The sequence below is a fragment of the Cupressus sempervirens genome, chromosome 10 (genome assembly GCF_028749045.1).
Source record: "Cupressus sempervirens isolate cs-2001-9-10 chromosome 10, ASM2874904v1, whole genome shotgun sequence".
Lineage (NCBI taxonomy): Eukaryota > Viridiplantae > Streptophyta > Pinopsida > Cupressales > Cupressaceae > Cupressus > Cupressus sempervirens.
In genome coordinates, this window is record NC_143127.1 from 734,454,872 (window position 1) to 734,526,960 (window position 72,089).

Here is a 72,089-nt window from a genome sequence, read left to right on the forward strand (position 1 = left end):
CAAGAGTGATCTCTGGATTTTTTAGGTCAATGGGTCCCACCATTTCATTCAAGTATCCTTCGAGTAGCTCATTTTTCTTTTGCAACATTGTCAATTTAGACTTATCATGTTTCATATATTAGAAATTTTCATTTAGGCATGTAGTGATTATTACTTTATTTGTGTCCACTATGGGCTTTCCCACTATGATCTCCTTCATTTGCTAATCCTTAGGAGTCAGTTCTTTGGTGTTAGCATAAGGAGGCAAAATGACGATATGAGTGAGAAGGTCTTGATCTTGATAATTCATAATAAAGGAAATTATTCTAGCACCACCCTTAGGTGGCTTAAGCTTCTTTATCACTTTAATAAATTCCTTCATTCCTTTCTCTTTGATTAGCTTTTTTTGTTTCTTCTATCAAAACATAGCTTCCTTCTTCAACCATAATGTTGTGGTGCCCATTGGTGAGATATACTTGGTTAAAGAAGGTGGTTCTAAAGTAGGATCCTTTCCCTTATTACTTCTCTCTAAAATCTTGTCATGTTGAAAAAGGTCTTTAGAAAGATTTTATGTGCTTTGTTGAGCTAAGGATCTAGCCTCTCTATCTTGATGAGTTTGTTGAGTTTCTTCTATTTTCCCCTCTTTTGATACTTCATCAGCATGAATTTTTTGGTAGTCTCCCTCCTCAATGCTCTAACTCTTTGGTTCTACTTTTACTATTGGAGGAGGTGGAGCTACTAACCATTTGTCCAATATGGTGGTCATATCTTGTGGTGGTGATGATGGGATGCCAATGGGTTCTTGAGGTGGGGGAGGCAATTTATTCCAATCCTCTCCTAAGTATCATTGGTAGGAGTATCTCTTATCTTCACACCCACCATCTTAGTGCTTACTAGCATAAAATCAAATTTTGAGAGGTCAAAAACATCTATCCCCTCATGCTCCATCTCGGTTATCCACTTATGTTGTTCATCTTCTGAAGTTCCTACCTGGATAGGCTCCCTTGAAGTAGATGGAGGTGTTTGAGTATATATTCTCCTTCTCTCTTCCTCTACTACCTTGTTTGAGAAGGTTTTATGGTTTAAGGGGATAAACTATGTTTTTTTCCCTTCTTTCTCATCCTCTACTTTAGGGATGGTCTCTAAAACCTATGGGGAGGGAGTACTTTTCTTCTTCAATTTCTTCCTTTTCACATTGACCACAATTGTTTCCATTATTTCTCTCTTTTTCATTGAAGGCGAGGCTTCTTCCTCTGAGGTTCTTGGTGGTGGTACCCCCTATTCCTCTTAATCTTCCTCCTCTTTTTTCTCTGGTTGATCTTGCTTTGGTTGAGGATGATCGAATAGCTCTAGTTTAGCTTTCCCTTGCTCATGTTTTGTCTTAGCTTATTGGGATTGTAATGTTGGTTTCCTCACCCCAAGGATTTCCCTTTTCCTCTTTCCTTTTCCCTTTTTTTCCTCAAAATACTCAACCTCCCACTCATTTTGATGCACCATTTCTAGCTTCATTAGTGATTGATCACCACAGGTTGGTATGGTGACCTTAGCAGCTTTACCTTTCTAAGGTTTTTCCTTAGCCTATAGATGCATGGCTTAGGGAACTAGATCCATCTAAAATGGCTTCTAGATCTATTCCCTTATCAATTCTACTATATTTTTGGCCGAATGATCTATATCATCATTTTCCTCATGCCCTATTTATGTGTTCATAATTGGTCTATGATAGATTTTGTCCCTATTATACAAAGGATCCATTACCTCTGGGACATCCTTCTCTACAACCTTTAGGGGAATCATCATTTTAAGTGCATTTTCTACTAGATGTAGACTCATCCTAAAATAGTCCCTAATACAAACATTATAGTCATTTAATGTATTCATCTAATGGTCTTCTAGGGCTTCTTCATCCACAAACTTCTTTCCTACTAGATGTTAAACTATCCCAATATTGTCAAAATATTAGCAAGGTGTTTGATAGTCCTCTAAGGGATATTGATCCCATTCTAAAATAAAACTAGTAATATCCTATTTTTACTTCATCTTGGATGCCCAATTGGTGATTTTCCAAACCCAAGTCTTCTTGTGTTGTTTCCTCACTCTATTATATGTAGAATTCAGTTGCTTGGTGTGCTAGTGCAACAAAGTGGCTCTTGGGGGATAATTTTTTTTTCTAGTTTTTGCTAGTTTGGCTTAGTCTTGGCACAAATTTTCATTAGCTTTGGTCTTGATTAAGTCCTACTTTTTTCTTCAAATAAAATGATGACTAATGTTTTCTTCTAGTGTGCAGATATAATGGCATCATCATCAACTTCCATGGCTAAGAAAATGGTAACCAAACCCATTACTCTCAAATACTAGGGAGCACCCAAGAAATCTAGATTCTAAGATAGAATATTTTTGGAGGATGGGTGAAGTGCATTTGTGCACACTTGGTGCACATGCACATGTGTGCAAGTGCACACTTGGTGCACATGCACATGTGTGCAAGTGCACAAGTGCACAATTTTAGATTTCTCATATACACACTTTGAGCATAATAAAGTTCTGCATCTTGATTTTTCCCATCTCAACTTCCTAGTTAGAGATCAGGGTTTGACCTAGACTCAGGGGAGGTTCCAAAATGACTGAGGCTTTAGACTAGATGCCTCATAGGGAATTTTGAAATGGGGGGGGGGGGGGCAAGTCTATATTTTGTGACTCAAAATGGGGTGCATTGTGAGAGTACAAAAAATAGCCCCAACAAAAGGCAATAAGTGCTAAATGCATTTCTTCATTAGCAAGCATTATTCTAACACCTGTCAAGAGACAACTAGATTTTAAATATTTCAAGTAGCTTTCAAGTCCTTTGGAAGTCAAAACTTAAAAATCTCAAATCTTTAGGCTTATTATGTCTTTATTATACCAATTTCCTTTGATGTCTCAAGGTGTAGTCTATCATGAGTATCTAGCAACTTGGAGAAAATCTGTGGCACCACTAGTTCATTCATTGGGAGTCCTCGTAAAACTTATTTGTCAATCATTATCTATCCAGATGAGAGAATCCCTTCTAAGGGCTCTTAGAAAGTTATCAATTCTCTCTTTTTTGATTCTTTGGTAATCCTTGTTAACTTAGTTCATGGAGCTTGTGTATTTCCACTTGATTCTTCCTTGTAGCCTTTTTGCTGATTATATAGAATAGGATAGCCATTTTGGAGTGCATATACCTCTATCTAATTACCTTTTGCAATCATTTGAGATCTTTTTGATGTAACACCTTTTGTGATTGTTTTTCTTTCTTTTCTACCTTGACCATGCTTAGACTATGTGGCCAAGGCATTGGTGTTGTTTTCCATATGTGTACTTAAGTTGATAACTCTTGCATTCCTCTTTTTATCAACTTTTAAGAGACTATCACACCAAATAGTCATCTTAGAAATTCCTTGAAGAGACCCTTTTTTTCTTAATTGAAAAGTTATGAATTATCCCTTTCTATTTTCAACCTAGATTCAAAAATCACCTAGATAGTTAATTCTTATACTTGTAATGTGTTGAGAGCCATCAATCTATGACTCTAATTTTAAAACTAGAAGTGCTCTACAACTATAAGCAACACCTATTTTTTAGTTGATACAAGAAACAAAATCATTTGAATGCTTTGACAAAGAAATACCTCTTCCCTAAAGTCAAAATTAAATGGGATGATCTATTGTATGCATAAAGAAGGAATCATGTTTGCACATAACCCCTAGACTGACAAGAAGTGATAGACACAACTTTGAAAGAAAACACATAGATAAAAATAAACACACTTGTAGAAAATAAAAACATAGTTTTCATAAAGTAAACACACTTACGAATGTTTTTTTTTAAATTGTTCCTTTTTTCAAATCCATTTTCAGGCTTCAAAATAATTTTTTGAAAATTGAATATTGACTAGCAATTGAACCAATTCCCCTTGTAAATAACTTAGCCTAAAAGTATTCTCATAAAATCTCTACAATCTAATACAGACCAATCCACAAGCATTGAAACTTCATTTGATTGCTTAGTTTTTCTTTTTCCTTCTCTCACAGAAGAACAAGGTATGAGATTCTAAAAGATTTGATCATGGCTCGCTTGTCAAACCAACATTTTATGACAACCTGATGTTTTGACATGTTCTCTAAAGTTGTTGTCCTTTTCTCTTCCAATTCCAAGAGATTCATCAATTTGATCTAGACTCTATCATCATCCTCAACATACCCTCTCATAAATTTCAACACTAAAATCTTAAGATTGAGTGGAAATATTGGTTTAGTTCATGTTTTTAGACAAGTAGATATGGGGATGTTTCTAAAGTGTTCTTATTCTTGAATCTGTCTATCCATAATGTGTACTTCAATTGAGCATGATAATCTTTTGGATTCTTTGTGAGCAAGTGTTTTATCACTATGATCAATTTCTTATTGGTGGACTCTGCCACACCATTCCTTTAGGGATAGTAATTAGATGAAAACTTGATTATAACTTGGTTGTCTAATGCCCATTGATTAAGGAAAATTGACACAAAAGATGACTTGTGATTGCACACCAGGAAGAATGACATTTTGAACCTCATCACAATATGTTCTTCCAAGAAATGAGTAATAATTTTTGTTATATAGTTTCAAAAAGTTTCAACTTTAGTCCAATATGTGCAATAATCTATAGCTATGAGGATGAACATATTTCCTATTGATGGTGGTGGATTTATTGGTCCAATAAATTCTAGCCCTCACTTGGCAAAAGGGTGCACCTCAAATACTAGTTGTAGTTGCATAGTTGGGTGTCTTCCCTATTAGCACTTGTTTGCAAAGTATGACAAGAGCATACATGTTCAAATGTATCCTTGAAAATTGTAGGCCAAAATTAACATGATCTAAAAATAATATGGGTCATAGCTTCTATTGATCCATGTCCAATGTTGTACTTATCATGATATTATTCCAATACCTCTCTCACTTCATGTCCCAAACATTTTAAATAAATTAGCCTAATAGTTCCCTTTATATAGTTGCCTATCTTGAAGCATGTAGGATTCATAGTTCATCTTGAGTCCTTTGCATTGAAAACTATTCATCTAGTGAGGGTATTGATTATGCAAGAAGTAGTATACAATATCTTGATACCCAAAATTTGTGATTATTCCTTCATCAATGTCCACTTGAGATAGTATGATATATTCTTCATTGTCAATCCTAATCTCATTTTCTTCTCTAATCTCATTGTCAGCTATTAGCTTGGTCAACCCTTGTCCTCTCACTAGCTACATTGGTTAAATTTCCAAATCAAACTCTTGTAGCATAGCCATCCATTTTTCTCTCCTTTCACCTAATTCATTCTACATTAATAATGATTTGACTGTAAGATCTAGCACAATAGCATATACCTTACTCCTAAGTATGCAATGGCAAAATTTCTTGACTACCTTTATTCGAGAAAATGATTGTTTGTCAAGATTGGAATAGTTCAATTAAAAATTCTTTAATTTACAACTCATAAACATGATATGTATTTAATCTTCTTTATCTTTCTTTTGTGTGAGAATCCCTACACATGAATGTTTTGAAGCAAAAGAATAAATTTTGAAGGGAAACTCATAATCTAGACTTACAAGTACTAGAGCCATGGAGATAACTACTTTGATATCTTTGAAATATTTCTTGATTTCAATAATCCATTCATTTTTTTCCTTCTTTCTTCAGAAATTCATTGAGGGGGAAAACTATCTTAGTGAACCCACTAATGAACTTTCACAAAATTGATCCTCCAAAAGAAAGATTTAAGCTCTTTGCAGCTATGGGGAGGTGACAATTTGAAAATCATTTCTATCCTTTCAAGGTCAATGGATATCCCAACTTCAAATATAATGGTACCCAAAATATTTCCTTTGGTAACTCTAAGTGAACACTTCTTAGGGTTAAGAGATATGTCATATCTCTGACATCGATTAAAAACCTTTCTCAAAATAGTAATATGAGTACTCCAATATTTTGAAAATATGGTTAGATCATCCATATAGATAACTATACATTTATTTATTAGTCCTTTAAATGATTCATCCATTACTCTTTGAAACATAGTCCTTGTGTTGATTAATCCAAAGGGCATTCTCATGTATGCAAAGGTTCCCTATTTTGTTGTGAATGCAATCTTTAACATGTCTTCCTTGTCTACCATCTCTTAGTTATATCATGAATATATGTCTAGAAAAGACATCATTTTATACCTATTTACAATTATTAGTACCTCATCTAGTGGGGAAAAAGGGTAGTTATCTTTTTGGGATGCTTGGTTCAAATTGCAAAATTCTACACAAGAAAATTTCTCTAGTCTTTTTCCTTACTGGCACCAAGTTGGAAACCCAGGTAGAATGTTGGATTAGAAAGATAATCTTAGCATCAAGTAATGGGGTTCACCAATCTATGTCTTTGACAAAAAGGCTTAGCATCTGTCTTTAATAGGATATCATGAGTAATAATGTCAAGATCATACATCTTGAGTTCTTCATAACTCTATGCAATGACATCTTTGTATTCTATAAGTAACTAAAGCATACTTTCTTATTCTTGAGGATTAGATGCCTTTCCAATTCTCATCAACTTGAGGTCTTCTTCTACTCCTAGATTATATGAATCACATTCTTCAATCCCTTTTTCTTTAGCAGTTCTCTTACTATGTGCTGATTCATCTTGATCAAAGATACATTCCAACTCTACCATCCCCTTGGGAATAGTATTACTTTTCAAACTTATAATCCCATCTTCATTTTCTAGTTCATCATCCTCAATTTTTTCATCAAGAGTATCGTCAATCTCTTGTCCTTTGAAAAGACCATTATACATGATGAACTCAAGAATATGTTAATCATCTCGGAAGACCTTAAAGTTAGTAATGTTGTTTGGAATAGATGGGGCAGCCACCGATTCAACTAAAAACCTTTTGATTTTTGTTCTTTCAACGAACTATAATGCACTGGCTAAAATTTTAAGGGCATTGGCTACCATATTCCTCCTTCTTGGAATAGACCTTGTTTTCATGGATTCAAAATCTTTCATCACGTTCCAAACTCCTTTTTGGTAAGAAAGTAGTCTTTTATCATTACAAAAGTAGATTAATTTAACTTTTCTAATCATCAATTGAAAATCATCTTTGATTATGAGAGCTTTGACATCCTTTTCTAACACAAAGAGAAGTCCACAATCAAGGCTTCATATTTTGCAACATTGTTAATACACCTAAATAATAAATATGCAGCATAAAAAGACCTACCTTTGGGATTAATGAGTTCAATACCTACACTAGCTCCTAATTTGTATTTAGAGCCATCAAACCTAAGAATCTAGTGGTCATTATTTTAGTTTCCTTGAATTGTATTTATTTTTTCAAAGTTTTTCTTTCACTTGGACTTTGAAGGATTGTTTCTTCAAGATCCATTTCAATCTTTCACATGGTGGAATTTTTCAGTTACCATTGTTTACCTTTGATATGGGGATAATCTATTTCTTTTGTTTATCTTGAATTTCCCTAATCAATTCTATGATTTTATCAATTTTTTTCTTAGGATGAACAACTATTGAGGTCCAACCTTGAACTTTTACAAAGCATCTTCTCCTTAAGAATTTAATCATCCCTAGTGTAGGGTAAGACAAAGCTCCACCATCTAAAGAGGTTTCACTATATGACACATTTAGATCTTATTTTTCCTCTCCATCATTCTCCATGACTTTCAAAAAAAAAATTGGTACCTCAACTAGAGTTTGACTATTTTTTAAGTGCATTATCTAAGTCAATAGTCAAGCAATCACTTCTTAGAAATGTGAGCACTCAAATTATGAGTGACTTACTTTATGCAACCTAAAATATCCTAGAACGAGAAAAATGTTCAAATCTTCTTTTTCTCCTAAGAATTGCAAATTCACAACCATGTTGTCTATGAACTGAGTCATGATCTCTTCCTATGGGGTAGGGTTCACTAATATTTTATTCAGATCTTTTAACTTTCCAATTGAAGTTATTTCCAAAGACATTACCTTGTAAGAACCTAAATCTAATTGAAGAAATGCTACTTCATTCGGTGCATTGTATTTTGTGAATATTATTTTTAGATTTGGCTCAAAATTTATCTTGGTCTATTTATTCAATCCTTTCCAAGGTAACCATATAAGTTGAGTAAAATAAGTCAAGAACCATCCTCTTAGGCACTGGGTCCATTCTCTACTCAGTAAAAAGTTGTATGTTTCTATAATTTACACCACATGCATGTCTATGATATCTTGAATTTTGGGGTTTGTAGTTAACTATATTTGAACATCTTTCAATACCCCAATAACTTTTACTTCCATTTTATCAAGTTGAATCACTATTAGATTTATTAGATTCATGGTTATCAAAGTGACTACCAACATCTGAGCTATCAAAAATGGCATGACATTAAAAAAATCTCCTGAATCTATGAGACAATTGTGAAGGTTTCTTCCAAACATTCTAAGAATGAGAAAGAAAGGAGGCACTCTGGCCTTGTCTTTATACATAGTAGGCATGACCTCAAAAGTGTTAAGTTGTTGTGATACAATCTTTTGATGGCTTGTGGCAGGCCTTGCCTTGGTATGATCAAGAGTCTTTAGTAGTGCTTCCCTTTGATTAGGAAAATTTTGTAGCATATCAAACAAGGATATATTGGCCTTTGTTCTTTTTAAATCTTTTACTGCACTATATTTTTCAGTTGACCAAGTAGGATTCTTCAATATCATAGGTATATTTCCTTAGTTCTCATTTTTTGGTCCAACATATGGTGCTCTAGTAGGTGTTGGATCTAGAGGTGTTGGTTGTAACACAGGAGGAATCCCATTAGTCATGGGTTCCCTTTGATTTTTCAAGTTGTAAGTATTTTGATTTTTATTCTAGAAATAAAACATCTCTTCTAGTTTAGGATCTGATTCTTGATTGAATGGAAAGGTAAATTATTAGCTGACTTGTTCTCCCATTCCCAAATTCTACGGTGAATCATTAGATTCTAGAAACATAGTATTGAACTGTATAAGGAGCTCATTGTTAGTGCCTTGTGAATTCTAGTTCACTTCCTAATTTCAACTGAAATATGAGCCACCATCATTACATATGTTTTGACTGGTGTGAAGTTGATTGATTTCCACAAATTGAGCATTATTTATGTTGTCTACAGGGATACTTCCATTATTCAGATGGGTATTCCATTATCAATTATGTCTTTGGAAATCATTGTTTTGATTTGGAGGGTTGTAATTGTTCCCTATGTTGTTATTTCTACTAAAGTTCTTGTTGTAATTTTGACCATAGTTACTATTATAAGGGCCTACATTTGTTCTTTGCAAGTTGTTATACTGTCCATGCAACAATCTCAGATGATTAGCTCATTGTTAATCTGAGACATGGTTTTCTTTATTTTACCTAACTTTTTTGTGACATAATTCTTTGTCTTAGCATATGTTGATGCCTTTTTCTCAAATAAATTAGCTTTTGGGGGTTCATATTGTAGGTATGTTATAGCTGGAGCTAGCACAACTGGTGCATGTTGTAGTGGAATTGGAGTCAATGGAATGAATTGAATAGGTATCACTTATTCTTTAGTAGGATATGTTGGTATTTTTGAACTAGCTTTAGTCAAAACCTTCAATCCATCTCTATTAGGATTGGCTTATTTAGTAAAGGTAATTTATTCTTCGAAGACTTTGTCCAATGCATCAATATTTATTGTAGGAAATCTCCTTAGGAAGATAGCAATGAGGTGATCCATAGCATTAAGATAAATCTATATTGTAGCTTCAAATGGTATGATATAGGGTGTTTCCAACTTGCGCTATGCCATGTGAAAGTAGTGATTAAAACATGAAATAGTCTCCACTGGGTCCCTCTTTATTGATATAAACTGATGATGTATCGTAGATGGGTTGATAAATGGTTTGAATTGATCTAGGAACAATTTTTCAAAGGCCTCCTATTTCTAGATACATCTTGGTGAAAATTTGCAGACTAGTTAAAGGAAACTTCTCCCAGTGTTTATGAGAATAAATGGAGGACCATATTCTCTTGTTGAATTTCTTTTCAAGTGCATTTTTTTTTAATACTTTTAACATGATAGCAACATTTCGGGTTAAATTGAAATAGGAATTTGAGATGGCAGTGCAATTTTTGGATGATTTTCATGTTTTCTTTGCAATTATCCCTGATGTCATCACAATACTGACATTGGAATCATAATTGTGATGTCGGCATAATTATTAAATTTTAAAAAAAAAAACATGACATTAATCATTCCCCATTTGTTTTGATCAATTATGGAGAGTTGAACACAAAAGTGGGTGGAGATCTCCAAACAAGGATGGAGAGCTATGAATGTTGGTGGAGAGCTCTAAGCTTTGAACATTGGTGGAGATTTCCTTTTTTGTGCCCTTGTGATCACTACATTCCATTGACATGTTCTTGGTGGAGATCAATGAAGATCTAGGATTTTGTTTTTATGCCCTTGTGATCATTGTATTTTATTATCTTGGCCTTATGATCTCTTCATTTTATTGTTATACCCTTGTGAGCTTCATGCCCTTTCTCTGTGATTTTTTTTCATGTTGTGCCCTTGTGATCTTTGTACCCTTTCTCTATGATTTTCTTCAAGGGGAGAAGAGGTACCTATGTAAATTCTCTTTTCTTTTCCTTCTAAACATGTATCTATTTATATTTCCCTAGCATATGATTAGAGAAGCTTCACACATATTTTTGTGTCTATGTATATATGTATGTATAGAGAAGATTCTCTTTATGTATGTATATATATACATACATATATATAGATATGTGTGTGCCTAGGTATGTATGTATGTATATATACAAAGAGATATTTTTCAAGGTTCTTATTACATCTTAGCACAATAGAAAAGTTGATCCAACTGCATATATATTCTAGAATCCAAATAATAAAACAATAAAACTCACTCAACCCATGCTAAGTAACTTACCTCAAAATCCTGCACACAAATAATGTAGACCAGGAAAGATGGGCAGAGTTCACTAGAAATTTTACAAAAACATATCATAGAAGATATTTTTAGAAAGAAATAAGCCATAATCTAGTTAAATTGGTCTAGTTGTTGATTAGTTGTGTTGATTACAAATTCCTGTAGAACTATCATCAAATTAGGTACAATAAAATGAACAATCAGTTGTTCCCAACTAGCAAGATCAAATACAGTTTTCCAAAGTGATAAAATTACATATACAGATGCATCACTTGCATACTAGGCATGAAGCACATTCTCCAACTTACAAAGAATGGTTGGATATAAAGAATCGAACAAAGAAAGCCAAGGATGTAACCATGCATGTATTGGCACAGTCTCCCTATGAGGATCCCAAGTATCTACTGTTGATGTTAATTTGGGCATCACTATATGATCTAGAATGCATCACTAAATGATCTAGAATGGGCTCCTAGGAATTTGTAGCAATTATTCTCACTGCTAGAAGAATAACTTTAGTGAAGAGTTGAGTGTAAGGAATTGAAGAAGCAAGTTTTTCTTCTATGTAAATGTCATAATCATGAGGCTCATTCCCTTGAAAAAGCATCTACCACAATGAAATTACCTCTAAACCATGAAAATGATTTTAAAGTGGTTTCCAACCTTGAAACCCTCTTATAAGCAATGGCAAATCTAATGCAGATGCAATACATGAAAAATTGCACAACTTATAGTCCTCCTGATATTTGGACTGTAAACTCTCAAAGACACTTGCAAGTGATATTCCAATGTCATAGTACCTACCGCAAAACTTTCCTAGATCCATAATATCCTCTATGTTGTCTAGATGTTGTTCCTTCCATGTAGTCTCTTTCTAAAGCCGATCCTTCTCCTTCTAGTTTATTGCCATAGACTCTATCTCGTGCCAAAAATTGTGATCAAACTTCTGAATATCTGCCTCTACCATATCTAAAATCAACTTCTCTTTGTGTTGTAACTCTAGTATAGGTGTTTGGTCCTTGATAATTTTCATTTCAGCATTCAAATTTTCAAGATTAGTCAACACCCTCACTTGTGGACCTCTCATGTCAAGCACTTTTTGTACTATTTCAACACCATGTTCTTGGTTTCAAGCTAACAATTATTAAAGTTCATTTTTCATGTAAACATTAAATTTTTTGAACAATTATAAACTCTTAAAAAGTGCATTGTTGTTTTCCATTAGCATTGACTAGCTTCCCTTGAAAAAAATCAAAATGAACAAGTAGAAATGAAACACAAATTATGACATTTCCTTCATTGCACCTAGATCTTCTCTTTATGTCTCTAAGGTAGACAATAATTTCTATTGGTTCTCATCAACAATAGAGATAATTAGTTCTTTGTCAGTATCAAAAATTATCAATCGGAGAAAGATTGTCCAAATAAGTAATCAATATGAAATGGGAGTTATGTTGATGCGGTGGATGGAGATATAAATGTATTTATGTATGTATGTATGTATGTATGTATGTATGTATGTATGTATGTATGTATGTATGTATATTTGTATGTATGTGTATATATATGTATGTATGTATGTATATGTATGTTTATTTTTATGTATGTATGTCTATAAATGTATGTATATTTGTTTGTTTGTATGCATGTATGTATCTATGTATGTGTATATATATATATATATGTATGTATGTATGTATGTATGTATGTATGTATGTATGTATGTATGTATACACACATTTTTGTGTCTATGTATGTATGCATATATATAGAGAGAGATCCTTTTTTAGGTGCTCATTACATCTTAGCACAACATAAAAATTGATCTAGTTGCATATATATTATAGAATCCAAATAATAAAATAATAAAACTCATTCAACCCGTGCTAAGTGACTTACCTCAAGATCTTGCAAAAAATAATGCAGACTAGGAAATATGGGCAGAGTTCGCAAGAAATTTTACAAAAACATGTCATAGAAGATATTTTTAGAAAGAAACAATCCATAACCTAGTTAAATTGGTCCAATTGATGATTAGTTGGGTTGATTAAAAATTCCTATAGGTATGTACAATAAAATGAATAATAAGCTTTTCCTCACTAGTAGGATCAAATACTGTTTTCCAAGGTGATAAAATTGCATATGAAGATGTATCACTTGCATGGTAGGCATAAAGTGCATTCCTCAACTTCTAATAAATGGTTGGATATAAAGGCTCCATAAATTGGCCCAACAATGGAAGCCAAGGATGTAACCATGCATGTATTGGCACAATCCCCCTGCAAGGATCCCAAGTAGCTGCTGATGTTGTTAATTTGGGCATCACTATATGATCCAAAATATTATGAAGTATTGAAGCTAGTAGTAACTTCTCCCATGTCTCCATAAAACATAGCATAGGTTTAGGGTCCCTTGGCTCCTAGGAATTTGTAGCATATATTCTCACTGCTGGAAGAATAACTTTAGTGAAGAGTTGAGTGTAAGGAGTTGAAGAAGATTTTTTTTTCTTTTGTGTAAATGCCATAATCATGAGTGTCATTCTCTTGAAAAAGCCTCTACTACAATGACATTACCTCTAAACCATGCAAAGGATTCTGAAATGGTTCCCAACCTTGAAACACTCTTATAAGCAATGACAAAACAAATGTAGATGCAATACATGACAAATTGCACAAATTGTAGTCCTCCTGATATTTGGACTATAAATTCTTAAAGGCACTTGCAAGTGTTATTCTAATTTCATAGTGCCTACTATAACACTTTCTTGGATTCTATTCATTGCTCCCATAATATCCTCATGTTGTCTAGTTGTTGTTTTTATTGTGGATTCTCTTTCTAAAGTTTCTCCTTCTCCTTCTTGTATATTGCCACAAACTCTCTCTCATGCCATAAACTTTGATCAAACTTCTAAGTATCTGTCTCTTCCATATCTAAAATCAACTTCACATTGTGTTGTAACTCTAGCATAGGTGTTTGATTCTCAATAGCTTTCATTTCAACATTCAAGTTTTCAAGATTGGTCAACACCCTCACTTGTGGATGTCTCATGTCAAGCACTCTTTGTATTGTTAAGCACTTTTTGTACATACATACATACATACATAAACATATAGACATATATACATGCATACATATATACATACATACATACATATACAAATTCATATACACATACATATATACATACATACATGCATACATACATTTATATCTTCATTTTGATTTTTTTCAAGGGAAGGCCATCAGCGCTATTAGAAAAAACAATGCACTTTCTAAGAGTTCACAATTATTCAAGAAAATTAATATTTTACAAGAAAATGTACCTAAAGAACTATTAGCTCAGAAGCAAGAACATGGTGTTGAAACAATATAGAAAGTACTTGACATGAGAGGTCTGCAAGTGAGGGTGTTGACTAATCTTGAAAAGTTGAATGCTCAAATGAAAGCTATCAAGGGTCAAGCACCTATGCCAAAGTTACAACACAATGTGAAGTTTATTTTAGATATGGTAGAGGAAAATATTTAGAAGTTTGATCAAAATTTAAGGCACCAGAGAGAGTCTGTGGCATTGATCAGCTTCCCTTGAAAAAATCAAAATGGAAATATGTATGTATGTATGTATGTATTTATGTGTGTGTATATGTATGTATGTGTATATGTATATATGTATGTATGAGTGTATGTGCATATGTATGTATATATGTATGTGCATATATATGTAGATGGAGATATAAATGTATGTATGTATATATGTATATGTGTATATGTATATGTATGTATGTATGTATGTATGTGTATATGAGTGTATGTGTGTGTATGTATATATAAAAAAACACACATGTGTGTCTATGTATGTATGTATGTATATATAGAGAGAGATCTTGTGGATTATTAAAAAAAAAAGAAAATAAAACATGACATTAATCATTCCCCATTTATTTTGATCAATTGTGGAAAGCTGCGTGTGAAAGAAGGTGGATAGCTCTAAAGGTTGGTGGAGATTTGTGAAGATCTAGGATTTTTTTTCGTGCCCTTTTGATCGCTACATTTCATTGTCATGCCCTTGTGATCTCTACATTTCCTTTTCATGCCCTTGTGATCTCTATATATGTATGTATGTATATGTATACACACACACACATTTATGTATATGTATTATGTGTGTGTGCATACATGCATACACACATATGTGTGTGTGTCTATGTATGTATGTATGTATATATACAAAATGATCTTTTTAAGTGCTTATTACATCTTATCTCACAATAGAAAAATTGATCTAGCTGTATACATATTCCAAAATCCAAATAATAAAATAATAAAAGTCACTCGACTCATAACATGGCCATAGATGTGATGTAAATGCCTATTGGTAAGTAGATTCCTCTTTTTTTCTCTCATTTTTCATGTGTTCATTTCACTTGAACTATTATTTCTTAGGGGGCATTTTTTTATATTGGATTCATTTTATGTAGGAGGTGATGAGAACATTCCTAAATATACCCGTGTTGGATGTATAGGAACATTAAAGAATTGCGATGAATTTCTTGTGAGAAATGAAAATGGACTTCTCTTGAGAGTAGCCCAACTTCCAGGTACTTTAAAGATTGATCTTTTCTTTAAAAAAATAGATATTAATGGGGAATTTAGAAGGGGGGGTGTAAATGAGCTTCCACATTCAAGTGGTTGGCACTGATTAGTAGAGAATATTAAACTATTATTGAAACCAATTAAAGCTCGATATTAACCTATGATTGCATGATAACTAACTATGTGAATCTCTTAGTTTTGGCCAATGTAGAAGAAGGCCATAGTTTAATATGCAATCTCAATTCACATGCATATGATATTAGGTGGAGCTGAAAAATGCAACAAGTTTGTATTTTTCTTAGAGGTATTTTAAGGTATACACCATCATGAACATTGTAACTTTGACTCTTGTAGGCAAGGGAAATGTCCTCGGCATGTAAGAAAATCAAAACTTTCTATGTGTTGGTTTTTTGAGGACATTCCCTCGACCATAGCAACTAGAGTTCTAATGTTCATGATGGTATATAATTTTAAAAACTTTATAGACCTATTATATAAATGTAAACATAATGCATTTTTTTAGCTCCACCTATTGTCCACACATAAAGAATAAAGTTGCAAGGTGCGTTCTCAATTCAAAGTGGCAAAATCTTATTTTGGATGAGCCAAAAAAAATTGATAGTATTATGGGTTCTTATTTTGAAATGGATACATGTGATCAAGAATTTTTTTAACTCTTTGTTGGTTGTTGTTACACTTGCAACTAAACTTAACAGCTGAATAGGAAGTTGAAATAGAATATAGAGTAGATGGTTAATTCTATGTGAGTAAAAATATTTAATAAAAAATAATGCATTGCATCTCTAGACCAGCATATTTTACTGGATAACCTTTTATATATCTAAAACATTGCATGTAAGGATAAAAAGACCTAGAAGAGATGGTAAAATGGTTGGGTTGATCCCTGTGCTTTATGTGATCCCTTCCTAGAGCAGTTTTTATGTAGCAGAGAAATAGATATCCAACCCTTTTGTCTCAATCTTATCTTTAAATATGTTAATGGGGTCACATCTCCATGAGAGTCCTCTTCAACTTGTCCTTAGATTGAAAGTATATTTTTTCTCCCTTTACTCTCTCTGTTTTCTTTGTCAAGTAGCCAAATATGTTCTTTTCGTGCATAAATGTTTTTGCTACATTATGAAAACATGGGATGAACTAAAATTTGCTAATGTAATAAATATAATTTTCATCTTGCAAGTAAATTTATTTTGGAAACAATAGTGATCTACAAATAAAAAATCTAAAAGAATGATTCATTGCAATGGAATTACATTCCTTGATATGTTGATCCACCATATAGTTCTATTTAAACAAATAAAGCACGTGGAATCTTTCTTTTTTTATTTTTCTATTTGTGGTTCTAGTCCATTTAGAAAATTAAAATGGCTTTAAAATATAACACCCCCTCAAACATTAGACAATGATGTATCAGGAAAGTATAAGATGTGATCTATTGGACTCTTATTATGTGTTGCTCTAAAATTAATGTAATGTGAATATGTGTTACTTTAAATGTGATTTAGATTTATTGACCAATTTTTCTAGTAAGTCAGAGTCCTCAACTAATCCTTGACTGGAATGCTAGAAAATATTTAATTAGCTTCACCTCATAAACCATTAATTTGCACAAAATATAGTGTATGTATCAGGTACATACATGTTTCCTTTATTAGAAAAATCTATGGAAGATTGGTAAGATTTTTGTTGGTATTCCCATTCTAGATCAGGTACTAACATTTTTTCTATAGAGAAGGTTTCTTATTCTTTTTAAACATCTTATCTTAATGTATGAATAGTGATAATGTTATTATCATAGTCATGAGCTATGGAAGACTATGAGCAGAAGTTGAGAAGGACAACCAAATAATGAGAAAAATAGTGATTTTCATAGTTATGAAATGAAGTAACAATATAAATAAAACTAAAAATGGTGATAAGTCACTATAATAGGACAACAATATCACATGAAGTTCAAAGCTAAATGATAAAATGATTTCAAATAAGGGCATGTAAGTTATTCAAAGGAATCCCTATTACACTAAGAGAAGTCAAAAAAAAATGGAAGAGATGTTTTGTTCAATACATAAAAATAGTGAATGCATAATATGTTGCTTGGTGAAATCTTGTTTGCAAAGATGCTACCAGTTCTTACATTGGGTGTTTTTTAATTCTTCTTTTAGGCTAATGAACCATATCTATTTTGCAACTCACTTAGATTTTCCTTTATAGAAGCTTGCCCTCCAAGATGTGTAGAATTGAATTTGGGGCTTGCCAAAGCTTTCCTTTTTAATAGACCTGGTCTTTTTTCTATGGAGCTAGTGATGATCCCTTTAAAGAATCTTCCAGTTGGAGGAGTAGCTATGAGTAAATTATGATTTGTTGAGTCTATCAGAATATTCTTGTTACGAAGAAAATTTTTCTTAGTTAATGAGCTAAATCATTTTTGAGTTGTATTCATTGTAGTATGATAATCCATATTCTCCTCCTCAATCAGGCTTTCTTCCTCAATAGGAAAACATCTAGTATGCTCTTGAACTTGCTTTGTAAACAAGTTGTAGTCTATGTCTCAAGAATTTGTGACAATTCTATCAAATTATATTCCACGTAATGGGGTCAATGAAACTAAATAATAAATCTCTAATGGATATCCCTTCCCCTAGCATTTGATGGATTTTTCTGAGTGATCACTAGAGTCTAGGGAAAGATAATCCTGTCATGTATCTGATGGTGTGTAAAAATGTATTTGAGTTATAAATGAATATCGTATCAAACTAAACATTATAAATACTATATTGCATCAACTAGATCAATAATGATAATAACATTCATATTTAGGGGAACTCAATATACTTTTAGAATAATAGACTTATATTATATTTCAATGTTGTAGTAATGCCAAAAATATGGATTACATGAATACTCAAATTTGATTCTATATACAGTGCCCAATAATACTCAAATAGTGATAGTAAGGAACACCTGATATAAATGCTGACCAAAACTCAACTAGAGACTTAGTACATCCACCAAATGATCATGTTTGACACTCTAATCAATAGTAGAGCTATATGGCTTCCATTTTAAGCTCCTAGTTTTAGATGCTTTTAGACTATTGTATTTGAATATTAAGGGTTGTAGAGTTGGTTCCATTATGATGGTCAGTCCCAATGGATAAGCGTCGCCTCTATAACAAAATTATCACATGGATGACATAATTGTGATGATTGACTAGAAGTTTAAACCATTCCTTCCTTCTTCCAAATTGTGATAGTGTCGATCATCACCATTATGATGGATGACCTCATCATCACAATTTGCAATAGAAAAATTCCAACACATGTCTGACGAAAGCCAATTCATGGTCCTATCACTAAGGTGATAGACTACTAACACAATTCAAGTCAAAATGTAGTACTATGATCCTCTGCTATTTGTGTTTCTCCATAGATGAACCTTGGGTAGAATTTCTCAGGATTCTTGGGAAGGTCATTGAGTGCACTTTGCAAGTTAATCTATAAATATATTGTGTTTGCAAAGAAGGCCATTGGTGGAGGATTAGGTGGAACAATAGGTGGAGGTTTCTTCAAAGGTGGAGCTAAAGATGATAAATTTTGGAATGAGGGTGGTAGAACTCTTGGTATTCCCTTATCACTGTGAGGCTTGTGAAAATGACTAAGTTTTAAGATATTGTATCCACCAAGTCAAGACCTTCAAGCTTATTGAAATGGAGATGGTGGATTAGGATCTTCTCATTTGTGTTGATTCACCTTTGAAAAGTGCACCTCTTTAAAAAAAATTTCATGTGCACCTTTTGAAAGTGATAGACTTAGAAAAAAAAGTGAACGTCCAAAAACTGTAAAATTTTCAAATAGCAACTTGGGTTTTTTATCCAAATGGTTTTGGGGCTTTCCTTCTAGTGTCACTTTTGTTGAGTTGTCATTTTACACAATGTTGAATGATAGGGATCCTTTTGAATCCCTCTCTTGAAAAGCTGATCAAGGACCAACTCCAAGGCTCTAGGTAGGTTTTTCAACCTATTGGGTAACTTAATTGAAGATAAATGTGTATGGTCATGAGGAGGCCTTTGTTAGTTTGAACCAATCTTACACAAACTATTGCTAAAATGTAACCATAAAAGAGATATATTTTTGTATTTTGTGTTCTATGATGAATGTATTTTATTAATGAAACTATATGAATTCCTATTTTAACCAACTATTTGTAAAGAAAATACAAAGATAGAGTAAATAGAGATTAAAGAAAATAACTGAAAGGGAAATTCCTAATGGATAAAAGAAAAAAGTAACAACATGTCTATGAATTAAATTATCAAAAGGATCATGCAGGAAGCCTATAAATTATGAGTAGCACTTCCTCAACTCTACGGATGTAATTGTTGATGGAAACTTCAATAATAGCCAAAAGATGTTTCATGTTTCATCAAATTGTGAGGACATGGAAAATGTGCTCACACAAGACAAGATGCTATGCAAGAACAAAGATTATCCTTTCTCCAATTTGTCACAACAGTGGAATTTGTTAACACAAGGAAAACACTAGAACTAAAAGATTGCACAATTATAACAACACAATAAAATCATTGGCTTCATTATTATTCGTGAACATGCATTCACAAAAATAAAACACTCTAGAAAGAATAACTACACTCAGAATAAGAGCACCAATATCATATATTATTGCATCAAAATAATGGTTTGGAGTACATATTACATCCCTATACTTATAAGAAACCATCTCCTCTTTTTGTGTTAGAAGTGATAGCTCTTTAAATACAAACTTATGCTAAAAGCTAATTTAAAAAATTGAATTATATTAAAAATGACTATCTAAATGGTGCTAAGTCTCCACCCTTTTTTATATCCATTAATGGGTGCATGAGCCTCTACATGACATAAAATAATGAAAGAATAAGATAAGAAGAAGGAAGTTGTGAGATGATGTAGTAGTCTCTAGAAGCTCTAAAAATGGAAGGTTAGCCTTCTATAGGAGTTTTTGGAAGTTGAACTACCATCAAAATGCATTTTTAGTGCGTGGAATGCTCTAAAATAGTAACTGACAATTAATTGGCATTGCACTACTTCTCCTTCAAAATTGGCAGCACATCTCTATGAAAAGGGAACCTATGCACCTATGCACCTTAGTGATAGGTAGATCTAGGTTTTCTTCCCCTTTATACCAAAATGATGTTTGGATGTTTATTCTTGAATTTCTCTATCATCTTTTCCACTTCACTAGCTTCTAGTAAATCTAATGCATCATACTTATTTACTATATGTCAATAGTTGCTAACTTCTATCTGAGTCTCTACAAAACCATCAAGTATGATGTCTAGTTCCAACAATTTCTCTTTAGTTCTGAATGCTTGTTTTAAATCATCTTATGACAAAGCATCTTCAAATGTGTCTCTGAATTGTTGGACTACTGATTGCACCTAAAAAAGCTTGCTCTTAGACTCATCCTCAAAAATCTCAAGGCTAGTGGTGCTATAGTGCATTTTCCCTTCTAAAAATTGCTCTTGAGCTTTATCCTTTATCTATTGGATCCATCATGTAATCCTTCAATTACCTTATTCCCTAAGGATATTTTCTCTATCCATTCATCGAGCCTATCTAGCTACTCTGTTAGTGTAGTTTTTTATTTTTCCTATTTTGCTAGATTTTTCCTGCACTTTTAATAATCTCACTTAGGTTAATAAAGCATGTCTTATTAGGTGAATGGTTATGAGGTGTCACCTTCCTACATGTGAGCATCCATTAGCTATCTTGGGAAGATACTTTGCTATCTTTAGTCTGATAGATGGTTGCTCCTCATTGGTTGGTGTTGCCACCTCCTCCCTCTTCCTAGCCTATATAAGCATGCTACCTGGCTTGTATTTGTATCTCTTGTTTTTGCATCCTCTTAATGCTATTTTGCTTCCAGCATTTGCATTACTCTCTTGGAGACTAAATCTATGATGCTATTTTGATTTTGTATCATTTGCATTCATAGTTTAGATATTTACTCTTTGCACTAGTTTTCTGGGTTATTAATCTTTTCAGATTCTAACATGGTATCAGAGCTTTTCTATGTGCAAGAGTAGATTTTAGTTTCCTTATTTGAGAGATTCGGGGGGGCTAATAAATTTTATTGTAGTTTTTTGAAAAATGAAGTATGCTCTTCTCTTGCATCTTTGGATGATCTTGAGAACTAGAAAAGTTTTGACAAAAACGGTTTTTCTCAGGGGTTTCAATCTCAAATCTGACAACCAACTTGCATATTTGGAGTTTTCAATCAGTATTGCAAGTTTCAGCATGCCATTGATGGACTTAGGAAGCTGATCCAGCATTTTCATGTCATATTTTGGTTGCTAGGGTCATTTTTTGATTTTTGGAGCCATTTTTTACTGTTAAAGGCATCTAATTTACACTACAGTAGCATTTTTTGTACATCAACAAGAAAAATGCTTTCTGGGTTTTGTTTGTAGCCCTGAAAAACCATCTAGGTATCTTTTAGATTTTGCATGCAAGCTGTATATTTTTGCAGAATTGAGCATGCAAAGCTACAGCCATACCCCTCTCCATTGGCAGTCGCAGATTTGAATGTAGTTTTCAAATGTCTCGTTATTGCTCATACGGACTCTGATTTTGATGATTCTTGTTATGACCTTGGCTATTTTTTTGTGCTCTATCAACTAGTGGAGTTGTTTTTTGATTTTCATTCATGAATTCTTTAGAAATTGCAGATTCTCAGTCGTGACTATGCACGGTTCTCATTTTGGAAACTTCAGAGGATCATAACTTTCTCATACGACCTCGTATCGAGGCGATTTTTTTTTGAAAGTGCATGATTTTTGGAGTAGATCGTAGTGGTGCTATTTGTTTCCTTGATTATTGTTCCCAAGTTTCACTTTTAGCATATGCTCTTCATGAGGAGGCCCTATTTATTTTTCTTCCATAATTTGAGCATACGGACATTATTTTTCGATCCAAAAAATGCATTGAAAATTTGGTTCTAAGACAGAGATGATGGTATAGGTTTTTTTGATTTTTTGCTATAGTCAGGTTGCTTATTTTGGCAATCAAAGCCAGATGTTCTATTTTTCCTTTCGGGAGCCATATCTCGCTCATTCAGACTCTTTTCTGGGCTCGCCAAATATCGTTGGAAAGTTGGTTCTATGAGTTATTCAGTTGCAGAGGTCTTTTATCCAAATTTTGTTCCAGGTTCTTTCTCCTTCGAGTTTTGTACTTTCACACTCTGGCGGATTGCTTGGATTCTACAGGTCCTGGAATCTCTTCTTTTATTCTTTTGGCTCACTCTTCTTTCTAACTTATGAGCATTGTATGCTTCTATTTTCTTGCATTTCTTTTTCTGTAAACGCACTAAGATAAAGTGCCTGGTTTTGCATATCTAGGATCTTGTACACCTTGTGTTTGTTTGTACTCGCACTCAGTTATAAAGTGCCATGGGGGGTCATGATTTTTTGCCATTTTGTGCTCATCCACCTTTGTCAAGTGAATTTTTCTTCCATGACATTAGCCCATGTAGTGTGTCGATGACATCGCCCTTTATCCTGTGCTTGTACTTCTATTGCACTATTGGTGTTCCTGATTCTTCTTCTTGCAGATGTTTTTGGCATTGCATTTCAGTGTTCCTGTCGCCCCTCTCCCTATTCAGCATTATGGGGGGGTTCACCTATTGGCTCTATTGCTTCCTTGGTTCAGTTGAGTGATCTACGTATTCAGTTTTTGTTCCTATGTACTAGGCGGATGCAGTGGCTAGGCACCTATGCATTTCGGTGAGATGGTTCATCTACTATATAGACACTCATTCATTCCTAACTTTAGAGGTCACCTCTTCAATTGATCAGCTCTTCAAACTTTGTCTTCTCTACCTGGTCATGCACTATTTCAGTGGGGGTTCCAGCAGTTTCTTCTAATAGTGTTTGTAGCTTCATGCTTCGGAGATGCTTCATGCTCTTTTTTGTTCCTCTCTTTGGGACATTTCCTAGATTAGAGGCTTAGTTTCCTTCATCTAGTTCTTTTTCTTGTATTGGGTACCTAATCAGGCCTTGTTGTGGGACCCATTTGCCTGCTTTCATAGCTTTGATAGGTTAGCATCCACCTAAGCTTCGCTTATGGGGGGGTGTTAGTGTAGTTTTTTATTTTTCCTATTTTGCTAGATTTTTCCTACACTTTTAATAATCTCGCTTAAGTTAATAAAGCATGTCTTATTAGGTGAATGGTTATGAGGTGTCACCTTCCTACATGTGAGCATCCATTAGCTATCTTGGGAAGATACTTTGCTATCTTTAGTCCAATAGATGGTTGCTCCTCATTGGTTGGTGTTGCCACCTCCTCCCTCTTCCTAGCCTCTATAAGCATGCTACCTGGCTTGTATTTGTATCTCTTGTTTTTGCATCCTCTTAATGCTATTTTGCTTCCAGCATTTGCATTACTCTCTTGGAGACTAACTCTATGATGCTATTTTGATTTTGTATCATTTACATTCATAGTTTAGATATTTACTCTTTGCACTAGTTTTTTGGGTTATTAATCTTATCAGATTCTAACACTCTAGAATGTATACTTCCATTAGCATCTAGTACCTTTGACCCTTTATTGATCTAAGTGCTTGTAAATGTTTAGCCCATGTACTCACTTCATCCATTAGCCCAAAATCTTGGTTTACAATGGAAACCAACTTGTCAAAATTATTTTGGACATGGTTCAATTGGTTTAAATTACCTTTTATTATTTGCACTCCTCTTTCCTCTAAACTATCTCACCATTGCTGACATGCTTCTAAAAATGAGTTCATTTATAGCCATGCTTGCTTCCTTCCCAATGAATTTCCAAGAGTGATCTCCAAGTTTCTCAGGTCAATAGATTTGACCACTTCATTCAAGTAGCCTCTTAGTAGCTCATTCTTCATTTGTAGAATTATCAATTCAGACTCATCATGTTCCATATGTTTGAAAACCTCCTTTAGGCCTGTAGTGATCAGCACTTTAGTCATGTCCACCATGGCCTTTCCAAATATGATCTCCTTCATTTGGTAATCCTTAGGAGTCAAATCTTTGGTGTCAACATGAGGAGGAGGAATAATAATATGGGAAAGAAGGTCCTAAACTTGATTCTTCATAATGAAGGCAAGTGTTCTAGCATCACCCTTAGGTGGCTTATGCTTCATTATCCCTTTAATCAATTCCTTCATTCCTTCCTCTTTGGTTAGCTCCATCTACTTCTTCTATCAAAACACAACTTCCTTCTTCAACTATAATGGTGTCGTGCCCGTTGGTTACATGTACTTGGCTGAAGAAGGTGGTTCTAAAGTAAGCTTATTTCCCGTATTACTTCTCTCTAGAGTCTTCTTTTGTTAAGGAATATCTTCAGAAAAGTTTATGTGATTTGTCAATCTAAGGATCTAGCCTTTGTATCTAGGAGAGTTTGTTGAGTTATGCCATATCCCTATTTTAAGATATAATTTTAATAATTATTAGATAATACAAAGTTATTAAATAAATAATAAAGTTATATTAAGACTAATATGCAAATATATAACAAGAAAATAATAATTATTTAATCTATATTATTATAAAAATAATATTTAGTATGATATTTTAAATAATTAAGAAAATAATAAAATTTCAATAAGTGTTGGAATTCTCTAGAATAACCAGGGGGTGAATCAATTATTCAAGGCCTAGATGTACAAACAAAACTTTTCTCAAATTAGTGAACCCATAAAACATTTATGCATGCAATCAATAAACTTGCAATGTTACTATTAAATCAACTTGAAAAAATGTAGACATAAAAACACACTTGATACAATGATTTAACATGGAAACCCAATTTGGGAAAAACCACCAGTAATATGCTACTCACTTCTCACTCTTTTGAAGTGATGCCCTATGAAAGGCCAACCTTGTTAAAGGTTACAACACACACTATTAAATGTGACTCGATTAAAGGATTTTAATCACCATATTAGAAGTGAGCCTTGTTAGAGGACTTTAGGCCATTCACTTGGAATGTCACCCTATTAAAGGATTTTCAAATGACTGTTAGGTCAACCTTAATCCAAAGGATTTTACCCTAAGCTGATACAATTGTTAGAGAGTAATAGTAGAGCTTTGATCTGATACAACTTACAACTTCTTTTGCAAAATACAGATCATTGTTCAGTCCTCAATCTTGCTTGGCCTTTTCACTTTGTAGTTCTAACAGCTTTTTCACCCTTTAAGCATATATCTCCTTAAGTCTTCTTACTCAGTATGCCAATGCAATCTCCTCTTTGGTCACTATAATGAGGTAGAACCTTTTATCTGAAGTTCTATAGTTTCTCCTTGTCTTCTCTAACCCTTTTACACTTTGTTTCATGACCATACATTCCTTTTTATAGGAAATTAGTATACTTTTTCATTTTCCATCATCCATTTAGGGTTTAGATGGATGAGGTAGGATACAATGTATCTACCTCATATTCTATCTTTCTTCTAAGAACTTCTCCTAGAATCCATTTGAATTCACCTAGAAATGGTTTATCTCAATTTTTGTGCCACCATCTCATCAATCTTATCTTCCACCTGGTTTACAAAATTCAAGAAAACTAACTTGTTAGCTCAGATTCGGTGAATCTTCAATCTTTCTAATAATATCATTCTTCAATCTTTCTTGAAGATGATATCCTTCTTAACTCTTGCTAAGTACCACTTAAACATTTGAAAAGTATTAGATTTTTTTTTTAAAAACATGACTGTCATCATTCTAGAATAGTCATCTACAAATAGCATTATGCACTTATCTTCTTTGTATATTTGCACTTCAATTGGTCCACACAAGTTAGTATGAACAATCTCAAGTATTTCTTTAGAGGTATAAGCTTGATTTTGTCATTTTGCCTAGCTAACATTATTTACATATCACATTATTAGGCTTTTTCAACTTAGGAAAACCTCTAACTTTCTTCATGTTACTGATACTAATCAAGTTATCAAAGTTAACATGACATAACCTTTTGTTCCATAGCCATGCATCATCAAATTTTACTACAAGACAAATAGTATCCTCTATATCAAGATAAAATAGATTGCTTCTAGTTTGATCTCCTTTTCCTATCAATTTCCCATTTGTGTCATATATCTTGGCAGTCTTATTTCTGAATTTAACCTTGCATTCCAATTTTCTTAGTTGTGATACACTCAACAAATTATAGTTTAATCCTTCAACATAATAAGAATTTTCACATGAGATCTTATCTGTGAGTTTGATTGAACCTTTTCCTTTTATCAAACATGGTGCATCATTACCAAATCTTACACTATTTCCATCATAACAATTTAGAGTAATAAACTTACTTTTGTCTCTTGTCATGTGATGTGAGCATCCACTGTAAATGATCCATTTGTCAATTTTTTTTACACAAGTCACAAGTACAGTTGCCTCATCTTCATTAGATTTGTCCTTCCTTACAACATAAACAACTTCATCATTATGTTCATCAGAATCATCCTCTTTAGCAATGTAGCACTTCTTGCCTTTGTCTTTGAAATCCTTGTTGTCTTCATCTCTTCTACTTTTGTATTTATCATTTCTTGTGTAGTTCTTTTTTTTTGGACATTGATAGCAATATGACCAATCTCATTTCAATTGAAACAAATGATAGGTAACTTACCTTTGAACTTACCTTTGCCTCTATGGAATCTTATTGCCAGTAATGCTTCCAATTGTTCAACATTTTTTTGATATGTATCACTATCACTAGATACATGCTTTATCTTTCTTTTCTTTTTCTTTTGCTTCACTTTATTAGAGTCTTTCAATAACAACTTAGCTTTGAAAGTAGATTCAAGACTCTCAGGTTTGTAATTATCAAAGTTAGATAGCTCAAAAGAAATGAGTCTTCCTACCAAACCTTCAAGGGTTAGATCATTTCCTGGAATACATCTCAATTATTGGATTGCAAAAACTCTAATAGCATAAATAGGTAATAGTAATCTTAAAATTTTTCTTAAAATAGTATCATCCTCTATATGACCAATTGCTCCTCTTATTGCACTAGTAACTTCTTTTATCCTAGCAACATATTGAGCAATATTCTCACCTTCTTCCATTTTCATGTCATCAAACTTACCTCTAAGACTTTTAGCTTTGGCTCATTGAAATTTTTTGTCTCCCCTATAGATGGTGTATAGGGCATCACACATTTTCTTTGCAGTGTCAAATCTTTTGATATCATCAAATTCAACATAGCTTAGGGATAAGGTGATCTCTAACCTTGCCTGATTGTGTTCTTTATTTTTCCTCATATCTTCAAAAGTCAAGGCTCTAGTGGGATCAACATGTTCCATTGTGATGGTAGTTTATGCATGATCTCCAAGTCCTCCAAGATGCAGCTTCACCAAAATTTCCCATGCAGGAAAGTTGTCTCTGTTAAGCTTAGGCACATCTCTTTTTGACATCTTGATCTTTATGCTTCTAGTACCTTCAAACTGGTCCTGTTAAGAAGATAACTCTAATACCAATTGTTGGAATTCTTTATAATAACTAAGAGGGGGGGTGAATCAGTTATTCAAGGTTTAGATGTAAAAATAAAAGTTTTCTCATTTTAGTGAACCCATAAAACATTTATGCATGTTAGAATCAATAAACTTGCAGTGTTACTATTAAATCAACTTGCAGAAATGTAAACATAAAAACATACATCACACTTGACACAATGATTTATCATGGAAATCTATTTAGGAAAAACCACCAATAACATGCTACTCATTTCTCACTCTTCTAAAGTGATGCCCTCTGAAAGGTTACAACACACAAAACCACCAATAACATGCTGCTCATTTCTCACTCTTCTGAAGTGATTATAGGAGTTGATGAAATCCAACTCTGCAGTCGCCAAGATCACCTACATGCAAATAGCTTGCTGAAGAGAAACCGAAAGAGCAAGAGCTTGAAGCAAACAATGCAAGAGAAAATATTTCACAATAGGAAAATGAAATTTCTATGTGAATGGATTGATTTACAATGAGAGAGAGACCGTTTAAAAAGGCCTCATGGAAGCTTGTAGAACAAGCTGGAAGGAGGTAGAGGACAAAAATGACAACTCAGCACATATCCACAAAGAGTGGAATATGCTAAAAAAGGAGCAAACTCTCGAGTTGTCAACAACTAACCACTACATGCATTGAATGCTAAATATTAAATAAATGCATTAACCTAAGTAAGCTTAAGTAATAGAATAAATAATTAATTATTAATTATTTACTCTAACACCCCCCCTTAAGTGCAACTTAGGGGAATGCCTTAAGCTCCTAAAACTAAGATGAAATGCATAATGGGTCCCGGCAACAGGCCATGTTAGGTACCCATGTACAATGCAACCTCTGTAAAACGGAGAAAGAGGGAAAACCATGTGGGAAAAACCCTCCTCCAAAAAGAGGTAAAAAACAACATGCTAAAAAAAACATGAAGTGAGGGAAGGAGACCTCAACCAATCCCCCCAAGGACAACTTCCACCAGAAATGTTTCAAGAGACTCTCCCATAAGTACAACCAGCCCCCCCATGAGAATAGACACCAAGCCCCCCCCCCATAATGATGGAGCTTCTGTAGAAATGATCGAACCAATGAAATTCCAATTCGGAAGGAACAAAGGCACATAACAAGGAAATCCCTGCGTGAGAGGAGCAACTAGAAAGCCTAGCTGATGTCCAGAAGAGAATGTATGAGGAACTGAAAAGGGAATCCCCAAGGCAGGTGTGATGACATTGTCATGAATGTCCATTGAAGTATCTGCAACAAGTGTACCTGGAGTCTCAATAAATGAAGCTGGAAGATCAGATGGAGTAGAAGGAGAATCTTGTAGAGAGGAAAAGCCCTCAACTGGTTGTGGTGTGGCAGTCAAAATAGGGATCTCAGGAACAATACAAAGGTTCAAGTGTCCTGACTACACCACACGATGCTCCTGCGAAAGTGAAGTAGTGTGCTCCAACAATGGAGATGGTGGACCAAAGTGTGAGAAAGAGTAGAGACAAGTGGAAGGATCAACTGCCCCTGTAGCAATAAATTCTCCTGTAGCACGATCTCGAATGAAGACTGAATCAATAGTGAACTCAACTATCTTCCCTGATCCACTGCGTGTAATCTGAGAAATCGAGAGAAGGTTAGCAGACAAAGATGGAACATACAATACATCATTGAATATACCATCTTGGATGTGAACTAAACCTTTCCCACAGACTGGTAATGCAGTGTTATTCCCCATGAGAATGTGAGGAATAGGACAAGCCTCAAGAGTGGAGAAGACACCTTGAGAAGATGTCATATGGTGAGAAGCACCTGAATCCAGCATCCAAGGAACTTGTGAAGGAGATGCAATGGAAGCCTGAAATGCATGACCCTTTCCAAGATCTGATGTAGATGTTGAAGAGGTGGAGGAAGCCTGAAAAGAAGACCCTTGTGAGGTAGAAGAGGATGGAGAAGAAATAGTGCTCTTCTGAAGGAGAGCTTGTAAATTAGCAATCTGTTTCTCATAGCCATCACATTTCTTCTGAAAACAACGTGCCTCATCATGAGATCCTTTTCCACAATAGGAATAGGTAGGAGTCTCAGTCTTCTTTTTCTCCTTCTTCTTAGAAGATGATGAACTAGTAGAAGAGGGATCAGATATCTTCTTTGACTTCTGCTTCTGTGTAAGCAATGCCTGTGCTTGTGAACCTGAAAGTGAATCCATCTGGGTAATCTTGGACTGTTCACGGGTTAACCGATCACAAAATGTCTCAAAAGAAGGCATCCTGTGTCTATCACCCAAGGAATCCATAGTGGAGTAGAAAGTGGAAGAGAAGATTTGATATTGTCCCTTTAACTTTGAGAGTATCAAAAAGATACACTCATCATCTGTTTTGTTCTTCCCACATCCTTGTAAAATTGCACCCAGGGATTTGAACTTCACTAGAAAGTCCTCAATGGTGGGAAAGTTACTTGGTGACAATGAAGTCAATTCTGCATCCAACTGAAGTGCTCGGAACTCATTCACCTGTCCAAAAAAAGTCTGAAATCTCTGCCAATAGGCCCGTGGAGTAGTCAAACCATCCAAGTGAAACAACAGGCTGTCTGAAATGTTGAGTGCAATAAGCCCCATGGCTTCATCCATCTTGTTCCTATGCTATATAATCTCAAAAGGTCATTGGAGAATAGGCTGATGTTCATCCAGACAAGACCATAGACCTCTGGACATTAGAAGTCTAGGCATTTGTGCCTTCCACGTGTGATAGTTGTGTGGTGTGAGACAGGAAATAGAGGGATCCGCCATTGAGAGAAAGAAGACGAAAGTAGAAGGGTCTTAACTGAAGTAAATTATAGAAAAGAAAGACACCCCCCCACAATCATACAAAAATATCTCCCAAATACCACAAAAAAACAACTAAGGAAAGCAAAAAATTGGAAAGGAACCTGGATTTGTTGATGCAGAATAAGAGGAAACAAAAGCCTCTACTTTGATGCCAAAAATGGAAGCTCAAATGAACTCAAAATCATGCGAAACTAGCACCAATGTGTCTGTCTCTAAGTCAGCTTTCCGACGCTTCTTTCAGATCGGAAAAAGACCTCCGTATGCTCAAGTTATAGCCAAAAAACTGACTGTTGCTCCAAAAAAGCACTTGCTGGAAAATTACAGAGACAGGCATAAATTTGACGGCCGTATGCCCGTCACAAACCTGTTGCCGGCAATAAATCCGTCACTGGCAAGGTGATGTCAGATGCCGAGAAAGTGACGTCAGCTGACCAAAATATGATGTCAGCAAATCTCTGCCAGGCGCCACGTGGCAGTCAATGAGTGGAAGCAGATAGCGCCACGTGTCGCTCGGTGGTTGGATAGGCCGCAGGGCGGTGAAGCGACGAAAACCGCCGATGGCGGTGGCGCCCGGGAGGAAAACTCGACGGTGCCGCTGTCTGCGGTGGTGGAGGCAGCTGCGCTCGGGCGGCGGGTGTTTAGGGTGGCGCCGCGGTGGGAGCCGCTGGCGGAGCAGCCTGTCGGAGGCACTTGAGTGGAGATCGGGTGGCCCCGCGGTGGCACATTGGCGCTGCTGCAGTGGTGCCCAAAATTTTTTTTTTTTTTTACTTTTTTTGCACTGTCGCCCGTCCGTACGACGGTACGGCCAGACCCTAAAACAAAAAAAATTTGCCTTCCGGAGCTCTGTCTCCAAAATTGAAAAATTTTATATGAATCCTGACTGCAAATGGCCTTCCGGATCTAATGGTGATGTTCGTTTGGGTTGAAAGTGCTCCAAAAATTCATTCTACTCCTGATTTGAAAAAAAAATTGCACAAACAAACTAGGGTTTGTGACTTCAAATCACGGCTTCAAAAAACCTTCAAACAAGAAGCAGCAGGGAGGCTCTGATACCATGTAGAAGTTGATGAAATCCAACTCTGCAGTCGCCAAGATCACCTACATGCAAATAGCTTGCTGAAGAGAAACCGAAAGAGTAAGAGCTTGAAGCAAACAATGCAAGAGAAAATATTTCACAATAGGAAAATGAAATTGCTATGTGAATGGATTGATTTACAATGAGAGAGAGACCGTTTAAAAAGGCCTCATGGAAGCTTGTAGAACAAGCTGGAAGGAGGTAGAGGACAAAAATGACAACTCAGCACATATCCACAAAGAGTGGAATATGCTAAAAAAGGAGCAAACTCCCGAGTTGTCAACAACTAACCACTACATGCATTGAATGTTAAATATTAAACAAATGCATTAACCTAAGTAAGCTTAAGTAATAGAATAAATAATTAATTATTAATTATTTACTCTAACAGTGATGCCCTATGAAAGGTCAACCCTATTAAAGGTTACAACACATTGTTAAATGTGACCTAATTAAAGAATTTTAATCACCCTATTAGAAGTGAGCTTTGTTAGAAGACTTTAGGCCATTCACTTGGAATGCCACCATATTAAAGGATTTTCAAATGACTATTAGGTCAACTTTAATCCAAAGGATTTTACCATATACTAATGCAATTGTTAGAGAGTAATAGTAGAGCTTTGATCTGATACAACTTATAACTTCTTTTGCAGAATATAGATCTTTGTTAAGTCCTCAATCTTGCTTGGCCTTTTCACTTTGTATTTTTGATAGCTTGTTCACCCTTCAAGAATATATCTCCTTAAGTCTTCTTACTCAGTATGCTAATGCAATCTCCTCTTTGGTCACTATAATGAAGTGGAACCTTTTATCTCAAGTTCTCTAGTTTCTCCTTGTCTTCTCTGACCTTTCTAGACTTTGTTTCATGACTAGACATTTCTTTTTATAGGAAATTAGAATACTTTGTCATTTTCCATCATCCATTTAGGGTTTAGATAGATTAGGTAGGATACAATGTATCTACCACATATTTTGACTTTCTTCTAGAAACTTCTCCTAGAATCCATTTGAATTTACCTAGAAAAGGTTTATCTCAATTATTATGCCACTAGCTCATCAACCTTATCTTCCACCTGGTTCACAAAATTCAAGAAAACTAACTTGCTAGCTCAAATCTAGTGAAATCTTTGATCTTTCTAATAATGCAGCAACTCAATATTATCAATCTTCTGATGCTTGGCACATACTACATTTCTCGGCATTAATTTTAAAATCACTTGGCATCAACTAAAGTTTTACTAAAGTTTTTGAATGTAACCAACCTTTATAACCTTAAGTAGATTATTAATACATCATTTCATCATTGTCTTAACTAATCCTTGTACTTCATTACATAATCATAACTCAACCTTTCCTCTATGTGCTATTGTTACATCTTATTGATTGAATCCTCCTCATCAATCAACTAAGTGATAGTACTTAAATCTTATAAGAAATTGTCTTACCATTAAATAGTAGGTTTGAAATCAGTGACAAAACAATGATTGAAATGCATTTTTTGATTCAACAATCTCCCTCTTTCAATAATCTCTTTCAACAATTTTTTTTCATTTAGATTTCAACATAAAGAAATAAATAAAATTAAATATAAGAGACAATATTATAGAAAGTATGTTGACTTTCTAAATAGAATTTAATAATAAATATAATAAACACAAATAAGTAAGTAAATAAATAATATAACATAGAATAATATAAATTAACTAAATCTAATAAAAATTCAAGAGATGTTGAAAAAATAGAAATGACTCCTTAAAATTTAGATATAAAAAGAAGGAGAGTTTATTTTAGAGAGTAGAAAAAAAAAACAGAAGAATAGAGGAAAAATGGAAGAGAAAAGTAATATGAAGAAAATAAGGAAGTGACTTTCTAAAGAGGTATCAATGGTATTGAAAGGATAAAAACCTTTGAAAGGGTCATAATTATGAATAGTGGTGACTCTTCAAATATAATTTTATTATAAAGTATTTGGACTTTTCCAAAAGAATTTAGTTATGAAGTGTTGTGAATTTTTGAAAGGATTACAATTATGAAGAGTTGTCACTTTCCAAAGGATTTGTATTATGAAAGGTTTTGACTCTTGGAAAAAGAGAAATCAAATAGTATATTTTTTTCTTTCCTTATAATTAGAAAATAAAGAATTTTGGAAACTAAATATAGAATTGAGATAATCTGGAAGGAATAATTCTTTGAAGGCTCAACTAAGGATAGAGCCACATGGATCAAGAAAAGAAAACATGGGCATTGAAAAAGATGGAGAAAGGAGCAAGTCAACACCACTAGTAGTAACCTCTAATTTTCCAAAGGATAGGATAGCATGGAGGGAGCTGATCCACACGTCTCCATATCAATCGATAATCACATCATCCAACACCCATGGAAAAATGGTAATAATATAAACATTTATTATTTTAAATGTTGTTTAATAGTAATTATGATAATAATGAGGTAGCATAATTATATCGAAATACTAAGGTAATAAGAATGAATATTTTCTTTCATTTGAAATAATTAAATAAAAGAAATAAACATCTAATCAATGTAATTAATTAAGAAGAGGTAATGATTCAAGGAAGATCTCAAAATTATGATAATCAGTAAGAACTAGGTGGATAAGAGGGTAGGGCTAAGTCCTAAGGCAAGAGGGGAATATACTGACTCTTGGGCTTAGGTTTTATCAAGCTATGAGACCCCACCACAATGTTCAACGACTGAGGTATGGTATAGCATCTAGGCGTGGTGAGGGATGGAAAGCACTCATTTAAAAGGCGAGGACCAAGGTCTTGTCAAGCCTTTAATGCAGTCTCCTTGTCCAATCCCTAGGTGACCTAGCATATACATACAATGTAGTAGATAGGATATGCATGTGTGTGTGTGTGTGTGTGTGTGTGTGTGTGTGTGTGTGTGAAGAATTATTTTGATTAAATAATGCAATGATAATTTTTTAAATTGATTCCTTAGAAAAAAAAAAGACAATATTATAAGCCCTTTCAAGTAGGGACATTACAATGGTATAGAACATGATCTTGCCATCTTGTAGGGTTAAAGATGATCTAAAAAAATAATTTATAAGAATGACTAATGTAGAAAGTTAACGACTATTAGAAAGGATTCAAGCATATCCATGATAGCAACATAATAATTTGGATTAAAAAATATATATATTTCAACTCAACAAAAGAAATTATCTAATTCCTTGAGGACAAGCAATTTGAGGAAGGGTTGAGTGTCATATCCCTATTTTAAGATAGAATTTTAATAATTATTAGATCATACAATGTTATTAAATAAATAATAAAGTTATATTAAGACTAATACTAAAATATAAAACAAGAAAATAATAATTATTTAATCTATATTATTATTAAAATGATATTTAGTATGATATTTAAAATAATTTTTAAAATGATGAAATTTCAATGAGTGAAGAAATAAATAAAATTAAATACAAGACACAATATTGTAGAAAGTATGTTAACTTTCTAAATAGAATTTAATAATAAATAAAATAAACACAAATAAGTAAGTAAATAAATAATATAACATAGAATAATATAAATTAACTAAATCTAATAGAAAGTCAAGAGATGTTTAGAAAATAGACATGACTCCTTAAAATTTAGATATAAAAGGGAGGAGAGTTTATTTTAGAGAGTAGAAAATAAAAAAGAGAAGAAAAGAGGGAAAATGGAAGAGGAAAGTAATATGAAGAAAATAAGGAAGTGACTTTCTAAAGAGGTATCAATGGTTTTGAAAGGATGCAAACATTTGAAAGGGTCATAATTATGAATAGTTGTGACTCTTCAAAAATATTTTGATTATAAAGTATTTGGACTTTTCCAAAGGAATTTAGTTATGAAGTGTTGGGACTTTTCGAAAGGATTATAATTATGAAGTGTTGGGACTTTTCAAAGGATTTATATTATGAAAGGTTGTGACTCTTGGAAAAAGAGAAATCAAATAGTATATTTTGTCATTTTCTTATAATTAGAAAATGAAGAATTTTGGAAAGTAAATATAGAATTGAGATAATCTAGAAGGAATAATTCATTGAAGGCCCGACTAAGGATAGAGCCACATGGACCAAGAAAAGAAAACACGGGAATCAAAAAAGGTGGAGAAAGGGGCAAGTCAATGCCACCAGCAGTAACCTCTAATTTGCCAAAGGATAGGATAGTGTGGAGGGAGCAGATCCACACATCTCGACATCAACCGAGAACTACGTCATCCAACACCAGTAGAAAAATGGTAATAATGTAAATAATTATTATTTTAAATTTTGTTTAATACTAATTATGATTATAATGAGGCAACAAAATTTTATAGAAATACCAAGCTAATAAGAATGAATATTTTCTTTCATTTGAGATGATTAAATAAAAGAAATAAACATCTAATCAATGCAATTAATTAAGAAGAGGTAATTATTCAAGAAAGATCTCAAGATTATGATAATCAGTAAGAACTAAGTGGATAAGAGGGTAGGGCTAAGTCCTAAGGCAAGAGGGCAATATACTAACTCTTGTGCTTAGGTTTATCAAGCTATGGAACCCCACCACAATGTTCAAAGACTGAGGTATGGTATAGCATCTAGGCATGGTGAGGGATGGAAAGCACTCATTTGAAAGGTGAGGACCAAAGTCTTTTCAAGCCTTTAAATTGGTCTCCTTGTCCAATCCCTAGGTGACCTAGCCTATACATACATTGTAGTAGATTATATATATATATATATGAAGAATTATTTTGATTAAATAATGCAATGATGATCTTTTAAATTGAATCTTTGAAAAAAAAAAAAAAAAAAGGACAATATTGTAAGCCCTTGCAAGTAGGGACATTACAGTGGTATCAGAGCATGATCTTGCCATCCTGTAGGGTTAAAGAGGATCTAGAAAAATAATTCATATGAAAGACTAATGTAGAAAGTTAATGACTATTAGAAAGCATTCAAACATATCCATGATAGCTACCTAATAATTTGGACTAAAAGAAATATATATTTCAACTCAACAAAAGAAATTATCTAATTGCTTGAGGACAAGCAATTTGAGGAAGGGTGGACTGTCATGTCCCCATTTTAAAATAGAATTTTAATAATTATTAGATAATACAATATTATTAAATAAATAATAAATTTAAATTAAGACTAATACTAAAATATAAAACAAGAAAATAATAATTATTTAATCTATATTATTATTAAAATAATATTTAGTATGATATTTAAAATAATTTAAAAAATAATAAAATTTTAATGAGTAAAGAAATAAATAAAATTAAATACAAGAGACAATATTGTAGAAAGTATGCCAACTTTCTAAATAGAATTTAATAATAAATAAAATAAACACAAATAAGTAAGTAAATAAATAATATAACATAAAATAATATAAATTAACTAAATCTAATTAAAAGTCAAGAGATGTTTTAAAAATAGACATGACTCCTTAAAATTTAGATATAAAAGGGAGGAGAGTTTATTTTAGAGAGTAGAAAAAAAGAGAGAGAAATAAAGAGGAAAGTAATATGAAGAAAATAAGGAAGTGAATTTTTAAAGAGGTATCAATGGTATTGAAAGAATGCAAACCTTTGAAAGGGTCATAATTATGAATAGTTGTGACTCTTCAAAAATATTTTGATTATAAAGTATTTGGACTTTTTTAAAGGAATTTAGTTATGAAGTGTTGTGACTTTTCGAAAGGATTTTAATTATGAAGTTTTGTGACTTTCCAAAGGATTTGTATTATGAAAGGTTGTGACTCTTGGAAGAAGAGAAATCAAATAGTATATTTCGTCCTTTCCTCATAATTAGAAAATGAAGAATTTTGAAAGTAAATATAGAATTGAGATAATCTAGAAAGAATAATTCATTGAAGGCCCAACTAAGGTTAGATCCAAATGGACCAAGAAAAGAAAGCATAGGCATCAAAAAAAGTGGAGAAAGGGGCAGGTCAATGCTAGCAGTTGTAACCTCTAATTCGCCACAAAGGATAGGACAATGTGGAGGGAGCTGATTTAGATGTCTCCACATCAACCGAGAACCATGTCATCCAACACCCACAAAAAAATGGTAATAACGTAAACATTTATTATTTTAAATTTTTTTAATATTAATTATGATAATAATGAGGCAACATAATTATATAGAAATACCAAGGTAATAAGAATGAACATTTTATTTCATTTGACATAATTAAATTAAATAAATAAGCATCTAATTGATGTAATTAATTAAGAAGAGGTCTGATTCAAGAAAGATCTCAACATTATGATAATTAGTAAAAACTAGGTGGATAAGAGGGTAGGGTTGAGTCTAAGGCAAGAGGGGAATATAAAGACTCTTGGGATTAGGTTTATTGAGCTATGGGACCCCACCAAAATGTTTGAGGACTGAGGTATGGTATAGCATCTAGGCATGGTGAGGGATGGAAGCACTCATTTGAAAGGCAAGGACCAAGGTCTTGTCAAGCCTTTAATGCGATCTCCTTGTCCAATACCCAAGTGACCTAGCCTGTACATACAATGTAGTAGATAGGATATGAATATATATATATATATATTTGAAGAATAATTTTGATTAAATAATGCAATGATAATCTTTTAAATTTATTCCTTAGAGAAAAAAAAAGGACAATATTATAAACCCTTGCAAGTAGGGACATTAAAAGTTACTTCTATTTTCCCCTCTTTTGATACTTCATCAGCATGAAGTTGTTGGTATTCTCCCTCCTTAGTGTTATGACTCTCTAGTTCTACTTGTACTACTTGAGGAGGTGGACCTATTAACCCTTTGTCCAATATTGTGGCCATATCCTATGGTTGTGGTGGTGATGGGATGCCAAGAGGTCCTTGATGTAGAGGAGGCAATTGGTTCTCATCCTCTCCTTAAGGCTCATTGTTAGTAGTATCTCTTATTTTCTCACCCACCATCTCAGTGCCTACTGACATAAAATCAAAGTCTAAGAGGTTGAAAACATCTCTCCCCTCACCCTCCATCTCATTTATCCACTTCTATTGTTCATCTTCTAAATTTTCTACCTGGATAGTTTCCCTTGGATTGGATGGAGATGTTTGAATAGAGCTTCTCCTTCTCTTTTCCTTAGCCACCTTGGTTGAGCAGATTCTTTGACTTAAGGGGAAAATTTCTATTTGTTCCCCTTCTTCCTCATCCTCCACTTTAGGGATGGCCTTTGGAACCTGTGGGGAGGGTGTAATTTTTTTTCTCAATCTCCTCCTTTTGACATCAACCATAGCCATTTCCATTCTTTCTCTCTTTGGCACTAAAGGGGAGACTTCTTCCTTTGATGTTCTTGGTGATGGTACTCCTTGTTCCTCTAGAAATTCCTTCTCTTGTTTCTCTAGTTGTACTTTCTCTAGTTGGTGTTAGTCAGTTGGCTCTAGTTTATCTTTCCCTTGCTCCTGTTCTAGCTCATCCTATTAGGCTTGTATTGTTGGTTTCCTCACCCTATGGGTTTCCCTTTTCCTCTGTCCTTTACCCTTGTCCACCTCAAAATACTCAACCTCCCACTCATGTTGATGCACCATTTTTTTCCTTACTAGTAATTGAGTGGTATAGGTTGGTATAGTGACCTTAGAACCTTTACCTTTCTAACGCTTGGTCACAGCTTTTAGAAGTATGGCTTGGGGAACTAGATCCATCCAAAATGGATTCTAGATCCATTCCCTTGTCAATTCTAGCACATGTATGGCCCAATGATCTATGTCATCCTTTTCCTCGCACAATATTTTTGCATTTATAATTTGCATGTCATAGATTTTGTCCCTATTATATAAAGGACCCATTACCTCTAGGACATCCTTCTCTACATACTTTAAGGGAATCTTCATTTTAAGTGCATTTTCTACCAGATGCAGATTCATCCTACAACAGTCTCTAATTCAGACATCATATTCATCTATCACATTCATGTAGTTATCTTCTAGGGCTTCTTCATGGTCAAATTTCTTCCCTAGTAGATTTTAAACCATCCTAATATTGTCAAAATATGGGTGAGGAGTCTGATAGTCCTCTAAGGGATATTGATCCCACTTTAAATTGAAGGTAGCAAAATCCTATTTTTTATTCACCTTGAATGCACCAATGGTGATTGGCCAAACCCAAGTCTTCTTGTGATGTTTCCTCCATCTATCATATGCAAAAGTGAGCTAGCAGGTTATCTCCAAAAGTATACGCCAATCTGAAAGGTACCTTGGGATTTTTTTGGGGCATAGAAGAGTACCAACTACCCAAAGATATGTGAATGTCTTGGGATAAATATAGTAGGCTCCTACTTTAGTTATTCTTTTTGTTGCCTCTACTAACATTCTTTTAGCATAATCCCCTTCAATGAACCTAATAATGGAAAATATGGATCCATCATTGACTACCTTATATTCCTCACTTTGCAATGGGAGCTTCTTTTCACCAGTTATGGGTAAACCACATACAGCCAAGAATTTGCATCTCGCATGCTTCCCTTATTGTATAGTCCTAGGTAGTCAATTTTTCTAGCTACTAGAAGGTAGACCATGTATGATGTCATGTAGAAGTGAGGGTTTGTCTTGATCATGAAACACTTCTCGTCCAAGTTGTCACTTCTGATGGTGGCCAAATCAATAGGCATCTTTTTAGTCTATATGGTCTTAATGAAGTGAACCATCTACATTTGTAAGTGACCTAATGTAGGGAAGCCCATTGTGAGGAAAGTCAAGTATCTAACGTCATCTTTCATGTACCCTAGGGTAATGTCTACCTTTCCTAATCTTCTACCTAGAGGTATCCTATCAATTAGGAATGAGGTTTGGAACAATTTGTTTGCCTCTTTTTCATTTTCTATGTACCACAAGATATCTAGAGGTATTTCTCTACCCTCACGAGGTGGAATACTTTCTCTATGTTGTGAGGTCAAAGGTCTAAGACTATCTCTCTTATGACACTCTTCACAACCTTTTCTTTTGACACATAACGTTTTGCCATTGTCATAACTCGTGTAGAAGATTGAATTGGTGTGCGATGTGAAGTTATCATCGCTAACTTCTCCTTTGATTTTTTGTATATTGTAAGAAAGGCATTCTAGTCAATGTGACCAAGCTCTATATCTTGGATCTTTGCATGCCTATCTTAGAATCTAGATTTCTTGGGTGCTCCCTAGTATTTGAATGCAATGGGTTTGGGGGTCATTTTATTTGGCATGGAAGATGATGAGAATGTCATTAAATATGCACAAAAAAAGAAAATATTAGTCATATTATGCTTGGAAGAAAAAAATAACACCTAATCAAGACCTAGGCTGACAAAAAATTGTGCCAAGACTGAGCTAAATTGTAAAAAAAAATCAAAATGTTGATTGCCCCCAAGAGCCAATTTTCCACACTAGCACACCTACACTAGTTCACACCTTGTTCACCTCTTAAGTGGATTAGTGTGTAGTTGTATACTAGCATACATTCACACCTTGGCAAGGTGCACATGGTGCACATGTGGACAACTATACATGGTGTACAACTCTGCATGGTGCACAACTACACATGTGTGCAACTGCACACTTGCAACTCAATGCATTGTATAAAAAGGGGATGGAACTATTTTATTTTTTTGTCTTGTGTTTTAGAGGTGCAGACATGCACACCCCTTAGTGGTGCACATGTTCCCACCTCTTGGAGGTCACTTTACCATAAGTGTATGGGTGGAGTGTTGCTCAGTACAACAAAATAGTGCACTTGTAGAGAGTTGGGAGGTGCAAAAGCATGGTCGCATCTATGAGCAAGAGAGAAGTGAGGGAAAAAGGAGGTAGAGATGATGTTAAATAGTCTCTAGGGGGAACCTTGTGTGCACCTCTGAGGGTGCGCGCATGCATATATGTGCATGTGCGCAAGTGCACATATGCACACTTTGAGCACAATAAAGTCCTACATCTTAATTTTTTGCCTCTCTCTGACTTCTGAACACTTCCTGATTAGAGATCAAGGTTTGATCTAGACTTAGAGGAGGGTCCAAAATTACTAAGGCTTTGGACTAGATGACTCATTGGGAATTTTAAAACTAGGGGGGGTCCCCATTTTGTGACTCAAAATGGGTTGTGCATTGTGAGAACACAACAGTAATATCCTCCCAATATTTTTTTAAAAGCATGAAAATTTAATTAGGGATAATTGTTAAAATAACAAATAAATTATGATCTTCTTAGTGATGTTAGCATGGAAAGTGGGCTTGATGTCATTTTGGATGCAAGGAATGGGATTTTGGATTAGTATAGGGTCACCAAATGGTTTTTCCATGAACTTAAGAAGGTCCATCCCAAAATGAGGGCTTTGGAGGGTAAATATGAGAAGTAGAGTGTGGTTAGTATTGTTAAGGATTTGGATGATGAGGTTAACATGAAAATAGGGAAAAAGGTTGGTGCTTGTGGGATAGATATGGCCAACAAGGGTCTTAGAGCTTTGGAGGATAGGTTGCTGGCTTAAGAAGGAAAAATTTAACAAAAATGAAGCTACTCTAAATAGTATTAATGACCAAATCTTCAAGATTATGAAAGATTCAAATGAACACATCAAGATTGTCCTAAATAAGCTAGATTAACTCTTCATTGGACAAGGATATTGTATGAGTTGCTAAAAAAAGGACTCCTATGTAGACTTGCAATTTGGGCCTAGAAAGAGTACCATTGTGCATACAAGGAATAATGAGTCCCCCCCCCCCCCCCCCATCATATGAAGTTAAATAGGTAAAGAATATTGCTAGGGAAATTGAGAAGTTGGAGCTTGAGTTAGCAGAGCTATTGAAGGTTTTAGTTAGTGTTGATGTGTCTTGTCCTTTCTTTCTAGTCTTTTGGTCTTCTTTGTTATCTATATCTTGTCCCAGTGTATGGTTAGTTTTTTTTCCTTTTTCAAATGTGATTCATGTTTGTCTCTAGGCTTTAATAAATTATATGTCTTGTTCTAATATGTAAAGGGTTCCAAGGCCCCTTTAAAAGATATTTACATCTAATAATAAATAAATAATGATATACCTATTTTTATCCTACAATTTATTCTATTGCTTATTTATACATATTTATCAGACAAATTGATCATTTGTTCTCAACTAGTTGGGTACCTAGTGAACTTCTGTGACAATGTTTCCCAATCTAGTACACCCTATTTACAAACAAAATAGTATAAGTGTAACACTTATATTAATTATTGACCTATTATATTTTCTCATTTTTCTATTATTTTTCATGAAACATGTCAAAATTGCACATATGTGGAACATCCCTAAATAAATACACCATAACCCTAAACCATTGTATAATTTTATAAATACATTGAACAATTGATGCAGGAGTATCCTAGGGTACTTAGCAGTCCTACATGGTAAAGTGGTTGGACCTTGAAGTTGGAGAACTTGGTCATAGAAGGACTAGTAGTCAATCACAATTGGGTAGTTCTAGATGCAGTATTGACTGAGGCACTCAATCACTGGAGGAGCTTGATCGCTATGTTGCTTGACACTCTTTTGAATGCTCAACATGTGTTGGTTGTTTAGTATAGGACCTAGAAAATGAGCTAATGTCTAACATACTATGAGAAAATCAAAAACTCACTAAACATACGTTAACACCCTCTAGTCTACCATGAAGGTCAAACTAATAAAGAAAGCAACACAAGGTTAGAAACCCCCTCTTTCATTTGTAGCTCACATGTCCTTCTTTCTTCTCCATGTGATGTAGCTCTAAAATTGCCTATAGCGCACACAATATTGAAGAAAAAGCCTATGATGATGATCGTGTTGTGAGAATACTTGAAGTTGTGATTTGAATGTGAAAGCAAGAGTGAAACAATGAGAAAACTAGCAACTTGAAAAGACTTAAGATTTAGGGTCAGAAATGAGAGAAAGAGTGCTCATTTTATAATCAACACTTAAGGTGAGAGCATTGGATTTTTCACCCTTGGATATGCGATGTGGCAAGAGATTCCTTTGAGAATCTATTATGCATATGACACAAGATGCCAAGTGTAGGATTCTATGATACTTGGAAGTCAAACTTGGCTAAAGAGGGAAGAGAATCTATGATATATCATATGACACCTCAAACCCACTTAACGTCGAGAATCTATGACAAGGGAGGCCAAATATGGATGTGTGTATGAGAATAAGAATATTGGATTATGACATATCTTAGCCAAGTTTCAAAGGAGAATCCATGAGGTGTCACACCCATGTGTCATGATGATGTCAATATTATGTGGAATATTTGAATTTTTAAATCCATTATTCCACACAAATAGGAATTAGTAAAAAATGGAATTAATGATGGAAAATATGACTTAGGAAATTGAGAATTTCCATGGTTTTTGAATGATAAATCAATTAATTAATAAAATTAATTAATTGATAAGGATAGTCAAGAAGAATAATTAGTAATGACGTAGGATTAAATTATGGGTTATTTAATCCCATAGAGAAAATTAGTAGATGATTGGCCAATTTGATTTGATAAGTGTGACAGTATCCTTTGATGAACATGTGATGATGATATGTATTGAATAGGATGATGACAGGTAGACCAAAGCCATGGTCAAATTGATTGATTGATTAACATGCCAAGGACACATGACATGAATTAAAGATATATAACATTTAACCGATATCGTAAATGCTATAGGACTGAGACTGATTCATAGGATTGATCATAATAATATCAGTGGATGCAGTCAATATTATTAAAATGGTTTGATGATGTCATGATCTAACATTGAAAGACTCAACGATGTCAAAGGTCAGATGATATGAATGATAGTTTGACCTAGCACTGAAAGACATGATAGTACTAAGGCTAGATTGATAAAATTTGATAGATTGATAGGTTTTCAAGGCACTGAAAGCCACAAAAATGCCTAGGATTAAGGAGATGATGATTGATTTTGGATGTTTAATCTATTCTAGGTTGATTAGGACTAATTTTGAGTGATACTAAGTTGATTTGCAATGATTTTGAGTTGATATGAAATAGTTTCAAGTTGATTTGAAATGGTTTTGAGTTGATATGCAATTGATGTGAAAGACAATATGAATGATGAAAAACACTATTGAGATATGATCAAGTTGGCCAAAAGATTAGAATTAGTAGAATAAGAAAATGGGATGAATTAGTATGCAAAAGCAATGAAACCATAGATGTGAACCATTTTTTAGCGTCTACATTTAGCACTGGAAGAACTTGGCAATTCTTATGGGAGATCAGTGATGCTCAACAATGTGGCTTGTGGGATGGAGTTCTTGTAGATTTGATCAATTAGCATGTTGTATTTAATGTGTGAGGAGTGTGATTGTAATGTGGAGTGATTGTGGGAGTTTATGTGGACTTATCTAGGTATTTTTTATTTTTCCTATGTGTATTTAATGGTTGTTGTAAGCCTTCTAAGAAATTTGGTATTTAATATCTATTGTAGTCAAAATTGTAGCTTAAACAAGTATTTAATATAAGGGTTTATTTAATTTGTAACTTTCTAGGCCAACTTGTGGCTTTGTTGGTCATAAGTAGAGGTTCTTAGGGAGTCTTGAATCATTATTCAACTTAGTAAGAGGTAGCTAAGAGACTTGGGAAAGAAGGAGATTTCTTGGTGGCTTGCGACCACAAATTTAGATTTTGTTGGGGGTTTCTACCAAAGTGTTGTTATGTTCTAGATCTGGATATCTAGGTTTTGGTATTGGATCTTGAGGGATATTGTAGAACTATTAGTTTCTTTGTATTTTTCCATAACTAAGAAGGCCTTACAACCAACGTGTTTCATGTAATTAGTAATTAGTTATTTTTGGGGGGCTTGCACATCTCCTTTGGGGATTATCCTACCTTGTACTACATTAGGTGGTATCAAAGCTTAAGTTTTCCTCAACATATAGACAGATTATTGAAGTTAAGGCAATTTGTACCATGACCTAGGGTGAAGATTTGGTTGATGTTGTGGATTTTATGTAGAGGGTTCACAAAATTATCGGAAGATGCCTAAATGAAGATTGGACCCTAAGACTATTGAAGATCTTTGTAATTTTTTGGAAACAAGGATCTTAGAGAAGGTTAAAATAGATTTCAGATTGAGATAGAATTGATGAAGAATGAGATCATGAGGTCTATAGCTAGTGTACCTTAGCATATTGATACTAAAGATGGTTATAAGGAATTCATTGAGGACTTTGAAGTTCCTAGATAAAGTGGTAAAGATAGAACCGATCATGTGGAGGGATCTATGGAAGACATAGTTGGTTGGCCAAATAGATCTGATACTTGGCTAAAGCTAAAGCACAAGATGGATATTTCTAATTTCTTGTGTACTTTTAATATTAAAGACCTAATTGATTGGATTGGTGAATTAGAAGATTACTTTGAGTTAGAGGATATTGGACATCCATTCAAAGTGAGTTTGGCACAGATTAAGTTGAAAGGACATGATTCTCTTTGGTGGAAAGAATTACAAAGAGGTAGAGAATAGCAAGGTGAAATGAAGATCACTATGTGGAGATTGATGGTGACTAAATTGAAGGCTAATTTCATACTTTTTGATTATGAACTTGAGTTGTTTAAGAGATTAAAGAATCTAAGCATAAGGATATGGCTATGAAGGCAATCTACACATAGAGATTCATCTAAGGAGAAGGTGGGTCAGTATATTGATGGCTTAACATTCAATATTCAAGATGAATTTGGTATGCTAAAGATTCACTAAGTTGAAGATTCTTAACAGTATGTTTTGAAGGTAGAAGATAAGTTAAAGATGAGAAATCAAGGTAGTTCCCATGGGAAAGAGAAGCAAGATCACTCACCAAAGGATAAATTGAGTGTAGAAGATGAATCAAAACTTGTTGATTTTAGGAAGAGGATGGGTAAGGTTTCCTGTAAAGGTAATTTTTTTACATTGTGGTGAAGAATGAAGTCAAGATTTTGAGTGTTCATAGAAGGCTAGTAATAGAAGAGTTTCTATTATGAATGAAGTTAAGGCTCTATAAATGGACATGAGCAGGGAGAGATATTGTTGGCATAGTGAGTATTCTTGGTAAGAGGACACTAGAACCTTGTCAAAGGACTAATTTATTTAGGACTTATTGTAAGTTTGGTGGTAAACTCTACATTTGATTGTGGATGGTGGTAGTATGGATTTCCTTGTTGCTGAGGAGATGGTTTAGAAACTTGGTTTGAAGAGAATGAGATGTCCTTGTCCTTATAATATTGGTTGGCTACAAGATGAACATGCTTTCAAAGTGAGGTAGCAATGTCTTGTTGATTTCAAGATTGGAAAGTATAAGGATCAAGTTTTGTGTGTTATTATGGATACAAGTAGTTGTCACATATTGATTGGTAGACCTTGGCAGTATAATTTCATAGCTATGCATGATTATCTCAAGAATTTGATTACTATGAGAAAGGTTCCAAGAAGCATTCCTTGATTCCTTTCTACAATAAAGAACTTGGTAGGAGGAACCTAAGTATTGGCAACCAAGTTGGCTTGAAGGATTCTAAGAGGGTTATAGAATAACATGGAAAACAAACCTTTGGAACATTGAAATGTCCCTTTTCTAATTTTACATGATATTTCAGGCCTCAAATCATATTTTTAAAACCAAACAACCAATATTACAAAGATCCACCAATTTCTCAAATAAACCCAAATCGGGTATGTCCGAAATAGTGCCAAAAAACTTCACAACTTCACAAATTATTAATAAATCTGAAAATGGACATTTTTACAGAAATTTTAGCAGCATAATGGCCTAAAAAATGGCATTTCCAAATCTTTATAGCCTTTACACAACATCTCACAAATGTAGGACAAAAACTATGCTCATCGGGCTCCCGAAATTAACACAAAAATGCCCAGAAACACCACAAAAATACTAATAATCTATCTCAGAAGTTTAATCACATCCTAATACATATATTCAGCTCTATTTTAACATCTTAAAGTCTTAAATACAGAAGAAACCCAAACTGATATGAAATACTCAACTGAAAACACCAAACTCATACCAAAAAACACACCCGAAAACCCACAAATCTGCACTGTTCAGCACAAAGGAAAACTCTGTATGAGCATGCACATGGAATGGATTCAAACTCCTATCCTTAGCCTTCCTAGAAATCTAAAAACTCCAGTTCTTTGGTCTCCTTGGAAACCTGCAAACTCCCATTCTTGGGTCTCCTTCTCCACAGGTTTGGCAGCCTCTGAAGAATAACAAAGAAATGAGCAAAAATCAAGTTCTGGAATGAGCCCAAAATGCCTCCAAACCCCTTAAAAGAGGGCATAACCCTAATCCACGTCCAAGAGGGGTTAATGAAACATATTTTAATAATAATTTTCATTTATTAGTCCATTAGCTTACAAAGATTATCCCCTTTTTCTGAAACTTCACCTTTTTGGGCCTGCCTGCCTTAGAACATATTATTATTTTTAATTATTTGAAAAGGGGACATGAAAAGTCCTCCCCTTCCAAATATTTCTTGTCCTCAAGAAATGGCTGAACAATAAACCAATAAATCCACCTGGATCCCAAATTTAGCCATGAACTATACTATTGTCAATTAACACAGGCTCCTGCAATATCCTCTGCAATATAACCAAGAGGACTCCATAAAATCAAACTGACAATTACAGCTTAACCAAACTCCAAAATCACAACTTCCACAATTAGAAACCCATGAGATACAAACTCTTAGAATATCAAAACCTAATTAAAGTGGACAAATCAAACTACCAACATAGTAAATACCATCAACGCATCCCACTGGCCTATACGGAATGTACAATCCAACTCTGCAACAATGGTGAATGCTCTTGAATGAAATTGTACCAAGTATGGAGAATCCACACATTGTACAACTCCTACAGTCAACACAACTCTACAAATCACTGGCCACTATCTCATAACCATAACTCCCATGCACTGTTGATGGTGAAAAGACATTACAAGATAAAGAGTAAGAAATGGACCCCAAACCAAATTTTCCATGAACAAGTGATATAGCCCACTGTGACTGACTACCAGCTAAGCTAGGAGATGTCATAGCCAAAGGAGTAGAATCAGTAACAACAACTACTAAAGCATCACTCCCAAACTCCTGCTCTAAGTCATGTATTATCAAGCTGTCAACTGCAAAACCTATCACCATGTCATGCCCATCACAACTCTCATCCCGAGGCATCAAACTGTCCCATAACTAATGACAAGCACTAGGAACCAAAGTACATCTTTGTATCATCATCTCATCAACATGGTCATCAAAGGTAAATTGATAAGCGCACCTCATAGTGTAATGCCAATAGAATGCACCAATCTCAGTCAGTGGCTAAGACTGTAATCTAGATGAAACTAACTACAATTGATCATTAACCATGTTGGAACTAACTACTACCTCCGAAGATATCACCAAGGGATTAGTATTACTAGTAGGAACCATGCCAACTGCCAACTCACCAACATCACACATGATCTTTGATACATCTCTAATCTCCATGTCATCAGTACTAGAGGCCACCACCATGTCAGGCATACAACAATCTGCTACAACACCCAACTCAACTGAACCTGACTCTAGTGGGAATGAACCTGATATGCCAATGTTAGTATCAAGGATGGATGCATCCCCATCTCCACTGTCTCTGAAAATCTTGGCCATGGACATCCTCGAATCACCAAACACCATAGCTTGTGACTGTATATAATCATGTAAAGACTGTAGTTGCTCTAACTCCATGGTCACCTTAGCCAAATGAAACTGTGACTCCTTGAAAGCCAATTGTGTACTCTCAATAATCTCAGAAGTCACCTCAAGCTTCTCAGTAAGCTCACTCACCTCATCTTCCTTGGCCAACAATGCATCATATGTTGTACTGTCCCACTCCATAAGATAATCTCTATTGGCTACCAACTGCATATAATCTTGTCTTAGAATCTGGATAGCCTCCCATAAAGAGTGGAACTTTTTTAAGGAAAGATAACTATCTCCTTGCTCATCACTAGTAGGAGAACCCCATCCATAAATGGCTAACAATTGATGAGTAGCATCAAAATGCTGGCAAGCGATAGCAATGTCTCGCTCACTAACTCTCAACTGATTAGACACATGATGGCACTAGCTAGACTGTCTCCTACAAACCTCCTCTGATGCACTATCTAAAGGAGTATCCTCAAAGTTACTAGTCTCTAGAGTATTACAATACATATCTTGTGAATCAACTCCAAAGCTCATATCAACATATGGAGTATCAAAAACTATAGCACTGATGTCTAACTCCTCTGTACCAAAAGAAATTGCCAAGGAAACTAAGTCTTCAAAACTACCCACTGCATCCTCCTAGATGTCATTAATGCCAATATGATCCTGGGACTCATTGGTACACACTGCCAAATATGAAAGATCATCAACACATTCCAGCAAGTATGGTCGACTAGATATATGAACAAAGCCCAACACTGGTGTATAAAAACTAATACCAGCATCGAATAAGCTGCTAGCACAATAAAAGACAACACCATGCAATCTGCTAATCAAATCCATGATAGCACCCAAACAAACATTGCTACCAAAAAGTGTTAAAGATCTCCAGTCAACTGAATCCCAAATGCTAATATAATAATCTTGAGTCCATATCTGTAAACTAGAATCAGCTGGTAACTCAAGAAAACTCCTCACCTAAGTAATATGACCAATACCAACTAACTCCACATACCTATCATGATGAGATAATGAATTCAAAATACTATCTTTGTTCACTTTCAGCTGGCTAGACAAATCATGTGAAGTACTACCAATCTCAACCTCATGTGTCGAAGCATCTAACTGTGCCTGATACTCTCTCTCAAAATAGTCATGAATGCTCAATGTCTGCTCATCTCTATCAGGTATCTCACCATCATGCACAAAAACATCCTCATAATCATCATCCTTGAGGTCAAATCTATCTATCACTCTTTGACTAAAATCATCAAATGTAGTTACCTGATCATGACCTTGAGTAGTCATTCCATGATACCACTAATCATAGGCTACATCTTCCAAGTGTAGACTTGCAATTTGAATAGCATCACTCTCCTTCATGGGGTTAAGTGTGAAGAAGGTCTATAATTTTTGTAGCCATGCTCTAGCTGAAATTTTATTTGTTCCATCAAAAGTAGGTGCTATAAACTTGCTTATTTTATTTTTGAGCTCTCTTCCACTTATGTCATGCTCCCTTCTGTAATCTTTCTTGGGCATCAAAGTGTTCATCATATCCACATATTCTCTAAAAGGAACCATACTGTAAAATTCATCATCTAAACCATTGTAAGTAGCTCTTAATGCAATCAAGTTACCTGTAACCTCTTCCATGGGATTAAGGGCTGGATTTGGCACTGGTGGCTCATCTACATGCAGAAAAATAGTTTTTGTTGACTGAGAGGGTGTGAGTTTCAGATTTCTTGACTCCTCTGAAGTGCTCCCTTTCTTATTAATAGATGCAACTCCTTGCAATTTTTCTGTCAATATTCACAAAGCCTCTCTAGTTTTTGCCAAACTATCCACTGTTTGCTTCTAAGTATTTTGGATGTCTTGGAAGAATTTCTTTTCCATTTCATCTAGATTAGCCATATTTTTTCCTTCCTTGGATTTTATACTTTTACTTTCAACTAGAGTTTTGATCAAAATTTCTTTATTATTTTCTCACTGTAAATATCTCTTTTCTCTTTCACTTAGTTGCATGCAGCCATAAATTTTGGCATGCAGCTGATTAGAAGCAACATGCAACCACCAAATTCACCAAGAAATAATATGCAAATGATTAGAAGTAGAATGCAACCATAAATTTTGACATGTAGCTGATTAGAAGCAACATGCAACCATAAATTATGACATGCAAGATCTGGGTAGTTGTCAAAACTGACATGCAAGATCTGGGTAGTTGTCAAAACTGACATGCAAACTTCTACAAACCCTCAGGCTGGCAAGATCATGGCTCTGATACCACTGAAATGTCCCTTTTCTGATTTTACATGATATTTCAAGCCTCAAATCAGATTTTTAAAACCAAACAACCAATATTACAAAGATCCACCAATTTCTCAAATAAAACCAACTTCACAACTTCAAAAATTATTAATAAATCTGAAATTGACATTTTTATAGAAATTTCAGCAGCATAATGGCCTAAAAAATGACATTTCTAGATCTATATAGCCTTTACACAATAGCTCACAAATGTAGGACAAAAACTATGCTCATCGGGCTCCCAAAATTAACACAAAAATGCCCTAAAACACCACAAAAACACTAATAATCTATCTCAAAAGTTTAATCACATCACAATACATATATTCAGCTCTATTTTAACATCTTAAAGTCTTAAATACAGCAGCAACCCAAACTGATATGAAATACTCAATTGAAAACACCAAAATCATACCAAAAAACACACCTGAAAACTCACAAATTTGCATTGTTCAGCACAAAGGCAAACTCTGTATGAGCATGCACATGGAATGGCTTCAAACTCCCATCCTTAGCCTTCTTGGAAACCTACAAACTCCCATTCTTGGGTCTCCTTGGAAACCTGCAAACTCCCGTTCTTGGGTCTCCTTCTCCATAGGTTTGGCAGCCTCTGAAGAATAACAAAGAAATGAGCAAAAATCAAGTTTTGGAATGAGCCCAAAATGCCTCCAAACCCCTTAAAAGAGGGCATAACCCTAACTCACATCCAAGAGGGGTTAATGAAACATATTTTAATAATAATTTTCATTTATTAGTCCATTAGCTTCCAAAGATTATCCCCTTTTTCCAAAACTTCACCTTTTTGGGCCTGCCTACCTTAGAAAAGATTATTATTTTTAATTATTTGAAAAGGGGACATGAAAAACACTAAGGATGGATGTGAAGAAGAAAAAAAATAGTTGTTGGTTGTTGGAAACGATTGGAAGAAGTGGGATAAAGGTAAGAGCATGCAATTTGAAGACTTGGAGGACTTGTATATGAAGAACCAGTTTGGTATTTATGTGTTTAATCATAGAAGATATTTGTTACCATGATTTTAGTTCCTCTATATTTTTCAAACTTCAAATATTAGGGTTTATTCAATATGATATCATGTATATGTCTAGATTTCCCTTAAGGAACTTCTCCTCTCATCTATCCTTTTGTATGCACCTAGGTGGGCATTCAAAAGAAATGCATTCATTCATATTATGTGATTAGGAAAGGGAGGGTAAGTCTATGCATCTCCTAGATGAGAGGGAAGCTATTATTTAACCCTAATTCTTTTATTAATTGTTCATGGTGAAGATAGGATGCACTCAACAAGAAGATCGCACTTATATCTAGAGAAAAAAGCAGAAGAGAACATCAAGATCAAGGCTAGAGGATATGATGTAGATCATGGAAAAAAGTTAGAATGAAAAGCATTCAAATCAAATTTAGAGGAAGTGGTATCTAAGTTTTCAAGAATGCTTGATCTATTACACAATGGTAAACAACCTAGTCAAAGGTGGCAAGAACAAAGATGGAAATTAAATCAATGGCACAAAATGCATCAGAATCACCATGTCACAAGTTGAAAGGTCAATTACCCTTAGAGATGGATTCCTAACCATTAGATGAGGATTTTATCAAAGGTTTCTACACCATCACAAGAAATTTTCTAAACTTGCAACATTGCAACTTATATTCCATATGATGAAAGATAAGTTGTGAAGCTGCAAAAAGTGGCTTGGGTAGTTAAGTGTGTACTCATCACAACATCACATCGTTAAAAGGGGAGTTAAAATATTAAGTTGTGAAGTTGTGAACAAGGTGATAGTTGAACTCAAAATGGTTACCATAGCATCGTGGGTGGCAAAATAGTTAATACAGTTAATACTTTTCAAGTTGCAAGGATGTGAAAATGAACAAGATAGTTAAAGTTCTTCATTGCATCATCACATGCAGCTAAACTTGACTTGAGGTCAAGGTTGTAAGGTTGTGAAAAGGAGGTAGCTAGTGATTACATCATCAAAGATAGTAAGGAATTCAAGAAATCTTAGGCTATGAAATGGCAGTAAAGAGGCAAAGTAGCAAAAATTAATAGATTGCATCATCACATAGTTAAGCCATAAGAAATGATTCTAAGTTGCAAAACTGTGAAGAGTACATGATAGTTCAGATTAAGGCTATCACATCATCACAAGGAATTAAAGTTAACCATGAGTTAAGCTAGTGAAGCATCGAAATCTAAAGATTGCATCATCACTGGCAATTAAGAGTAAACTGAGGTTAGGGTTGCAAAAGAATGAAAACATGTATTCACAGCTTCATAGGGTTAAATGATGAGTTAGAGTTTTAAGTTGCAAGCTTTTGAATGAAGTAATAGTTAAAATCAAAATGGTCATCACAGCATCATGGATGTTAAATATGACTTTCAAATTTAAGTTACAATGGAGAAAAGAGCATAAAATGACAGTCAAAGGTGGTGAAATAGTCTTCAATGTAGTCATCACAATGTCAGAAGGTTTTAATGTTAACTCTTAAAAGAAGGTTGTGAGGGTGTGAAAAGGGTGCTACATGTTGAGAAAGCATACAGTGGAACTATTTTCAATTATGATTGCACCTTTAGCAAGACACAAAATCTAGCTATCAGGTTGAAACATGGAAACTCTCTTGGGTGGTGGGTTGTCCTAAAATGAGAGATGAATCTTTGGGAGCTAGGTTAGTTCCTAAATAGTGATCACCTAAAAAACTTATTGTATGTGGGAAAAGGGATGAGAAGTGAATGAAAATAATGAATACTAAACCTAAATGAGGTGATACACCAATGATTTGTATGCAACTTCAATTTAGTTAACACCAATTACCCAAGATACAAATGATTCACAATAACCAAACACACATGCAACTACAAAAGTGATTCTATGTAAGGACCCAAAACATTTTGCTTTGAAATGAAAATCTAAGCTTTACCAATTTTTTACAAAAAGAATAAGGACACAAACAAAGACCTACAATTATAGGTATCGAGATTCTAACATGAAATAAGGAATATAGCTTTAATGAAGGATGAACGCAACATAAAAGAAAAGAATGTGCAATATTGCACAAGAATCAATGAGAAGGAATTGTTAAATTTGTATAATCTCTACTACAAAGTTCTCCTACAATCAACTTTAAAAATTTACAATGCACAAAAAATCTAAGCTAGAAAGAAGATTCCTCATAATGAAGCAAATGTATAATAAATAGAGCTGCAAACCCTAATTTGGATATCAAAAATATGCATAAAAAAAAGTCAAAACTGATCCAAACTATGAAGAAACCCCTAAAAACTACTCTCAACCACTTGTCCAACTGATAGCCAACTAGAAAATTGCCTCTATCTCCTCAAAATCATGCACAAAACCCTAAGTTGGATTTCAATGTCAAGTTAAAAATATAGCATGTCAATCTTATCAATAACAATGCAAAAATGCATAAAACATGCTCCTAAAATAAACTCCATGAAAATCTGGCCTTAACTGCTCCATATCTCACCAAAAATAGTACAAAAATGTTCTTAACTAAATGAGAAACCCAAACTATCTCCTCAAGTGAGAATGAACTCCAAAATCATGAGTCTAAACCATGAGTCCAAAGATAGCCACTAAACATCTTTCCTTGAATTTGGGCATTTAAAAATGCAAATTCCCTCTTAACCTTTTAATAACACATGAATTATCATCTTTGTTTGATAATAATTTATTCTTTAATTATAATTATTACTATTTTTTTGTATTTTAAAATGTTATTATTATTTAATTGGTTCATAATAATCAACTAAATAATAATAATCACAAAACTATATAAATACAACAAAAATATTAATGACAAATAATTAAAGCTATTAAAAGACAAATATAGACTTATCAAATCTTATATTCTAATTTTTTTTTTTTGGTAAGATATCTCATTATGGACCTAAAAATTCATCAAAACAAGTTTAATTTATATGATGCAAAAATGTGAAAGTCAGGAGTTATTGTTTTATTTCATTATCATTGCATGAGTTTAGAAGGAGAAGAAGGGTTTTATAAACCCTAGCCACCATGCTAGTGTATGCAATTTTTTCTTGCACTTTCTCTAACTCAGATGCCATGACTCTTCATGGTTTTGGTTCTGCTTCACTATAATCTCCATGTTGTGAGCCATACTTGGTTGTTGGTTATGATTTTTTGGAGCCATTTCTTCATTTGTAGTCATATCTTTCCTTTTTACATGGCATGGATGTGACTGTTTTTCTCCATTAAGTCCATTACCATGAGTTCTATTGTTGCCTCATGATGAGGATATTTCTTCATACTAGGTTTTTCTAGTTGTAGTCGTGAGTGGGTTTCTCTTTCTCTATTCATGAGCCATACTTGGTTGTTGTTATAATCTGGAGTTCTCTCTTTGATGGACATGAGATGTCGTGTGTTTCTAGATTGTTGTTCCATGTCATGAATGCTTTCTCTTTATCTTGGTTGGGAATAAAATATTGGTGACCACTATTCTCCATTCCATAAGTTTCTTCTATTATTCACAAGGTTGTTTGTTAGATACTTTCATTTTATTATTTGAAACATCATTAGAGGGTTTGTTGTAGCTGATGTTTTTACTCCATGACATGACTTCATTTTGTCTCATGTTGTTATTCCCTACTATAATTGTTGTTTTTCAATACATTATGATTGTAAAAGCATGAAGAAAATAAAGTTATTTTTTCCTTTGTTGTATCATTATTCACCATCTATTTTTATTATAAAACCCTTATTGCTCCTTTAAAAATAGAAAATGATATACTTGCACAAAAAACTAATAACTCGTGGAAATATTGGTTTAATTAATGGGGTTTTTCTTATTCTACTGTAAACAATGAAGACAAAATATATCACAGTTTCAACAAAATTTCCAAGTGTTCAAACTAAAATTCTATCATGATAGAACCATTTATTTGGATTTTATCTCTCCTATATCATATTCATGTTTTGATTTGGAAAACATCAATTCTTACCATTTTGTTACATGTTATTAACTTGACATGGCTATCATGATTCTTTCTAATTTCTATTCTTGATGCCATATAAATTATTTTTTACTCTTCTATTTTTTATTTTTTTTATTGTTTTGAAGCTTGCATCATTATTTTTGTCATTTCTAAGTGTACCTTTTTCCTTAATACTATAACTTATTTAGTACACTCTTACATTTTTCCAAGTAGCTATACTTAGATAAGATAGAAATATTATGATCATATCCAATAGTCATTATTGCTATAGCATCATGTTTCTACATGGGTGAAAAATGTTGTCTTACACAAAAATATTGATGAATCCATTGATGGCTATATGTATCATTGCTAATGTTTTAGAAAAAATAGTAGAGTTGTTTACTTTAAGATGAGCATTATCTACTTCCTTTTGATAAATATGTTCCTCTCAAAAATAGCTCTATAGCCTGTTTGAAAAACCTCACCTTACTTTGTCAACATATTATCCCATAACACCATTTATTTTCATGTTTTTTTGTTAATACTTATGATGTTGGGCTGTAATATTATTACTATTTCACATTTTTTTTAGCATGCACTGGTTTAAGCAATGAGAATGTTTAACTCTTACTCATTTTCTTGTTGTTTTCTTTGATGGTCTTGTGTCTTATAGTTGTCACATCTTCATTATGCTTGTGTTGTACTTTTACTTAGTTTCATTACATATTTTGATTAGTAGATATATATGGTTTAATATATCCTTTTCTGATTTTCTTTTCCATAAAGTCTAAGATTTGATACATATTTTACTTCCTATCGTACATGCTTGAATTCATGCACTTTTATTTTCTATGTCACCCTTATAGGAATCTATCATTTCTACACTTAGATAATTTGTTTGATTTTTGATCTCTCATTTAGCACACTTGTATTTGTTATCTTCCAAAAACTTGATGCTTTTAGCCCTATTACTCAATCTGAAACAAATGGTGTCAAGCCTATTTGACTTGTCTCTTTAATGTTTGAATTTTTTTTGATTGTCCTCAATAGCTTCTATATTTTATTGAAAGGTTTTATACTTGTAATTGATGTACATACCTTTAACAATCTCCTCAAATCTTTAGTCAGTTGTTTTGGTTCAATTGGAAGGTTCCATAACTATAATATATGTATCCCCCCTCAACAGTCTCCCCAAGGTGATTTCCCCTACATGATTTGACTAGAAGGTTCCACGCATGTAGTTTATGTGTTTCCCTTTAATAGTCTCCTCAGTCCTTCAGTCTTGGCCTCTAAACATCTTAGCTAAAATGCTTCATGTATGTAATTTACACACGATCCTTCCATAGCATCAAGTCTTCATTTCTATATCTGCACATGAAACAAACATATTAGCATAAAATCTACTTTTCTTTTAGATATTTCTCTTTCCTTTGCATCCTTTAATGCTTTTATTTGAATAATCATATTCTAGGAACAGTAAGTAGTGTAGAGATAATTGGAATGGTTCCCATTACTCAATTTGTATGAACTGACCCACTTCTTTACATTTTGCAGGTTTGTTCAAAGATGGAAATACAAGCTCAAATCTTCTTCAAAATTCACATCAACGACATTCCATTTAGGTAATGGAGGCTTTTCCCTTATCCCTCTAGTACTTTTGTGTTTGTTTAATGTATTTATTTAGGCACAACTTGTGTGTTATTTGAATGCATTGTATTAAGTATTGTCTAAATTTGAACATTTTGTACCTTATAAAATAGTTCTAAAATATATTGTAATAAAAGTCTACTATTTAGGTACTTGTATGTAATTTGAATATAAATGATTAATTTCTCTTGTTTATTGATATATGTACTTCACATTCTACATCCAAACCATTCTATAATATGTATAATTAGCAACTTGAAACACATAGCTTGGTATATAAACAAGATTAACATAGAAATTTAGAAGATAGGCTAAATTGGTAACAAAACCCACAAGCATCGATATGAAGGATAAATCTCAACCATTGTCAAGCACAAGATCAAAAACACTTCTTTATTTCAAGAAGTTTTCCTACAAGTACAAACTCATTTTGAACAAAAAATCTCCCAAAAAGGCACCACATGTTGTTGCATATCAAGAATGAAGGTGGGCCCCTCTTTAGTTTCGAAGCGATGTCAAATGATGCATCTTCCTAGTTATCAAATCTTAAAAGATCAACATCTATCTCTTTCTCACTTTTCAAAGATGCATGAAGAAAAACCAAATCAAGAATGCAAGCATTGAACACATGTGCATAGATGGACCCACAAAGGAAGACATAAAGGGAAAAGTAAGGAGGCTTGTTTGGTTTTAATCATGATCATTAATTCAAGATCAACAGCCATAATACAAACTTGTTGTGACCATTGAGATATGAATTATATGGATTTGGTGCCAATGGTAGAATATGAAGGAAATGGAGATTTTCACAAGGTTTTTGAATCTACATGAAGATAAATGGTTTCCAAGTGTTTTCAAAAGTTCCATGTGCTCATGATCATCACTAGAAAAGATGCCATGCATCCATACCATGTTTTAGATTAAATATTTTCATGTTTTATTCATATTTTCTTGATATTGTGTGATTTTTGCACTGCTAGAACTAAGGAATGATAGAAAACTATAAATGTAATTTCTTCTGATAATGAAAAGGTCAGCAAACTTGATAGTGGAGAATCGATAATTCTATTTATCTAATTTGGCTTTCATGTTTGTCGTTCCAATCATATGTTAGATTAGGTTTGCATTGAGGGCTAAAAGATAATCATATAAATGGTACTGTGATTTTCTCTTGGATTCCATTCCATTATGGTGATTGTAGCATAGGTAATTCCATTTACCTTCCATGTGTGGTTCTTTTAATGCACCTCCCTATAGTATCTGCATCATCAAAATCAGTAGTTATGATTGTAGAAGTTAAAATAGTTGCTAATTAGAAGTTAGATACTAGAACTTTAAGATAACTTATAACAAACATTCCATTGGAGGTTGTGAGTTATTGAAATCCAATTTTTCCTAAATTGTTTGTGTCTACAATCAATTTGGTTAGTATCCTCTTCTACTCTAAGGTTAAGAGCTTGTCCTTTAGAATCATGATCAAATCAAGACATCAATTCATTGTATATCACTTTAAACTAAAGGGAGTTTTACCTTGATGAGCCCAATTTATGGTTATTTTGTTTATGAATTTCTAGTTTAAAACTCAGTATTTCATGAGGTTCTCATAAATATTATTTAGACTTTCCATGTTCTTATGCTATTCTTATTTGTGTATATACTATTTTTAAGACTGGACAAATATTTTGAATATATATATATATATATATATATATATATATATATGGTATTCTCTCCATTCTGCATTAATGGGGTAGCATTCTTGCAGCCATGTGATGAGGACAATGCTAAAATAGGAAAACTTATTATGAAACTTTATCTTTGGTATGTGTTGTGGGTTTCATTTGCACTAATATCTTGTAGGAAAGGATAACTTAGTTGGAAAAGAAGACTTGGCATTAAATTCAAGACAATAAGTTACTTTCAAGATTCATAATGACTCCATAATTTCTAGTTAAGTGGTATTTTTTTTTGTAGACTAAGTCAATTTATTAAGCAATTGTTTTGGAGGAAATCCAGTAGTCATGTGTTCCTATATTTGAATGCGGTTTACTCTTATATCAATTTTTTTTGTTTCTACTATAACCTAAATTAGTTGTACCCTTGAATGGAAGAATCCTTGTTCTTAGTAGTTTGGTTTTCTAATTTGTATGTAAATAAGCTAGAGTTCATGATTCCAATGGTTAGATGTTCAGGAAATCCATTTTGTAATCCAATAAGTAGTGAATACAAATCAGTTATTTTTCATCTTGTACTTATGATTTCATGAATGAATAAATGATAATTTCATATCTTATTCTTTGAGTTTTCAATTCAGTCACTCTTCTGTGGGGGCCCACATAGAAGGTGAACTTATTTTGTGACTAAGTAGGAATTATATTAAACTTTCTTTAAGTAGTTATACTATATTGCTCCGACAGCCACTTAGTAACAGAGCCATTAGTTATTTCCTACAGCATAGGTGCATAGATAGGTTTACCATTCGCAGTATTATCTTAAGCTTCAAGTTGTTATTTCTATTTCTAATTTCCTCCAACATTTTCTTTGCTTTAGTTGTGATGAATTTAAAGGTGAATAGGAGAATATACTTTGCAGACACCATTTCAAGTTTATGCTCTCCAATTGATAAATTAAATAAATTAAGTGTACTATTTTAAGTAAGACATGCTATGTTGTTTGACCACAGAATCATCGTAAAAGGATGTCCAATCCTTTATTACTAATATATTAAGCTAACCACTCAATTTTGGTGTTGTTACCAAGGATGGTGTCAATATAGTTTGACTCTAAAGTCATTATGATAGTTTAAATTCTACATTATTTTTCATGCATAGAATAAGAAACTTCTTTGAGAGATTTCTTCCTTATAATAATCAAGAATATATTTTTTAATCCTAAACTTGAAGAACCTCATAGGGAGAATGAAGAAGGAGAACCTTTTCAAAATCCATTTGTTGCTGCTCAAGAATGAATACCCTCATCCTCTAAAGAGTCCTTACATTTGAATGATCTTTTTGATGAGCCTGAATACCAAGACAATCCATTTTCCCTTGTTATCTATCAACCAACACCACTAGTTCCTCCTCCAAGAATGGCTCAGCATCAACCTACATTTCCTTTTCTTATCCCTCCTTAGCAAGGTCATCCAAATTTGAAGAATATACCTTCTGCTACACTTCCAAAGTTCTATAGCCTTACTATTGAAGATCTTAAAACCTTCCTCTTTGAGTTTAACATCCTTTGCAAAAGTTATGACTATACAACTGATGTCCACAAGCTAAAGTATTTTCCCTCTACCCTAAAGCAAACTTCTCTAGATGGTTAATGGGGTTGGGTGCCAATGTTGTAGTAGATTGGCCTGCAATGAGTATTTTTTTTGTACAAAGTATAAAGAATATTTTAGGGTCAAGACTTGAAAGGGGATGACATTTTCAAAATGTTCCAAAAGGAAGATGAAACCCTGGAGTATTATCTCTTGAGATTCATGTTCAACCTACAACGTAACACACAACACCGGCTAAATGAGGAATCAAAGAAACATCTTTTTCTGAGAGGTGTAAATGATGGAAGCATTGATGCTCTAGATCTCATGGAAGGTGGATACATCACTCAAAAAAACTAAATTGATATATAGAGTATATGTCTAAATTATTCTGAGGTCACTTTGAAGAAAGGTAGGGAACTTAGAGACCTACTACATAAGTCCAATGATGGCTTAGAAGTATCAAAGATGGAGCTATCAAATTTTCTCTCAAATTTCAAACAAGACAACATTAATGATATCACCACTTAATTGGATACAATATAGGTGAGAAGCAAGAAGGATGAAGATTATGTCATGTTAGTTGAATAATATCCACAATGTAGGGAGAAGAAAAGGAACTATAGATGCAAGTCTATTCCAAGCCTAGAGTCACAACTAGTGCCTATTGAATTTAAAGCCATTGATGAAAATGGAGAAGTTCTCTATGTTTCTCAATGAAGGCCATGGGCTCAAAGAAAAGGTATGCCACAAGACCCTCTCCAAAATTATAATACTAATAATCAATGGAAAAAATCTCAAAATACTGGTTTTAGTGGGAATAATAATTGGCAAAAACCTCAGTAGGATTGGCAACAATCTTAGTAGGATTGGTAGTAACCCCAAAATTGGAATAACCAACCTAGTCAACAAGCCTTAATGCCACCACCTTAGTAGTAGGCTCTAATGCCTCCTCCTACAACCACTAATACTCCCCCTAAGAAAACTTAGCTACTAGTTCAGCCTAATCCTAATCCCAACAATAACAAGCACCCAACACAATAACAGAGTTATGTTATCTCCTTGAATGATATCCACTTAAGGTCGGGTACTACTCTTTCTTCACCAAAAAATCCTATAATAACTGAAGTTGAGGATTCCCTAGCTAAAGCAGACCTATCCTATAGTCAAAAAACCTTCATTTCCACATAGGTTGATGGAACAAGGACAGCCTATAGAAAACCAAGCAGTAATTGATTTTCTTAATTAGTTGAAGCGAAGAATAATTAAAATACCATTAATTGATGCTATCAAGTAATTTCATACCTATACTAAAGCCATCAAGGAAGCATGTCAAAGAAGAAGGATCCAAAAATTATTCATGTCTTAGGAAAATTATATGATATGATGTTGGAGAAAGTAATTGTACCAAAATATCTTGACCCTAGGAGTCTTGTGGTTATTGTCACCATTCATGGGATGCAAGTACAAAATTATCTAATTAACCTAGGAGCATCCATAAATGTCATGAAAAAGAAGGTATTGTCTTAATTGCATATGATTGGTCTTCAAGAAATACCAACCATACTTCATCTCGCTAATAGTTCCACTATCAAACTAGATGCGATGGTAGAAGATTTCATAGTCACCTTAAACTCTTGGGAGTATTCAATAGACTTTTTTGTCCTTTGTTGAGAGGCTAACATGAGTGGATATCCTTTAATTCTAGAATGACCATGGTTAGCTACTATAGATGCCTATATAGCTTGCCAGTCTTGGAAGATGACAATATCTAATGGTATCTATACTAAGCACCTAACTTTATACTCCCCTACTAAACCACTATTATAAGATGACCAAGTAATCTGGCCAAACTTGGGTAATGATGATCTAGAGGTTATTTTCATCCATCCATTAATGATGATAGGTTGAGAGTCATTGGTATCTTCTTAGGAAGAAGATGAGACAATTTCATCCATTATCATGAATGAGTATGGAGTAGAGTCTCAAGTGTGTCCTCAAGTGGAATATATCTGTTACCACATTTTTTTTTCCCCGCCAAGTTTTAAAATTCAAATGTTACTCATCCAACGGCTAGTTCCTACAGTTAGTATTATTTTAATGCCAAGCCCTATGTTATGTTTTGTAGCTCGCAAAATTCTCTGCCATCGGATCGAGGCAGATCAACGAATGATACCATCGCGCTATGGGGAATTTGTGTAGGATTTACAATGGCGACATAACGCCTTGACGACACATTGCATTGGTGGGTCCACTTTCAACGAATACGTCCCAGTGTTCGACGGTCGAAAAAGTTTTGCAATGTCGTAGGTGCTATATTGCTATCGCACATTGGCCAAGAAATCTCCATAGCGACATAGCGCACGACGAAAAAGGTTTCACAGGCCGAGCAACAAGTTTTGTGGCATGTCAAAAAAGTTTCACGATGGACCGAAAAAGGTGTTCGACGGGCGGTCAGTTTTGCGAACCGAAAAATCCAAAAGGCAACATAGTGCCTGGCCGACTAGAAGATGTTTTACCGTGAGTCCCAATATCGGTGGCAAGGTTCGCGGCAACAAAAAAATCAGCGGCAGGAACTTCAATCTAGCAATTAGGTTCCATTTGTACTTCACCTGTATAGTCAGAAGCTCGACACCATGGTGGTGAATTAGAAGGAGCCACGTGCAAATCAGAGGACATGTCATCGGCTAGGTGCTATGGTGCTATGGTAATTTGACCTCAATTTTCTCATAGCGACATGGTGCCTAGCCGAAACGTGGCCCCCCGTGGGGTCGAGTCTTGGAATCTGCCAGGTCGGTGCTTCAAATGATCAATTAAGAGATATCGGGTGTATGAATCAAAACACAGTTACGTCATGGGACCAGGTCGTCAGCGTCATCATTGCCGTCAAAGGTTAAGATCTCCACCGTTGGATCGACGAAGATCAATAGCAGGCACCATCACGCTATGAGGAAGCTACACGAGGTTTACCATAGTGACATGGTGCCCTTTTGCCACATGTCAGCAGGGCCCGATTGCAATAGGGTACGTCGGGAAAATGTCACCAGGTGTCATTCAGGTGTAGGGCATTCTGCTAAGGTGGTGCCAGATATGATGGGCCTGGGGTGAAGCAAGTATGACACATGACAAGTCTTTGTGATCGTCAGATCTACAGAGATCGATGGCAAGCGCCATCGTGCTATGAAGAAACTACATGGTCTTTACGTTGGCAACATAGTGCCCTATTGACATGTGTCTCACTGGCCCAGTCAAGGCTAGCGGTTAGCGGCTAGCGGTTACGGTTAATAATAATAGTTTGAGGGTGGTGTGGTTAGTTAAGTAAAGGTGATCAACCATGGGAAGACTCCCCAGGTGGCAGAATAAAGAGAGATGATTGGCCCAACTGGTTTGTATAGCCTGGTTGACTTTTTGACTTCGACAGATTCATGAGACCAAGAACGATAAGAGATCAAGTTTTGTTGCGAATCTGATCATGTGATTAATTGCCACCAACTCAAAATGAATACCAGATGTAGAAAGACACTCCATCCATCCAGTCGATCCATCTACTATGTCAGGATCATTCATTGGCACCGCTTCTGTCTACTCGAGGTATTTCTCAGAGGAATATCAGATTTTTACTCAAAACCACCAGATCTTTGATCAAATTTTCAGGGCGAGAAGTTATTACCAGTAGTTGAGTAGTTAATGCAAAGCCAATGTCCTCAGTTATGCCTGAACTATAAAGGTAATTTTGTAATCTTTTCCAAGGGTTGACTCTTTCTGATTTCTCTGATATTGCTCTGCAACTCTCAGTGTAACATTCCCTATGTCTCTGAACTGAATGATTCTCTGCTTTATCTCCTTCAGCCATTAATGTGTATGTGCATCTCTTTTGCCTCTCATTGGTGTATTGTTGAGATCTGTAGCCTACATACTGTATCTATTTTTGCCTACTGGGTAATATATGAGTGAGATTCCTCTTTCCTTGTGTTATTCAGTTTGGTTTCCTGATCTGCATGCATTTATTAGATCAAAAAAAGTTTGTATCTGTATATCCTTAGTTTCATTCTGGTTCAATAGTGCATACATGGGCAGAAATGGGTCTGAACACTCTATTTTGGTGCATCACCTCTGTAGTTTAGAGAGGGTAGAGTTGTTTTCTGCATCTCCTTCTTCCCCTTTTCCTTCCGAGAGTAGTTAGGTGTGCCCTGATAGTAAGAGGAAGCCGGCCTTCTCTGAAGACTCAACCTCACAGTTCAAGTCCCACAGCTTGGAGGTTGTTTCCATGTTTCACTAGGTTGTCCTCACGCATAGGCCTTGGAAAAGGGTGCAAACCTAAGTGACAACAATATCCTAGAAACCATATTACCACCTTTGAACACACCTCAGCATTCAAAAGCCTCCCAATTCCTTCACACATTACTACCTCATGAGGTAGAATCTTCTCTAGTTGTCTAATTTTTCATAGTAGATAAAGTCATTAAGATAGAAGTTGATCCAGGAAGAGAGTTGAATGTTAGCAATACCCTATCGCTTGGGACTACATGGACATGAAGGGATTAGATCCTATGCTTTTCACTCACAAGATCTACATTAGTCCTAACTTCAAACCTGTCTGAAAGTCTGAAAGGAGAGTCAACCATGTTTTGAGGGATATAGTTAAAAATGAGCTTTAGAATTGATTAAGTTCTAGTTATCTACCCCATCTCTAATAGCCAATGGGTCTCACCCCTAGTTATAGTACCAAAGAAGGGAGGAAAATGGAGAGTTTGTGTAGATTACATAGAGCTCAATTCAGCCACTAAGAAAGACCACTTCCCCTTACCATATATAGATCAAGTTCTTGACAACTTAACTGGTAAGAAATATTTTTCTTTCCTAGATGGTTTTAGTGGTTAGAATTAGATACAAATAGCTCTAGAGGACCAAGAAAGAATAACCTTCACATGCCCATGGGGAATGTTTGCCTACTCAGTCCTACATTTTGGCTTGTGCAATGCCCTAGCCATATTCCAATGAGTTTTCATAAGTATCTTTTATGATATATTAGCTAACTATATGGAGATCTATATGGATGATTTTACAGTTTATGGGACTACTTTTGAGGAAGCAAAGGAAAATTTAGAAAAGGTACTCAAGAGATGCCAAGACTATAACCTTTCCCTAAACTGTAAAAATTATTTTATGATGATGGAAGAATATGTAGTACTAGGTCATATTATTTCACCACAAGGTATCCAAGTAGATATAGCAAAGATTGAGGTTATTAGTACCTTGCCTAAGACAATGAAGTAGAAGGATGTGGATAGTTTCCTTGGACATGTGTGTATAATAGAAGATTCATCAAGAATTTAAGTCAACTTGTAGCACCCCTTTATAACTTGTTAAAAATAGATTCTAAATTTTCTTGGGACTCTGAGTATACAACATCTTTCCTACAGCTTAAAGAGGTTCTCACCACAACACTAGTATTAAAAGGGCCCAATTGGGGACAGCCTTTCTACATTCATATATATGCCTCAAACCATGCTATAGGTGTAGTACTAGGTTAGAAGCTAGGCTTAGTTGAACATGCTATTTATTTCATTAGTAAAAATTTATTAGGGGCAGAGTTCAACCACACAGTCACTAAAAAGGATCTACTTGTAGTTATCTATGCACTGAATAAATTCAAGCACTACATTACTAGATATGAAATATTTGTTTGTACTAACCACTCTGCTATAAAGTATCTGATGAATAAGCTTGCAATATCAAGAAGATTGGCTCACTAGTTGCTACTTATGCAAGAATGTGTTATCACAATAGTAGATAAGCTAGTAGGGCCAATGTGGTAGCAAACTCTCTCTCGATTGCATGTCCCTGATGATCCTATAGCCATTGATGATAATTTTCTAAATGAACATCTCTTTATGTTGTCAACACAAAATCCATGGTACGCAAATATTGCTAATTACCTAACCATAGGAAAGACACTAGTTCACTTCTTTTCTAAAGAAAGAAAGTTATTAGCTAAAAAGAGCTTTAACTATTCTTGGATTTCTATATTTATATTTAATATTGGTCCTGATCAAGTAATGCATAAATGCATAAGGGAAGATGAAACATGTGATATCTTAAGCATTCCATGGTGAGCCTTGTGGGGGTCACTTTGTAGCCAAGAGGATAGCCTTTAAAATATTGACTACTGAGTACTATTGGCCAAATTTACATAAGGATGTAGCTAGATACACAAAGAAATGTGATAAGTGTCAACATGTGGGGACACCCACTAAGTCATATGAAATGTCACTATAGTCTCAAATAGTTATTGCATCCTTTGATAAATGGGGGATTGACTTTGTAGGTCCTATTGAACCCTCTTCAAAAGGTAAATCCTATATTTTAGTTTGCATTAATTATGTAACTAAGTGGGAAAAGGCCGAACCCATGAAACATTCAAGAGATAATAATGTTTCCAAATTCTTATATGAATTCATCTTTATATAGTTTGGTGTCCCTAAGGAGTTGACATTTGATTAGGGAGCTTAGTTTGCATCGAATATGATAGCTACTCTCATGGAGGAATATACCATTTGGAATGGTAAATTATCACCTTACCATCCATAAGCTATTGGCCAGGTAGAAGTTACTAACAAGGAGCTAGAATCCATTCTCAAAAAAATAGTAGCACTCCATAGGAAGGGTTGTGCCACATGCCTTCCATAAGCTCTTTGGGCTTATAGAACCACCTCAAAATCTACAACAGGTTTCACTCCTTTTGAGCTAGTCTATGGTAGGTGAGTTATAATGCATGTGGAGTTTGACATAAGACATTAAGGACTACTCTAGAGCTTGTTATGAAACTTAGTATTGAACAATAAGATCAAATTTTGAGTTTAAATAACCTTAATGAATGACACAAGTCTGCATTGAATAACGCCGAACTCATCCAACATCAATGAAAAAAATGGCATGATAAGTCTATCAAAGACAAAATGTTTTTTGTAGGGGATTGGTCACTTCTTTATGATTCCAAATATCAACACAATCTAGGAAAATCTCAAACTTGATGGTTAGGACCATATGAAATTGTTGTTGTGTTTCCAAATGGAGTGGTCTAGCTATCTACTATTGATCCTATTTGATTTAAATTACTAGTCAATGGTCAAAGCTTGAAGTTATACCACAAACTTTGAGTAAAGCAGAGTTCCTATGACAATTCTCTTCTATCATTTGAAATACTTCTCCTAAAACCTCTCGAAATGAGCCTTTCGCTCATTTTAGTTCTTTTCTTTAAAATTTATTGTCACTTCCATAATAAATACTTTCTTTATGAAAGTCATTTATCCACAATAAATCCACATCATCATCTCTTGTCTTTGCAACCATCTACTTCATTATTTTTCATTCATAGATGACAATAGTAGATGCCCTCAGCAAATTTATAGGTTTGTACACTACCCAAGATATTTATTTCTTAATTTGTTTTCCAACATTTTTAGCTTTGCCTCATCACATGTGCAATTGTGGGACCAATTTCCTAATCAAGTTAGGGGATATATATATATATATATATATATATATACATACATATATATGTATATATATATATATATATGTATGTATATATATATATATATATATGTATATATGTATGTATATATATATATACATATATATGTATGTATATATATACATGTATACATATATGTATATACATATATATAGATGTATACATATATGTATATGCATATATATATGTGTGTATACATATATGTATACATGTATATACATGTATATATATGTATATGTATATGTATGTATATACATATATGTATACATATACACACATATATATACATGTATATACATGTATACATATATGTATACACACATATATATATGCATATACATATATGTATACATCTATATATATGTATATACATATATGTATACATGTATATATATATGTATATATATATGTATACATGTATATGTATGTATGTATGTATATATATGTATGTATATATATGTATATATATATATATATATATATATATATATATTCATTTTATAGACTTATTTGTACTTTCACACACTTCTTACCATCCTTTTCTTTGAGTGATGTAATAGTTCTTTGGGTGATGTGACCATTTTTAAAGAACTATTATTTTATTTCACACATTTCATGCAAAGCTAGCCAATCCGACTCTGTGATTATATAATTATGAGTAGTTAATATGCACTATATTCTTAATTTTTACTCATTTCTTCTTAAGAGATCACTATCAGTGCATTGTTTGAAATACCTATTGTGGTTCCACAACACACGCCCCATTCCCTCAGAATGGGGACCCCCAACTTTTCGGACTCTCAAACTCATAATTCAAGATTTGAGAAAATGTTAGAATCAAAATCATAAAAAAAAAATTTAAAAATGAAAATTCAAAAAATTCAAAAAAAACAATAATAATAATAATGAAAATGTGTGCCACCCGCGAGGTGCTCCTGTGCGTGGGTGAGGTTATAAAACCCCTTGTCGCCCCATAAACTCATTCAACTTTTTTTTTCATTCTTCATTTTCATAGCTGCATCAACTCCAAGGTAAACATCCATGTGCTTCATAGCTCATGACATGTCGTAGCATCACCCACGTGCTCACATCATAGTGCCACCTGTGTGCTCACGCCCCTACGCAACCCATGTAAGCGCGCTGCACTATGTTGATCTATCTCTCACCGCACTTTAGTGCACTCTACGTGCCATGCTACATGACTGCATAGGTACATCATCCGATGTGCCTCTGCACACCGTGCCATGGCCTACTCACGCACTTCAAGTGCTCTGCGCACACTCACCCAAACTTCTCCACACGCAACCACACAGCTACACTTAGCACACTCAATACTATGCTAGCTCTGCACCTATGCACTGCTCCCTCTGACCACATGCGCTGCTTCACACCGCACAATGCACTGCTCACTCCTCTACCTGTGCACATGCTTCACGTTGTGCAACACGTGCAGCCCATTTCACCAAAATCCTAGTCGTGCACCTCCTACAAATATTGTGCTTCCACCAATTCATGTCGCGCACGTGTGCTAACCCAAAAATAAAAATTAAAAATTAAATAATTAAATAATTAAAAATAGAAATAAAGAAAGGACCCACCTTTTTTTATTTTTTTATTTTAATTTTTTTTTAATTTTTAATTTTCTTCAATAAACAATTGAAGAAATTTAATGCTTTTGCATTTTTTTATTTTCAAGTTTTCATTATTTTGGACTAATGAACATTTTTTCTCGTGTCATTTAGATATTATGGCATCCACTTCTAGAGAGGAATGTGCTAGGCATGCAAAAAAAGTCAACATTTCATGACTATTATGAAAAAATCAAGGACACTGACTTGGGACACATAGATTTGGGAGAATTCCTCAAGATCTGCAACAAACCCACTAAGAGATCTACACTAGTATCCTCATTAATTCATTCTGGGTTGGTGAGAGTAGCTTCACATCTAGTATCAATGCAGTCAGTGGAATTGATCATGGCTCTGGCACAACATTTTGTTTCTAAGGAGAGAGTGGTTAAGAGCGTGATAGGAGAAGTGGTCCTAGACCTATAACCTGATAACATTGAAAGGGTATTCCATCTCCCAAGGGTAGATCAATTCATTAGACTCTCCTATGAAGCGATAGAGAGATGGTACAGGGAACACTAGAAAGAGGCAATGGAAATCATCCAATCTTCCTACCTCATTGAGAAGACTCCTTTTGGTAGGATCACAGGGAAGGTAGACATGACTAGAGGATACATGAAAGATGAAATTGGCTATTCCATTATCCTTTTGAGTAGAGTCATGGGCTTACCAATATTTGGCCACCTCAGTGCCTACATGGTTAACTTCATTGAGACAATCAAGATGGCAAGGATGCCACTAGATTGGGCTACAAAACTAAGTGAGAACTTGTGTAAGCAATTGGGTGTAGTTAAGGAGAAGAAGAAGTTCTATATGACTTCTTACATGATATATCTACTTGTAGTAAGGGCAAAAAACTACCCCAATTTGTACAAGAGAGGCAGCATGCAGGATCCTAATGCCTGGCCCTACATTGTGTAACGCCTCGCTTGGAAACCCAAGAGAAATAAACCTAAAATGTTACAATGTTTACTGAACTATTTTTTTTTTAAAGTTTAAACAACATCAAGATAACATTAATGTGGAAGCAATATGAACATATACATCAAATACACATATGC

General features: G+C 34.2%; 1 protein-coding gene across 1 annotated transcript; it reads right to left on the minus strand.

Annotated features, from left to right (window-relative positions):
- Positions 1 to 6,539: 6,539 nt before the first annotated feature.
- On the minus strand, positions 6,540 to 30,871 carry LOC149535944 (uncharacterized). The gene is made up of 3 exons (XM_089806197.1): positions 30,818 to 30,871; positions 30,208 to 30,724; positions 6,540 to 6,799 (listed from the first exon to the last, which is right to left on the minus strand). The coding sequence occupies exons 1-3, from the start codon at positions 30,869 to 30,871 to the stop codon at positions 6,540 to 6,542; spliced, it is 831 nt and encodes a 276-aa protein (XP_089662323.1).
- Positions 30,872 to 72,089: the final 41,218 nt, after the last annotated feature.

What these genes read in the sequence shown, in the direction of transcription:
- LOC149535944 (XM_089806197.1), bottom strand. Translation starts at nt 30,871, where the DNA reads ATGGCGGATCCCTCTATTTCCTGTCTCACACCACACAACTATCACACG. An exon ending in ACAACTATCACACGTGGAAG is followed by an intron (nt 30,725 to 30,817) that starts GCACAAATGCCT and finishes GAGATTATATAG; the next exon opens with CATAGGAACAAGATGGATGA. An exon ending in ATCTGATCCCTCTTCTACTA is followed by an intron (nt 6,800 to 30,207) that starts GTTCATCATCTT and finishes GTCTTTTCAAAG; the next exon opens with GACAAGAGATTGACGATACT.